General features: G+C 45.5%; 1 protein-coding gene across 2 annotated transcripts; it reads right to left on the bottom strand.

The window, feature by feature from the left end:
- Nucleotides 1-21,058: 21,058 nt before the first annotated feature.
- On the bottom strand, nt 21,059-69,232 carry LOC138503811 (E3 ubiquitin-protein ligase TRIM56-like). Of its 2 annotated transcripts, XM_069623825.1 has the most exons (3): nt 69,051-69,232; nt 65,405-65,509; nt 21,059-24,468 (listed from the first exon to the last, which is right to left on the bottom strand). In XM_069623825.1, the coding sequence occupies exon 3, from the start codon at nt 24,445-24,447 to the stop codon at nt 22,393-22,395; it is 2,055 nt and encodes a 684-aa protein (XP_069479926.1). In that variant the 5' UTR covers nt 24,448-24,468; nt 65,405-65,509; nt 69,051-69,232; the 3' UTR covers nt 21,059-22,392. The 2 variants fall into 2 exon arrangements, with proteins under 2 accessions (XP_069479926.1, XP_069479927.1); XM_069623826.1 differs by lacking the exon at nt 65,405-65,509.
- Nucleotides 69,233-72,089: the final 2,857 nt, after the last annotated feature.

Here is a 72,089-nt window from a genome sequence, read left to right as displayed (position 1 = left end):
CTCTTGTAAAGATTGCTGCATATTTCAATTAAAGGAAGCAGAGGTAACTGCGTGGGGTGTCATCCATGGATATGGTGATGGAGAGGGAGTAAGCCTGGCCAATAATATGTATTTGTGTTGTGCAAGAAGCAGAAGAACTTTCCTTCGAAAGACTTACATTTTTCAGAAAGGGGTGAAAAGTATGGCATCTCAGATGCGGACATTCTCCAAGCCTTTTACAGGAAAAGCTTTAAGGGGCAATATTGTCAATTGTGTGCATAGAATATAACCATTAATGGTACTATTATAAAAATATGTAATACCTGACTGTTACATCCTTCTGCACGCGTGTTATTGACCTGTGCACAAAAGTGAGTATCACAATATACCATAATTGTATTATTCATGGTTATTGTTGGGGGTGCTACCATACTATATATTCATAATGAACTCACAATAGTTAAAGGAACTCAGCTAAAAATTGGAGCAACAGACATACCGAATGAAAGCAAGGAAAAACTCTTTTAGGATATGGAGTCCAACTTGGTTGGCAAGTAGGAATCATGCTAAGTGGGTGCAGATTGTAATAGACCAGAGGTTTATGTGCCCTAGTATTCGCAAACATTGAAATAACGGGCGAAAGAATATACTTTGCCAATATGCACTATGAACATGCGCCTGTGGCTTTTGCTCATTTTACTTTGGAGGCCCACATGTGGAGGACACCCTGGCGTGCCTGCATCAATCCAGAAAACAAGATGATTGATCTAATAGATCTGCACAGAAGCCAGTAAGCACTTAAAAACTGAACTCATTCTAGGCATGCTAGACTTTTAGTGATGTCAACTATTTTTATATTGTTGCTCATTGCACGTGTGGCCCTGGGTGCAACAGTCTTCCCAGTCTGGTGCGGAATCTCCCATTTGCCCCCCTCTTTCCGATCCACCCGTGCCGTCTTTATATATTAACCCACTGCTTTTCATCCATCTATTTACTTATTTTTATTTTTTGCATTAATAGCAGCACACACAAACCCTCGGGCATTTACGCGCTAGCTACAGTAAGTGCGTAGTGATATTATACAAAGTGCAAGAACATGTACAAAGGGTTGAAACATAGAGCTTGATATTGAAAGGCATCATCTAGAAGATGAATACATCATGCTACAGGGGCTACATCAGGTGTACATGTAGGTAAAAAGGGTTTATAGTCATTCCATCTACAGACATACCATCTAAAAAAAAGCATCTAAAAAACATCTAATTTTAATGGGGTAGTCCTCTCTAACCCCCTTTTTTAACCTTAAAACCCAATTTTTATTAAACTACACCCTTTACCATCTAAAAAAAAAAGCATTAGATGCTTTTTTTTTTTTTAGATGTTTTTTTTTAGATGGTTTGGCTGTCAATGCAATGACCGGATACCGGTAAAAAGCAACATTGGTATGGGTGCACAGTCTGGCAAGGCTGCACCTCATGTTGAGGCGGCTACATTAGATAAGTACGCCGACAATATGTGTAACAAATACAGCGCAAGACTGCCAGGGCAAGACAGGAATGAAGAATAGTCAGAGTAGGGTGGCTTAGTAGTAGTATCGTTTTGGTAGCTGCCATAGTGAGGCACAAATGTACACAGTTGGTAATCTGTCACTGGAAGCGGGTGTGTGCCCAGATCAGTTCTGCAAGGGGCTTTCGGTGATGCTGTAAGCCAGACTGCAGTAGACTAGTAGCAATTGCTTGAATGCAGCTGTATTTCATGCCGTAACCATCTCTTTATGTCAAAAATGATTACTGAAATGAGTTTGTGCATTTTAAATCCGCACTGAAGGAGCGTAGCGAATAGCTACTTAGCTAACAGCAATACATACTTATCAGGCATTGGGAACTAGGTGCCTCGAGTAATGTTGCAATAGGTTACATAGTCCGAACAGTGAAATTATTTAACCAGTGGACAGAATTTCCAAAGTCACTGTATTGGGGTCAAGGTGGAAAAGCCTATTTTCATGATGTATATTCGAATTCTGTTTTTGGCGAAAACTGGCCCACACTATCATTTAGCATTTTTGTTTCCGGGATTGCCCAATTCCTGTACGGTCCAGTCCAAGCCTGTGTGCAACTTGCCTAGGTGCATCTGTGAAAGAATCTGTAAATGTTGTGGAACCAGGTGCCTTAATACCGTTAATGAAAGTAAATATTTGGCTATGTGAAATACTTTATTTCAGTGTGTTCCTTTGCACAGCTAGCCATTGAAAACAGTTAATAATATTGTTCATTTTTGTGGCCTATGTTCCCTAAATTGAAACCAACCCGTGGCTCGGTGTGAACACAGAATCAAGGGTCTCAATGTTTTTTGCCCTTGAAACAACCATATTAACCATTTGAAGGACACAATGGGCCTCATTACGAGTCCGGCGTTAACCGAGGCGGTAAAACCGCCTGGTTAACGCCGGACTCGTATTACCATTCCGCCTCCGGGGCATCACAACCCCGGTTTTCCGGGAATCACGGAGGCGGAATGGTGTAAATCCCCATTCCCATTGAGTCCTATGGGACTCAATGGGAATCGGGATCATGGAAACACGCCTGTTAAACCCGCCAACATCACCTCCCGCCTGCAGGGGTCGGGATCAGGCGGTCCGGAAACAACGGTGGCGGCGGGTTTACCGCCACCGTTATTTCCGGACCGCCACAGTCGTAATGAGGCCCAATGTGTCGAATATCCACAAAGAATTGATAAGATTCACTATATTGAAAGCACACCTTGCAAAGTTACGTTTCTATTACTGAGATATCTTTGAAAGCGGTTGGTCATCCACCACATATAGAGAATGGAAAAGACAATGTAAGCATACCTTTACATAATATTTAGGAGAATGATGATGGCATGTGTGCTGTTTGCTACATGATTAACAATGTGACGGATGAATGTTCATTTTGATGCAAAGAATAAACATAGTAGGTGTTAATTGTAACATACATTGATAGTTAACATATTTATGTACTGTGCATATTGCATTGTAAACTGGGTACTGAAGTATATTTTTGCATTCTCGATTTTCATAGTTATATTCTACTGATATGCTCCTGTCATGGGTTCAATCTCCCACCTGATGGCTTCTTCAACCGAAAGTGGACAATAATTATCAAAAACGCATCTGTCATAACCACTATCTGGGGCGATCACCAGACACTAATCTGTCCTTTCGCGGTTGCACTAATAAAGAGCAACATGGCAGCCTATAGGGTCTGAAAACATGCCACTGTGAAAATGTTGAGTTTGAAAGTGAAACCACTCCTTTTCAATAAGTAACGGAATACCATGTGCGTCGATGAAACAGCTGTGATGTAACATAAGAACTTTCTCTGAAGAATGTAAAGACTGTGATTAATCGATCTATGAACAGAATCAGCATTATAAGATCAGCTTCACAGTTATACAAACAACACAAAGCATTCGATGTTTGCTAGCTATAAACCTCTATTATCTCAAAGTTATAAATGTTTTTGTGGACATAATATCCTCTTTTGAGCGTTATGTCAAAAATAAAAGTGCTTGTTACGTTACCGACCATTGCGGTTTTCTTCTAAATATACTTTTAAAAATCCTTTTTGTGAAAAGAAACAACACGTTCGCTTTGTGTGTGGATGTGTGCGTTCATGTTCCTGGTACTGCATTAGGTAACGTTATGACGTGGGTGATGACAGTGTATGTTTCCATACACTACCCACCAACGTTATTAAAATAGGTGGAGCATATCGGTCTGAATAGTGATGTCAGCTTTAGGGGTGGGTGATGAGAATTACTGCCGCCAGGGTACTTGAACTTAGTACGAATGGTCAACGTATAAGATTAGCACAAGATGGGGGTACCCAACCTGGCTTTTTCACATGTATAAAAGTGAGAAAAACTAAGGTAAGATGCATTGGTATTTTTTTTAAGGTCGATCGATGGATGCTCATAAACACATGCATGATCAACTGGCCCACATTTCTGAGAAAACTATCCCTTTAAACTGTACTATGGCTAAAAGCACACTTATAGCAATCTCAACTGATATAAAGACAATCCTAGAGGTAAGATCGCAAAGGACCTTAGTAAGTGTCCATTATGTCGCAAATTGGACTAAGCCACATCAATAAAGTGTGATGAGCATACCAAGAGTACACGAAAAGGAAGGCTACTCTAAATCACCCAACTAGAAACTAGAAACGTTCCTTGTCCCCTTCAATCTCTCAGCACTCCTCACCTCCCTTGTCTCGACCCATCACCTCTATCCCGCAATCTCCTCCTTCCCCCATGGCTTCTCCCTGCCTGAAACCCCTCTCCCTCGATTTCACATCACCTGCAACTGAAATCCCTAACCGCCAACACCCCTCCTTCAAATCCCCCAACCCAAACCCGATCATCCTATCACACGCAGCCTTCCAACCCCACCCGAAGCCTGCCAATCTCTCTGCTCGCCCACTATTCCCATCTATCATCACCCACCCTACCCCCTCCGTCCACCCTCTCCTCCACCGCCCCATCCCGCTCCAGCACCAAGACCATCCTTGGCTGCCGATGTGAACTGCATCCTATTTAACGCCCGATCTGTGGCAAAAAACAGACATTGCATCTTTGATCTCCTCGCCTCAGTCAAACCAGACCTAGTTTTCATCACTGAAACCTAGTTCTCTGACGACTTCGGCCCAATCGCTAATGAAGCCTTTCCGCCTGACTACTCCCTCATCCCACGAAACCGTCCGTCCAGGGGAGGGGGGATAGCATTCGTTTTCAAATCTCTCTACCGCGCCTCAATCATCGACAACCAACCCTCCATTCCATCATGCAAATCTCTCCTCGTTAAACTATCCCTCTCCCCGTCGCTCTCACACAGCTTCCTAATAATCTACAGGCCCCCTGGCTATGATAGACACTTCGCAAACAACCTTTGCAATTCTATTGCCACCCTCCAACTAAACCATCCCAACCTCATCCTTCTTGGAGACTTCAACATATGGCTCGACATCCCCACCAACCCTATGACGGTTGACGGTTTAGATGTAATTAATCTCCAACCCCACATAAACGGCCCGACTCACTATAAAGGACACACCCTTGATGCCATCTTTAGCTCCAACTCCCTGAGCCATCTAATGCCGCCCACCCCTGTCATCTGGTCCGATCACTTCATTCTCTCGTTCGCCATCCACTCACCCGAACCCCTTCCCGTACTCGCATCTGAACCTCCAAACATACGCAAATGCTGGAAGAAACTAATAATCATCCCGGACCTAGCCGAGGCACTCCTCCAGTCTCCACCACCTACCTGCTATCTCAACAACCAACTAACCCCTGAGGCCTTTGATTCATGGCTCAACGCATCTCTGATGCGGCTCACCCCCTCGTGCAAACCATCAACCCGCCGTGGCCTTTTCCCCAGATGGTTCACCCCTGAGCTGAAGACCACTAAATGACAATACAAATACCTAGAACGCAAATGGCAGAAAGACAAAACCCACGAGAGCAAGACCTCCTTAGCCCGACACTTGTATCGGTACAAAGCCGAAATCCGGAAAGCAAAAAAGGCCCATTACAACTCCCGAATCCTAAACTGCAAAAACCAAAGCAAAGAACTTCACAAAATTATCTCCGAATTCACCAATCCGGCTTGTAACACAACCATCCCGACCGCGTCACAATCACTGTGTGACTCTCTCTCCCTCCACTTTTACTCCACGGCTATCGAAAGGACAAAAACTCTAACCACCAAACTGGCTCTCTTACAGCCACCTGGCAATCCTCCGCCCGTACCGGCCAGCTCATCAGCTGCGACCTCTGCGCAACCAACGTTCGAATCCTTCAGTCCAATATCACCGGAACAATTTCTCAAACTCCTATCCGCCCGCAAACCATCTGGATCACCATTGGACCCCTGCCCAGCCACAACCCTAAAAGAAATCTTTGCCTCCACCTGCGCAGGAGAACACGCAAGATCTATCATAAATGCCTCCCTCTCCGCCGGTATCTTTCCAGACGCATTCAAATTGGTGCACGTCAAACCTCTAATTAAAAAACCTTCGCTCGACCCTCTCGAGCCCAAAAACTACCGCCCCATCTCAAACACCAGGTTCCTTGCCAAACTCATTGACCGAACCGCCTACTCCCAACTAAATGCCTTTGTTGAAGCCAACAATCTCCTGGACCCCGCCCAATCAGGATTAAGAACCCGTCATGGAACTGAAACCACCCTAACCTCGATCTGGGATGACCTTAAAATGACAGCTGACTCCGCGGGATGCGCCGCACTAATCCTTCTCGACCTATCGGCCGCCTTTGACACGATCAATCACTCAATCCTCCTGGACCGCCTCCACTCCCTAGGGATACGTGGAACCGCCCTTAAATGGATTGCTTTGTTCCTCAAAGACAGGCACCAAATAACGACACTCTCCGACTTTACCTCCCAAGCCCAACCAGTCGACACAGGAGTCCCACAAGGAGCATGTCTATCCGCCCTCCTGTTCAATCTCTACCTGATCACCCTCCCACCAATAATTCGTTCACACAACATCCTGTGCTACAATTACGCCGACGACACTCAACTAATTCTAAAAATCCTGAACGCAAAACCCAACTCCCGACCTGATATTGCATCCTGCCTCCTGAACATAGAACGCTGGATGACCCAAAGCCACCTCTTGTTAAACCCATCCAAAACAGAAATCATGGTTTGCGGCAACTCTGATCTTCTACCGCACCCACCACCCTGGCCACCCGCCATGGGCAACTCACCGACACCCTCCAACACAGTGAAAAATCTTGGATGCACCCTTGACTCCGACCTAACACTCTCGCGCCAAGTCAACAATGTCTCAAAGTCCTGCCACTACCACCTCAAAAACCTTAGGCGCATCTTCCCATATCTCTCATTTCCCAACAGAGTTTCCGCGGTCCAATCAATCGTCATATCAAGACTGGACTACGGAAACCCCCTATACCTCGGAATTCATGCCTACCAACTGAATAAACTCCAAAGAGCACAAAACGCGGCGGCCAAAGTGCTACTCGCGCTCGGTCCAAGAGACCCCGTATCCCCAGCCCTCAAGACACTGCACTGGCTTCCAGTGGCCCGTAGAGTGGCCTTCGAAACCTTATGCCTCACCCATCGAGCACTACATAAAACTGGACCGCAATATCTTCAAGAAAAGTTAATACCTTATCACCCCACTCGCACCCTTAGATCAAGCTCAGCCGGCCTCCTAGTAATTCCCAAGACAAACTCAGACAGGTTAGGCGGAGCATCATTCTCAGCCCTGGCCCCAACCCTATGGAACTCACTCCCTCCCCACATCCGCCTAACTAAGGACTTAACGGCATTCCGCAAACTACTAAAAACCTGGCTCTTTCCCTAAAACCAACCGATTCCAAACCAGCAACACCAATCATCACAATAACACCAACCCAGCAAACCACAAAATAAATAAATAAATAAATAAATAAAGTACAGCTAAACTAACCAGACTGTAACCTACAATGACAAACAGAACTAAAACGAGCAATGTAGATCTAAAACAGTGAAGTGGACAATAGGAATAAATCACGGGGAATGTAGAAAGTGCAGAGAGCGGATGAACGTGGAGACCGGACGAGCGTGGAGAGCAGAAGAGTGTGGATGGCGTGATTGGACGAGTGGGGAGTACGAATGACTGTGATGAGTATAGATGAGTGTGGATGAGTGTGGAGGATGATTGCTGTTGGCGGATGAGTGTGGAGGGCAGTTGAGTGTGTAGGTCGGTTGAGTGTAACGAGCGGACGAAGATGAAGAGCAAATGAATGTGGAAGACGGATGAATGTGGAGAGCTCATGAATGTACAGAGCGGTTGAGTGTAGAGAGCGGAGGAGCGTGGAGTGCGGATGAGCGTGGAGAGCGGATGAGCGTGGAGACCCGATAAGCGTGGAGAGCGGTTGACTGTGGAGAGCGGATGAGTGTGGAGGACGTGAGCGGATGAGTGGGGAGAGCGAATGAGTAAGGATGAGTGTGGCTAAGTATGGTGTCCAGTCAACTCGTCGAAAAAAAACTGGTCGACTGCAATTTGGTCGACGCAATTTGGTCGAAAACCAAATGGTCGAATTTTTTTTTTTATTTATATATTTATTTTTCGGGTTTTCGTTTAGTTAAAAAAGGGGTTTTTAGAGAAAAAAAGGGGGTTGGGGTGGGGATAAAATAAAAAAAAAAAATTTTCGACCATTTGGTTTTCGACCAAATTGGTTTGACCATTTGTCTGGTCGACCAATTTTTTTCGACGAAATGTCTGGTAACCGCTAAGTATAGATGAGTTGTGGATGAGTGTTGGAGGATGAATACTATTGGCGGATGAGTGTGGAGAGCGGATGAATTTGAAGAACAAATGAATGTGGATGACGGAAGAGTGTGGAGAGCCGTCGAGTGTAGAGAGCAGTCGAGTGTGGAGAGTGGCTATGTGCAGAGAGCGGAGGCACGTGGAGAACGGAAGAGCGTGCAGAGTGAAGGAGCGCAGATAGCAGAGGCGCGTGGAGAGCAGAGAAGCATGAGAGCGACTGAATGGGGGAGCGACTGAGTGGGGGAGTGGCTGAGTGAGGAGAGCGACTGAGTGGGGTGAGCGACTGAGTGGGGTGAGCAGTTGAGTGTGCAGAGCGGTGGGGGGAGCGACTAAGTGGGGGAGCGACTGCGTGGGGGGAACGGATGAGTGTGGAGAGCGGATGAGTGTAGAAAGCGGATGAGTGTAGAAAGCGGAAGAGTGTAGAGAGCAGATGCGTATGGAGAGCGGATGAGTATGGAGAGCGGATGAATGTCGAGGGCGGATGAGTGTCGAGAGCGGACGAGTGTCGAAAGATGATGAGTGTCGAGAGCGTCGAGAGCGGATGAGTGTCGATAACGGATGAGTGTCGAGAGCGGATGAGTGTCGAGAACAGATGAATGAGGAGGGCGGATGAGTGCGGAGGATGAGAGAGCTGAATAGGAGACCGAATGAATATAGATGAGTGTAGATGAGCGTGGAGGAGGAGCGCTGCCGGCGGACGAGTGTGGAGCGCGGATGAGTGTGGAGGTTGGTTGAGAGTAAAGAGCGGACGAATATGAAGAGCAAATGAATGTGGAAGACAGATGAATGTGGAGAGCACATGAGTGTAAAGAGAGGTTGAGTGTAGAGAGAGGTTGAGTGCAGAGAGGGGAGGAGCGTGGAGAGCTGAAGAGCGTCCAGAACAGAGGACCGTCCAGAGCAGAGGACCGTGGAGAGCGGAGGAGCGTGGAGAGCGGAGGAGCGTGGAGAGCGGAGGAGCGTGGAGAGCGAAAGAGCGTGGAGAGCGAAGGAGCGTGGAGAGCGAAGGAGCGTGGAGAGCGAAGGAACGTGGGAGCGGCCGAGTGTGGAGAGCGGCTGAGAGTGGAAAGCGGCTGAGAGTGGAGAGCGGCTGAGAGTGGAGAGCGGCTGAGAGTGGAGAGCGGCTGAGAGTGGAGAGCGGCTGAGTGTGCGGAGAGCGGATTAGTGCGGTGAGCGGCCGAGTGTACGGAGAGCGGCCGAGCGTGCGGAGAGCGAACGAGGATGTGGAGAGCGAACGAGGTTGTGTAGAGCTAACGAGGGTGTGGAAAGCGAACAAGGGTGTGGAGAGCGACCGAGGGTGCGGAGAGCGAACGAGGGTGCAGAGAACGAACGAGGCTACGGAGAGCGGACGAGTGTGTGGAGAGCGGACGAGTGTGTGGAGAGCGAACAAATATGTGGAGAGCGAACGAACGTGTGGAGAGCGAACGAACGTGTGGAGAGTGAACGAACGTGTGGAGAGCGAACGAGTGTATGGAACGAACGAACGTTGTGGAGCGGATGAACGCATGGAACAAATGAGTGTATGGGTGAATAGTGCATAGAGCGGATGTGAACCAAAACACATAGAACGGACCTGACCACTCAGAATTGCGCGACGTGCATATTTTGTTTTGGAATGCAAGGAATCTTTGAAAGAGCATACTGCATATCACACCCCACGCTTACTCTCTCCTTACACCACCATTCAACTAGAACACAGAGATACGACACCATTCGGTATAACTGTTCTCATATCAACATCTGCCGCTCACCCCCATCACTATAAGTAAACATGGCTGGTCTCACACCCCCAGCCAGGCGTTTCTCCTCAGGCCTAACGCCGCCACACTCGGTCTGGATAATTCCAGCCAGACCGAACACATATCCCTGATCTCTCAACCACCACACCTACCGCTAAGAAGCAGCTACCACATGAATTCCGCACCAGCTGCACACATACCGGTGCGCACACGCACCTTTGGACTCTCTCTAATCTTTCCACTGACCCGAACTTCGGTTCCCAAGGGCGTTCAACCTACCAGCGCCTTCAGACCATACCAATGGTATATAAGGCGCTATACAAATGCAAAATAACAATAACAATAACTCTGTACCAATGTCCTATATCCAATTTTTTAGGTGTTGCTGTATGTGTGTGTGATATCATTTGATAAATATGGTAAAGGTCAGAAAATCCTCAATAGTTGCACGGGTCAAAATCTACCCACAAGCCTCATAACAGATAAACCAGAACAAAATAAAGAAACTGTTACCAGAAGCGTTAACAAACCTTTTTAAAAGCGCTTTACTGGCTTCCACAAGTCTCCCAGTGACATTCAGGTAGATCCTTGGTTTTATATGATGTTCAAATACTTCTTGAATCTGGTTTACCTTGCAGGATAAGCTGGTTGTTGTTTATTTTTAGATAAAATAAATTCAAAAAATTCACAGGGTGCACAAGGTGAGAAAAGGAAGTTGTGGGGTGAGGCTGGCTAGTACGGTAGCAAACCAAGTCTTGTACATCTGTAAAAAATACCCAGATAATAATACCAGATTTTTATATCGTGAGTCATGCTGGATTCCTCCTGCTTTTAAGCACTTAATTAATAACTGTTATTATAAGCTAGTTTAATGGTACTCAGTTCATCAACCTTGGAAGAATGAAGGGCTAAGTCAAGGATTCAAACTCATGAAGTGAAGAATTGCCCCATGTCAGAGGCAAGTGCTTCACCTGTCTGCTATGATCTTTGGTGTGGACATATTTATTTTCCCAGGCCTTGTTAACAAACCTCAGACTTTCCCAAATAGTCAAATCCAGACAAATCTTAGATCGAGCAATGGCCGGGTATTGATCATTTTTTTATTTGTTTTTATTTATTGTGCGATTTAGTTTAAATTTTAACTTTTCACACATAATACAATACATTTTTAAAAGAAATGATCATTTTTTCAATACAATCCTCATCAAATCACATTAAGAAAATCTATTACAGCAATTGTTAATGAAATTTCATAGGCATTCAAAATGTGTACCCAGAACCAAGAAGAAGATATTCCATCAATTTCATGCATATTTTTCTATTCGAAATACCATTAAGCCAGAGCATTCTGTACAAAGATGTTTCAACGTACATATTACAGTACCGACAAAGCTTTTATGGTATTTGCTCTGGCTCCTAATACATCACCTGTTGGATATAGGTTTAATTTTATTCTCAAGACAGAGTTCCTAAATTCTCTTGAGGGGTGCTTAATCAAATAAGGTGCTAATACGTTATCCTTTTTTATCGACAAACTAAAATGGTTATTAAACAGCAATATTTTAATAAAAGGTCTCTGTTTAAATTCCAGTCATTTCTAAACAGATGTTGGGTTGTTTTCTGTGGGGTAGAGCATAATTCGGCCACAGACAAGTTTATTCTACTCAGAAGTCCCTGGCAATTAGCTTTCCACGTAGTCAAAACATTACTAGTCTTATTCGTCAGCTCTGATTGTAGTTTAATAAATAATGAAGCCTGTGGAGGAGTCAGAATACGCCCGCAAATGTGTAAAACCTTCCGGTCCACATGTGGTTGAAGAGATATCAAACCCATCTTGTGTCTAATACCAGCCATTTCTGCCACGAAAATTAACAGAGAAACCAATATTTGATTAAACTTAAAATCAAATTGACACAGTTGATTAGCTACTCCTAAAAACAAAGATCTAAAAATGTTATACAATAATAATGTCCTACATCTGGCATTAATATAACTCGCTAAATATTTAAAACAATTAACCACTTCCATGACCTGACCACCTATATTCCATTTGAACTTTTTCCACTTAGATTTTTCTTCGTTCAGTATTAGAATTTTTGATTTAACAATGTTCAAATGTAAGTCCAAATTCAACAAATATGCATTTAGGCACTCCAAAGACTTTTGTAATCCTACTTGTGTCAAATCACAAATAAACATGTCATCTGCATAATTAAAATAATGGGTCCTACACTGATCAATGCTTGGAGGGTTAGATCGCACCTTCTCCAAGCTCTGAACCATATTACAGATGTTGATACTAAATAAGAAAGGTGCCAGGATGCAAGTCTGGCATAGTCCGCAGTTAGTGTTAATCCACTTTGTACATCCCCTTTGGTTTTTGATTCATGTGTCCTCATGTTAGGCATTCAAAATACTGACCAGTGTGGGTGGGCATCAATAACACAATGTTTTCTCCCATAGATTTGCCCGATTAACGCAATCAAAGGCTTTGTAAATATTTAAAAGTGCTAGATTGATAGATTGATACTCCATGTGCCCCAAGTGCTTATTTAGTAGATTAACTATAAAACTGTTCAGGGCCATTTCTACACCTTTCTTAAAACCAGACTGGTACAGATCAAGACATCCAGACATACCTGGCCAAGGCCTCAGATGTACCTAGATCACTTCTGTTTCAAGAGCCCAGACCTACCCAAAGGTAGAGTGAACCCACTGATGCTTCTAGAGCATAGTGCTTCATAACAAGCACCTGGAGGCAGAGAAAGCTAACTCTGTGTAGCTAGCTCAAACCAACCCAAAAGGCTCAGACACAAAGAACCCACCCATTTGCAGACCATGTACCTACCCAAATGCTCAGCGACAGATTGACCTTTTTGATTTCGAGAACTCAAAACCCACAATAACTTCAGGGACCTTTCAGTCACTTGCAGAGACTGGATCTGCCAAGCAAGCTGGAGCAGTAGAAGGACTTCACACTCAAGAACTCACATCAACATATATATAGGTCAAGGTATGCGAAACCCTCTCCTCTTCACAGGGTTGTCACCTAGACACACACACCTTGAGCACACAAAACTTAACCAAATACCCCAATAGAGGAAACTCTTTAGTTTCCAAAGCTACACCTAGCTAGGAACAGAGGTTCAGCAAACCCTCTATATACCGGAAGTTCAATATTATAAATACTCTGATGTAGAGAGAGGACTTTCCTGTTTGTAGATTTCAGAATTGATAAAGTGTCTCATTTAGAGAACCTGGTTGTTGACTTAGGCAGTGGCTCAGGTACAGAGACACATCTGCTAGAGGTCTGGGAGACTTCACACAACCCAAGCACTCTAATGCTTTAGTTCTTGTGATTTGTACAGTACTCTATTTGTGACATTGCACCAACATGTAAGCGCTTTGTTGTTGATAATCAGTAGTGCTTTGCATGTATGTACACCCGGGTGAGATATGTAGTTTTCTGAGAGTAATCGGTAAAAATAGGTATAACCTAAGATATATAAAGCTCTGCTCCTTCAAAAAAGAGGGGCGTTATGATGTTTTCCATTTGTAGAAATTAGTTAGTAGTGATACTTTTGAATGTGTTGAGTGGGCACTACACTACACTGAATCTCCCGGGTGCTTCACAGTAGTGACAGCCTTTCTGAAACAATTCAAGAAGACGTCACACATGATCTTGGGCTATAATGGCTACTTCAGGATAATGCTGAAGTCCTTCATCAGCAGGATTGCTTTCACGTGTACGACAAGAAATAACTTGTACATCGCTTCGGGCGAGGTTTAGGAGGCAGCTCTCCATATGTGCCATGCACCATATGATGCTGGGCATCGATGAGCCCATGCCATGGTAGCTCTAGAGAAACGTGATTACTAAAAGCAACCCTTGTCAAAAGACATGCAACAATACATTGTGTCTTGCCCTTCGTCTTTACAAATGAAAGCATTTGGGTAACAAATGGCAGATTTCCCAGGTTGCCTGGCACCTTTGGTGATTTTATCAGAAATATGTAGTACTGATACAGCAGATTTGATTACTAAGCATCCTGTTTGACAACTTTACAGTAATCATGGTAACTGTGGACACGTTTTCCAAGATGGCTAATATTTCACATCTCCCTTATTCCTCCAGCTGTAGCCACAGCAGAGATCTTTATGCAGGATATTGTTTCGACTACAGCTGATATCCCAAAAAATCATGTCAGATTGAGTATCGCAGTACACTGTACATGTTTGGGAAGGCATATGTTAGGGCTTAGGGACAGAGCATGCTGTGTCTGCTAGTTTCCATCCCCAGACTAATAGACAGATGGAACAAACAAAACAGACACTCATCCAGTATTTCTCCTGGTATTTGAATGCCTTGCAATCCGAGTGGAAATCTTTGCTTCCGACAGCAGAGTTTGCTTACAATAATGCCAAACATCCCTCTATTGGGGTGTCTCCTTCTTGTGCGTAGGCATCCGAGAAGGTTTCCTTACATGCTACATGATGACTATTCCGTACCAGCAGTCGCTGAGACCTTGAAGATTCTTTGTACCACAAAGCTAAAGTTTTACAGAATCGACTGGAATGCTCAGGACCGGATGACCTGGATGGAGAAAATCCAGCAGCAAACCACAACGAGGTTCCACATTGGGAGACTGCATTTGGTTCTCTATTGATTTCCTGTCCCACTACTTCTCCTTGTTTCTTAGGACCTTCGATTTGCCATGTTTTTGTACTCTGTCACTGCCTGTTTGTCTTCTCCCGGGTCACAGTGGATATATCCTGTTTTCATGTTTCTCAGATGAAACCCATGTACCTTGATGAGTTTTCTTTTCAGGGAGTGCATGCCTTCTCTACATGTGCAGGTTGGTGACACCCAGGAGAATGAAGTAGACAACAATTGTGATGCCAAGATTTGCCGTGGGACTCTTTTGTCGTGACTCGTGAAAGGGTTGCAGCCCTTTCGATAATTCCTGGCAGACTGCTTCACTTCTTTGTGCACCACATCATATTTCTGAGCAGCTTTTTCTCTGTAAACCCAGGTGTCTTTTGGGTGGGCCTACCGTTACAATCTTGGGCGGCCATGGTTGCCGGCTCCCAGCTTACTGCCGGTGCGGCAAGATGTGGTGTTTCATGTGGTAAAGCCATGTTTGAGCTGTCTCCCCAAATACTCCCCAATTACTGGAAGTCTGCACTAACACACAGGGGCTTCAGATCGTAGTCACACGAGGGGGCTTGGAAAAACGAACGGAGCGGGCCATCTTTCCTGCAGTTCAGCAATCTGCACCTACACCGAGGGGCTCCCGTGCCTTGCAGGGCAAAGTGGTGGCCCATTCCAATTTACAGTGGGGCTTGCTCCCTCTTTCAGATCATTTGAAGCTGAGTCTCAGTTATAAAACAGGAGCACATTTTTATTCTGTGGCTCAACAAGTCACATGCCTATTAAGCCATGTTCTTCACTCCGCTAGTTCCTTTATCCCTTATTACCTGACCTTTTGCAGGAGGGTTTGGCCTGCCATTCTTTTTTCCTTGTCCTTAATGGGGACCCTATTTCCTTCCCGATTTCTTTGTTCCTGGTTCCTGTATTGAGGGGTTTTTCTGCTAAGCTAGATTTTCCCCTCCTGCTTCTCTTCCTCGGTTTCACCAGGTTGTCTCCCCTTTGCCTCAGAAACAAGGCGGCTTCGGGGAGTGGGCAGCCGTACCTTCTCACCATTAAGAGGAACAGGGTGGGTTCGCTTGTACAGCATGCATTTTTCAAGGACCGGGTCTCTATTTTCCATTAGTCGATCCTTGCATTTTGCAGTCACAGTCCTTGAATGAAGGCCTCGTTGACTGGCTACATGTTCAGTGGGGTTTCCTGTTCTTTAAGGGATGGATGGGGCAGGTTTCTATAGCATAAGGTCATGTACACCGAAGGAACTTATATCATGTTTGGGCCATTTAATCCTCTACTGGAAGTAGGAGATGGTCTGCATCGTGAATGACCACAGGTTCCTGGTCACTAAATAGTCTTCTAGGTAGCTTCTGCAAATCTATCGACCCTTTTTTGCGAAACACACAAAGCATGGGGCAGAAGATTACACCCATGTTTCAAACTTTCTCTGTTGGAGCTGGAGATCATGCAGCTGCCGTCTAGACCTGCAGGTGTTGCACGGAACAGTCAGAAATGATCCTTCTGGGTATTTCACTGTGTCTACTCAGAGCAGGAGCAAGGGTGTGGGGGCACTCCCGCACATTCTTGTGCACACCCAGATTATGAATCCTGGACGCACACACCAATGCTGGAACAGTCTTGATCTCGCCACCGGCTTACACGACTGCACAGGAACCAAAACGGAGGCATCTGAATCTGTGGCTCCATGATGTGCACGTTAACAAACCCCTTTGTAAAATAGCTGGCATCTTTTTTACCCTACTGAAGGAGAAGCCGGAGCACATGTCGAAACTTGCATGCTAAGTTTTGTGTCAAAGTAACATTTCGAAATTTGTATTTCATAAAATCATGTTACCAAAAGGTAGTACAAATATGGAAACTCCATATAACAACAGCACAGTTTAAAAACATTAAAATGTCCAGAGGTCACTCTGGATTGTCATGTTCTCCAATAATGTCCACTAATGACCTTGGTGGTTGAATTCAAATGAAATTGGGTGATTGGGTTATGGTCTGGACTGTTTCTGACTCACATTGGCTAATTCTTCATGCACATGACCGAAGGGAAGATGGGCTTTACCTCATGGTTTATGTAGCCCCGCCTCCACTGTTACAGTAGTTAGGACTTGCTTAATGTTTCACGCGGTTTCCTACCCTCCAGGTATTTTGTCTAGGCGGCTAAACAAATTCACATGGCCAAAGGTCATGAGTTGCCATTTGGTTCCTGGTGTACAGGAGTGAGTGGAACCTGGATACCAAGGGCAATGTTACCACCTCATTGAGGAATCTACCTTACCAAAAAAGGCAGCGAGGGGCCCACATTCTCACTTCAGTTATCTTGTAGTATTTGTTTATTAATACCAGCTGCACCATCCTCCAGATTTCTCTCCCCACTCTAGCCCATGTATGCAAGCGGTTAATCTATTAAGGAAGCCATCGGACATTGAAGTTGTTCTTGGTGAGTGCATGTTGTTATCGAACCTCTTCTCTGCATTGGGGCAATATTTGAGAAACTGCAATTTGAAGGCAGTTCTCGCTATTCAGAATATTGGCTGAAGAACTCTGTAACTTAAGTCAATTTCCAACACAGCGAAGCAGCCATATTCCACCCTTACACTGATGTAATACCAGGAGCATGAAAAGTATATTCCCATTCAAATGCCAGGCAGGCACTGGCCATGCTTCCTGCTACTGTACGACGGCACAACCTCTTAGGAACTCTGCGAAGTCATAATCCTCCCATGTATGCTTGTACCCTTGCAATATTACACACAATTATTTTCTGCTGGGCGCATCAGTCTGCGCTATGCCACAGATTTCATATTCCCCCAAATTGGGAAATGGCATCTAGGCCTTCTAGTGCCTTATGAGCACCTAGTATGGACCAGACCCTAAATATCCCTGCCGCACACTCCCAATTGCCATGACAGGCGACGTCTTGCTATTCAGCAGACCATCTAGCAACATTGATAGATCGTCCCCAACACATGCAACGCTCAATCTTCTGGGTCCTCTCATGGAGATTAATGGGAACATCTATTAGTGCATTGGATCTGAGGAGTGTATTGCAAGTTAGTGTTTTAGAGGTGCGTTAAGGGTGCTGTGGGCATGGATGGAAGGTGGTATGATTGCACCTCTGTGCAGCCTCACAGGATGGTCATATGTAACCCAGACTTTTTACCTGTTGTCCTTGGGGTCATTAGTTAGTTTGCCCTCTCTAGGACATGGTCTCACCTAGGAATGCCCTTAAAGTACATGGAGGTGGGAGCTGACTGGCTGCAGGTTTATGAGTGTCCTTTTTTATTCAGGTGGTGCCGGATCCAGGAAAGTTGGCAAGAATTAAACAGCAGGCAGCAGGAGTGTGTGTGTGGAAACTTAGAGCATAGAATGTTATGGGCGACTGACCGGGCGCCGTGATGTGTTTCAGTTGGCAACAGCCGACTGAAGAAACAAGATGTCAGGTAAGAAGACATCAAAGCCAATCACTAACTGAGGACCCCCCTTGGAGAGTTCCTTTCAGGGTTCTTATCCCTTTTAAGATGCCGGGAGGGCATCTACATATGTTGGGGTGTCACCACTGAGCATTTGTTTGTCAAATCTCACCTAGTGGCGAGCCATCGGCACAGAACACATGTGTGACTGGGCCACAGGCTGTAGTTGTGCCATGATTAAATATGAGAGGACCTGACATAGATTAGAAGACTTGACTGACCGTCCAATGGACAAGATAACAGTTGCACAACGAACGAGAACAGCCAGGATTTTCTGTGTAACACACCAGTGGGTTTAGGTGATGATACAGGGGCTAAATAATTGTATTCACGCCTACCAGTGAGTTATCTCTATGGTCAAGTCGCAATTCAGACGTGACAAGGAAAATGCAACGAAGCACCTTAATGACAGGGTATAGGATACACACTCCAAGTGTAGGGAGGGTGTATATGTCGTTAAGGACGCATCCCCCAAATATGGAATAACTCTATAAGTTTTGTATAAGGCGTGTCTTGCCTCCCAGGTCACAGAGGTGAGGTGATTGGCCAGGAAAAGAACGTGGGCTTCTCACCTTAGAGTTTCCGCAATGCACCAAATCCCTAGGGTGGAAAAATAAGCTTTACAAGTGAAGCGTTAGTCCTTTAAGCCTGACCTTGGCACTCCAGGGCATTTTTCTGCCACTTGGAGTCAGAGAAGGAGGATAGAAGGTGCATGAAATGGAACAGCATTTTTGGTGTGCATTTCTCTTCTGACTTTAAAGGGCACACACTTTTACCCTAATCCACCAGTTTTTTTGCACCTGCTAAAAGTAGACGGATTCCACAAGAATCCATTATAAATGCCAGCGGCAAAGCATTATTTAAAGTTGGCATTTACATCTTTTGCAGATCGTAAGTGCCAATGGGTAGTTCCCTGCACTCAATTAACACTTGGTACAAAATGACCCTGTAATTAGGGCGTAGACTTTCATAAAGTCATGTGCGAAAGAAATTCTTTGCCACCAATTGCAGTGATCATGGCAATTATCATTGGTACAATTACAGGGTGTGGCCTGGATTCATATTGGTTTTGCACATAGTTATGCCACAGTCAATTTATTAAGAAATGAATTTTCTGAATAAATGGCATGAAGAATCCCACATCGTCATCTTCCAAGTGCATCCGATTGAAAAGTGGCGAAAAACAATGTTTCAGTGACCTTTTCCAATCTGCCAGATTTTTGTGCATTTGCCAGACGGAGCTGGGGAGCGTGCTAGACATACCTTGCCGGCCTCCATTTCATGCTGCGCCAGACAAAAGCAGCTGCCTTTCCGCCAGCGTGGATTTTAAATACTAGCGGTAATGCTGTGGATTACTATGGAATCTGCCTAAAATAACAAACTGGAAAAAAAGCAAGCGGGTCCGAAGGGGAATCCCTTGTCATTCCCTCCCATATTCATAAACTGTGGGAGGCATTTACAGTTTACCACCAGTGAAATGCAAACGTGAACAGTAAAGAGGATGTCAACTATGTTTTACTCTTCACCACTAAGTCGCAGAAAAAGTAGAAATTGCATGGAGGGGAACTTCTGCCCTTAAGTAAAAATGCAAGTGGTCCCCTCCATGCAATTTGTGTTTGAAATGAGTATAGCACCCAGACTGCGGTCAGTGGGGTGTCATTTTATAAAAATCATAAAATGCACTGGAGAGTACGAGAATATTTGCACTTAAGTGAAAAGGGTCCCTTCAATTATTTCCTCATTTGTATTCGAAAGAGCAAAAGAAATGTGTAGAAACAGGTAAAGTTGCCTTTTACACCTTTATTTTACACTTCTGAATACAAATGAGTGTAAATGCCTGTCACAGTTAAGGCTTGTGGCTTGCATTTAGAAAGGATTCCAATGGAATCCTACTGTTTTTGCAAGGTGGAAAAAAAAACAGGCGGTTCCCATCAGAATCCATCGGTTTACCGCCCGCTTGAAAATGTCATGCTGGCGGTAAACCAGATTAATTCTCTGGGTGGAGAAGAAGCAGGAAAGCAGGAAATGGGGCAGACAAGTAAAGTCCACCACCATCGCCTGGCACATCATGCAAAATCCCCTGCATTGCTAAATGGCGGTAAATGTAGCGGTAACCATTAGGGCTACTATTTACCGATGCAGGGTCTAGAGAACGAGTTGTATTGTGAGTCTTTCTGATTTATCATTGCACTGTTTGCCATCTCCTGTATCCTGAGAAAATCAGGAGCTGGCAAAGGCTGTGAGGGTATCATGCTCAACTCTACGCTCTTCGTCAATCGCAACGCAGAGTATGATGAAAGAGGGATCATGTTGCACCTGCATGCACCTGTCTGCACCTATTGGTAGCTAGGTGCTCCAAGGGCAGATGTGAATGGTTGTTGCGAGCCTGTAACAGATAACAGAGTAAAGCACAACAGTCTTATTTCTCCAAATGAAAAAAAAGATTTACAAATTGGAAATGTCTGTGTTAGACTGAGAGACTTAATGCTAAGTAGGTAATGGAAGGTAAGTATCTCAAAATGTAACTGGCGCGCCACCCAGCCTCTTTCGTAAGGGGGCACACTCACTCAATTCTCCTTTCCATCCCAGTCCTGTTTTATTTTTTTCCAGTGCATTTATTGGGCAAGCACTCTGTTCTACGTGTGCCTTCAGCAGAGGAACTTCAAAAAGTTTCAATACCTAACGGGTAGCCTTGAGTAGGCACGTTGGATCTTTTTTTTCGTACTGGACTACAAAACAATGCCAACAAGAGGTGTGTTCAAAGGATAGAGCCAATTAGGAGCTCTGTTCTGGGCATACCTTCATTTGTGACCCCTCCCCTTTCTTTTGAGTTTCCCCAGCTATGAGTTCCGGGTCACCAAAGACTTATTTATTTCACATTTATTACAGCACACAAAACCCTGAGGTATCTAGGCGCCAGTTACAGAAAGTGCATACTTAGGACATAGTAGTTACATATATACCGACTGGGAAAGCTCATCATGATGCGGGGAGCTACATCAGATAGCATACAATGGTCATAGTTGGTAGAAATATGACGACTGTGAAAGCTACTACTCATGTTACAGGGAGCTACATCAGAATGCATACATTAGTCATAGTGGGTACACAATGCAGACTAGGGGAGCTGCTCATGTTGCGGGGAGCTACAGCAGAATGACTACAAAAGTCATAGTGGGTACACATAAGCAGGCTGGTGGAGCCAATCCTGCTACGGGAAGCTGTGACAGATTACATACGGTGGTCAAGGAGAATACAAATAAACAGACTGAAAACGCACTCCTAATGTTATGGAGATCCGTATCAGGTAGCTTGCGTAAGGCAACGATCGTAAGCATATAGTTACAAGAGTAGGTGGATATGAATACACAGACTAGCAGAAGCCTCGAGTTGCGGGGTGGCTGCTTGGGGTGGCTGCTTAGGGTGTATATATTGTGATGACAGAGACGGTGTGAGTGTAGGAGTTGGCAATGCCGCACCTCGGATTATGGAAGGCTATAACGTGCGTGCATGTGTCATAGGCGAGCAGATAGGTGCATTATGCAGATGGCTAGTGAAGTAAACTAAGGACATGGATCAAGGCAGCAAAGAAACAGGGTGAAAAGGGGTAATAACAGTATATCGATTGTGCTAAAAAGCCAAAACCTGCGTACAAGCACCTGCAGTGTTAGAAGGGCAGGGAGGCCGCAGACATGATATTTAACAATTATGGACAATATTGGCAGGAGAATGAAGGTGATGAGAGTGGGCATCTGAATGTTGGTCTTTTCCCCCACTTATATTCCATTCTGTTCCCCCCTTAAAAACCTTTGTAAATCCAAATACATTTCTTCTTTTGGGCAATGGACTATTGATTGTAGGATGATAACTGGAGGCTTGCAATCATATTGTTTCCAAGTATATTTAAAAATAGTCAATTCAAATATGCCAAGGAGCAAGAAAAAGAACATTATTTTCAACAAATGTTTCTCAGTCCAATGTTTTCCGAACCCTCAACTAGCCTTTTGAGCAAGTTTGAAGGTATACAAAAAATGGTTTTTCATTTCAGAGGTCACAAGATGATGCTTTTGGATTTTTGGAAAAAAGTTACTGCTCCTATCATCAAACTATCTTTAAATATGTTCTTGGGTTTTAGAAGGATGTGAATTGGGATTGTATGTGGGCCGGAAGCTTCTGGTTATTATCTACCTTTGTGCAAGTCACCAGATTACTATTGGAAACTCATAATACCGGACATAATTGTCTTGATGAACCAGGACGAGGCGGCCATTGCTGTCAATCACAATCATGCGGGGGTTGCTTTGCCCTGGTTCTATTCTTAGCACCACCTGACCATCCTCTCCATCTTCTGAAAACTTGATCACTCTGCCCTTGTCAATTACAAAAATGTGATTGCTGCTGTCCAGGCAGAGGCTGAAAGGTCGGCTAAATGGAGAGTTGGAGGAGTCCAAGGTGTTTATGACAGCACCAGACCTTTCAAAGATCACAATCTCATGTTTTGCCACATCGCAGACAATGAAATCTTCATGGCTGTTTATGGCAATAAAAAGGAATTTTGTGCCTTGGTATCCTTGAGGTTTGAGTCGTTCGAGACACTGACCTTTTGTGTTGTAGAGAGAGACAGAGCATAGTGTTCCCTCACTGACTGCCACATACTGTGAACCGTAGGATGCTATGGCATATTGGGGGTCATCTTGGAGACTGCGGAGCTTCAGCTTGTGAAGGAAACTGCCTCCCAGGGTCATGAAAATTAGATAATTTTCGGCAGAGCAGGCCAGTGTGTTTCCACATACAGTGATGCTGCAGGGGGACAGGTCATCGTCTTCCAGAGTAATTGTTCGGCGGAGGTCACCGCTCATTGAGAAACGTTTGATGTCCTTGTTCCCTTGGTCAACCAGCAGGATGCCTCCAGCTCCAGGGAAGGCAGCAATGCCTGTGATCTTTGAGATGTACTCGTCGTCATCTTGTGCTAGATCAAAGGTGCTGACTAAGTTTAGCGATTCACATTCAGATGTTTCCGACTGTGAGTCTTCTAGTTGGAGATCCTTGAATCGTTCTTCCATAGGCTGGTACCCACTGGCTTTTGGACTACCAGAAGCCCCTTTTGAAACCAGAGAACATGTTGCGGAATCTGCTACAGAACATGCTTCCATTTTCATTTCATCTGTGTGCATTTGCCCAGGAAACATTAGTTTGAAAAATTGTATTTGAGGCAGGATTGTCGTCCCGCCTAGGACCAGCTCTGGGATTCTGGCCGTCAGATTCTGTGGAGAAAAAGACTGAAGTTTCTGCATTCTCTCCCGCATTGTTTCCTCCATTGACAGGATTTCAGAGTCATTTCCAACATCCATCACCTTCTGGGAGAACTCCTTTGTGCTGACCGCCTGGTCATATTGGTTGTGGAGCTCACCTTTCACTAAATAGAGTGCAGATGATTCCTGCTTTAGGAAATTATCCAGCTCCTTGAAAGCGTCTTCTTTTTGGTTCTGTAGAAGTGCAGTTGCCTCGTCTATGTAGCTGGTAATTCTACCCTTGATGGCCTCTGTTGCCTGCGATAGGGATTCCAATGAACCAGTCACCTCTTTCTTCCACTGTGAAATCCTGCAGATGTTGCTCTCAAGGTCCTTGATCAGCTTGTTCACCTCTGGCTTCTTCTTAATGATGGCATCTGCCATGGACAACACCTGGTGCTGGAAGTGGTCCAACAGGCGGCAGTCCCTACAGATGGGCGCATTGCAGGTCTCACAGAAGAACCGCAGAGGCTCCTGTCTGTGGCCAAGGCAGAATATCTCCTGAAGGGACCTGACCTTTGTATCATGCATCCCATCCAAGAACTCCTTCACATCGACCACCCTGTGGCTGAGGGTTGCACGGGAGCAGCCATGGCCAAGGGCGCAGGACTGGCACAGAAAGTCATGGCAGTCCAGGCAGCGAGAGGTGGCTGGCAGATGTTTCTGGAGAGTAGCACACACACTGCACTCCAGGTCCTTAGTCTGCCTGGGCTGGAAAACCTCCAAGAGGCTGTTGATGAAGAAGTTAGTTTTCAGGTTGTTGGCACCATCATTAACTTCCACCATTACACGGCATTCGGGGCACTGCAGGAATCCGTCGGTGACCATCTGCTCCAGGCATTGTTCGCAGTAGGTGTGTAGGCAAGGTAGGAGCTTTGGGGTGCGGTAGAGTTCGAAGCAGATCTTGCAGCTCAAGTAATCCTCTCGTACAAGGTCAGAGAGAGAGGTGGATTTTTGAGCCATTTGCCACTTGGCAATGGAGACCTGGAAATAAAGATGAAAGGATTTAGGAACAAAACAATCACATTTCACCAGATTAAAACACAAGTCAATAAGCCATGGGATACAGACGAAATGATGCATTCCACTGGCCATTCACACTTCTACTCACTGACTAGTGTACAAGGCCACGTAACGTGTCATGCAGGTGGAGGGGATCCACAGAACAGCCAGTCCAAAGTTTATGAAGTTTATCAACTATTTTATCAGGGATAGAATGTACAGGATGGACTAAAAAACATCCAAAAGGTTGAATGAAAGTAAAGCAGTCTCAATGCAGTATGGGCCAAAGTGCAAGATTCAAATCCAAGGGAGGGTGCAGAGTGATCATTAGCCTCTCATTGTGACTATTACTTGCCCTTTATTAGAATGGGCTTCAGCATTTGTATGTAAAACGTTTATAAACTGAGCTATGTTTTTATGTGTGTTGTGAATAAAATGTAGATAGTGTGTTGTTCTGGAGTCTGTGTATGCAGATCGTGACACACCTGGTGTTTAGTGGGCTGATTAATTCAATAATCAATTTGATGAATGGTGATTTCTTAAAAGAATTGCTTGAAAGAATAGCGTAAATTGACCGTGTTAGTTAAAATATCAATGGCCTCAATGCAAGTTCAGTGGTGTGGTAAAGACGCGGCAGTAACCCGTTACTGTCACATTTGTGACAGTAACGTAATTGCTGCCACTTTTATTGCACTGCTGAATTCAGAGTTTTGACATTAAAGTGAAGGATTTACTTCCAGCAATCTGCTGGAGGTAAATCCCCTACTTTAGCACCAGGAGTAGCAGATTCACTGTGACAGAATTATCTGTAGGTTGTCGGCTACTTGTCAATGTACAAACATAATCACTATTTTCAAGAAGGGGCAGAGAAACAACCCACTGCCTTATTGGCCTATCCGCTATCCCATTGAACAATATCTTACTCAAAACATTGGTGTCTATGTATATATACACCACTAGTGACTCAAATTTCCTTCTTTGGGAACCCCCTGCAAAATGGCGCAAACACTGCCCTGGATCGCCAGGGAGTAGGATGTTCAAAATTGGGCCGGGTTTATTTCAAAAGGTGCTCAAAGCTGTGGTTGGGATGCAAGACATTTGTGCTGAAATCATCACACACCCAAACAATATCAAATTTACATGTTTGCCAAATATTACAAGGCCATGATTACTGCAATAATTTCAAAAGGCATGCTTACATCTTGACCCATGACTCAATAATGTCCATATTAACCATGTCCAGGTTTCAGGATTATAATGTAATGAGACATCAGTTTATTTTGCCTCTGAACTGTTCTAATGCATTTGACATGGAATGTAATGACACTACGTGACAAATTAAATTGATATCTAGAAACTGAAAGGCTTGTAAACCATTTCTTGATTTAGGATTAAAACATGTATTAAACACATTCTAATCTTTAAATCTAAAAAAAAAATCAATATTGCTGTAAACCAATTCTCCTCTCACTCATAGCGTTGGTTAAATGATTGCAAAATAGCACTCTTATTTTAACCTGTGGAGAATTGTTACAATGTAAATCAACCTTTTGGGCCTCATTATAACTTTGCTAGTGCAAAAAGAATGTGCCGGTATTACCGTATACCAGCACATTTCCGCACTGGCAAAGTACAAGTTTGCCGGTGGGGTGGAGGAATTATTCGGCAAAAATAGTCAGTATTACCGCCACTGGGCAAATCTCATCATGGAGTCCTATGGGACTCCATGGAATGGGAATTTACAACCCTAACCGGCACTCGTGATCTGGTGGTAATACTGCCAGACAAAGTGCTGGTAACAGTGTTACCATTTGCCAGTGGCCTGGCAGAATTACTGTTTAATAGCCTCAGCTGCTCCAGATAGTGGAGAATAATCTAGCCAAAGAGGTGGAGAGGGCAGATTAAAAAAAAGCACAGCATGCCTATAGAAAGATGGTGGCGAGAAGGGGAAATTTAACACACTTAGAGTAGACAAAGCAGAAAAACTAATACTGAGATCCAAAAAGGCTTTCTATCAACAGGGATGTAAGGCTGATAACCAATTAGCTAACAGTTTAAGAGCTAAAGCCACTAAGGCTTACATTCAAAGGATAAATAAGGATTTGGGAATATGAAAGCATAGAAGAAGAAGAGCAAAGGAGGAAGGATTTTTGGAACTTCTACCAAAATGTATTCTCAGGGGAGGAGGTGCACAAGGGAGCCTGACAGGGATATTTACATTCCTTAATATTATCTAAGCTATCGGAAGGGAATAGAAAGTGGTTCGATCTACCCATAAGAGCAAAATAAGAGTGCGTAATAAAAGGGTTTAAGCCAGGGAAAGCCCTGGACCAGATGGATTGACAGTGACCTTCTATAAAATGATGTCACTGTTACTGATGCAGCCTTTGACAGCTCTCTTTAACTCTTTCAAAGAAGGTGGACAACTGGCAGAATCCATGATAGAAGCCCATTTAACTTTGGTTCCCAAACCATGAAGGGACCTGTTAAATGTGTCTCTTGTACGCCAATCTCCCTTCTAGATATTAACATAAACATACGCTAAATTAATAAAAGATTGGAAACCCTGATGCAGAGCCCGATTGATCCAGACCAATCTGGGTTTATACAAATAGGGCCACATGCAGTAATATCAGAAGTGTGCTGTTCCAAGTGGACAAGGTCAACAGGGGACCAGATCCCTCCCCGTTGATCACCCTTGATGCCCTTAATGGTAAAAAAGCATAACATGGGGTAGAAGGGATCTTTTTAGGAATGTTCTAGGCAAATTTAGATTCAGCCCATATCTAATAAATATGATCATGGTGAACTACCATGACCCAGTAGAGAGAATAATTATAAATGAAAGCCTCACACAGGCGCTACATTTATTCAGGGAACCGAGACAGGTATGTTTTTTTCCTCACTCCTGTCTGCACTAGTCATGGAGCCATTTGCAGAAAGAATTAGGAGCAACAGGGGCATAGATGGGCATAATAGTAGGGGTCACAGAACATAAAATTGACCTATCTGCAGATGAGGTAATTCTAGCATTGGCAGACGCATTTCAGTCTTTGAAGACAGCTATGATGGAATATCTGGATTCGGGTTCCTCGGGTGATCAGAAGCATTGGTTGGCGATTGAGGGACATAGACTAACATAGATACATTTGATTTATTAATCATCTCAATCCCTGAGCTGCAAAAACAAATATTAAAATAATTTGAGCTCTTTAGATGAGCAGAGAAGTTGGTGACATACTTTAGTATCAATATTACATCAGATTTGGGTAATATTCAACAAGCCAACTCAGACACTTGCAAGGCTATCAAAATGGACCTGGATATGTTGAAGACTATGTGTGTGTTGTGGCGGGCCAGAATGGGCATTCTAAACATTCCAGATTGCTTTTCCAAACATGCTGATAGTGCAACCAAATGAGGCTCTTAGTAAATCCAAGCAAACATCTTTAATTTGGGGCAAATCAAACCCAGGAGAGCAAAAAAATAGCTAATGGCATCTAAAAGGAAAGGTGGACTAGCCTGCCCAGATATATATTTGCGTTCTATGGCATCCCAGATAAAAGTAATGGCAGAATGGATGCTGGCAAAATCTAAGAAACATGGGATATTAACTGAGCAAGCAGTTGCTGGACAAAACCTATGGAAGCGGCCATGGCTTAATAAATGTCAAAGAGATAAATAAGATCACAGGAGGAATTATGAAAGCTTGGGATATGTTCGTATATACGACAACATTGATGTTGTTCCCATCACAGTTTACACCAATACAGGGGAATAGTGAGTTCACACTGACCCCACTAGACAAAGTTTTTGATAAATGGTACAGTTTATTTATTGGTCATTTTTTAGGTGCTCATACAATTAGCAACAAGTGTTTCAAAGCACCCACAGTGCGACAGGGTGGTGAAAGGGGAAGGAAGACAATGAATTACAACAAAGATAAATAATTGAATTAATAGTATAAACAAATAATGAGAATAAGAGGGAGGGGAGACGAACCTCCTATGGCATGTGAGTGTTCAGAACGTGCAGGTGCAGAGGGGAGTGGGTAAGGGATAGGTGCTGTGGTGCTCATGGAGAAGTGCTCGGAGTGAAGTGCTAATAAGAGAAAAACATAAGTGCAACCAGCCGTGGGGAGGGTGGGCCTAAGTTAGTGCAGTAAATAGACAGCGGCTGGGATGAGAGATGTGGGAGGTCGGGGCCCTGAGGATACATAAGGGCCCTGCACATCAGGCACACTACTGTATGATTAGCAGGGAAGAGAGGAGGAGAAGGAAGAGGTAAAGTGAAAGGTCTTGAGGCTTTTTCTGAACTTAAGGAAGTCCCGCACAAGAGGCTATTCCACAGGAGGGAGCCAGCCGAGGAAAGTGATCGACCACCAGCTCTCTGTTTAACAAACCGCTTCACATGCACACATGCAGGGAGTTGGTGCCAGAGGAACGCAGGGGTCTAGAAGGGGAGTATTTGGTCAGGAAACGTTGAAGATAGCATGGTCCCGGCCCAAGATAGCCCTGTGGATGATACAGAGGGATATGAATTTAATCCGTGCTGAGACCGGGAGCCAGTGAAGGCTTTGTAGGGCAGGAACGATGTAGTCCTTGGACTTGAGGCCAAGGATAAGTCTTGCTACCCTATTCTCGGTTAGCTTGAGGGGTCGCAGGGTGGACGAAGGAAGATTAAGGAGGAGGCTATTGCAATAGTCTAGCCTGGAGAGAACTAGAGCACGGCTAATATTGCGTCTCTGGGGGAAGGTGAGGAAGGGTAGAGTTCCTTCGAGAATAAAGAGCTGAAAGTGGGACTTCTTGACAATGGGCCTCATTACGAATGTGGTGGAATGTGCTACCGGCACCGTTGTTACCTCTCTGCCACATTATGAGTTCTGCTTGCTGGTGCTGGACTGCACATGTGGTCTGACCAGGCGTGCAGACCGGCACCCGCAAGCTGAACTCGTGATTGCACCGTTATTAACGGTGCCGGTGCAACCATGCTCCCAACCCCCTTTCTGCCCTATGGGGCAGAATGGGGATCGGACGGCCGGCCATACCGGCACCCGCGAATGGGCAATTACTGGCCCATTCATCTCGTAATGGGCCGGTAATGGCACATTAGCGGGTGCCGGGGCCGGTAGCGAGTTTGGTGGTAGCCGTGCCCTTAATAAGGGCACGGCTACCGCAAACTTAGAATGAGGCCCAATGTCCTGACTACGAGGGATGAAGGAAAGGGCGGAATCGAAGAGGACTGAGATTCCTGGCTTCAGAGGAGGGGGCAGGTGGGGAGCCCATGGAGGAAGGCCAGAGTGAAGGGAAGATGTAGGGTGTAGTGGACCCAATAGGGAGAATCTCTGTTTTGCTGGCATTGAGGCAGAGGTCATTAGCAGTGCACCTGGATACAGAGAGGCAGTCAGGGATGAAGGAAGGTGCAAGGGTGTCAGTGGGAAGTTTGAGGAAGAGTTGTGTGTCATCAGCATAGCACTGGAAGTTGGGGGAGAAGGAGGAAATGAGGCTTGCCAGCAGAGAAAGTTATATGTTGAAGAGCTAGGGCGAAAGAATGGAGCCCTGGGGGAAGCCACAGGTGGAGGAGGAAGTATGGAAGGAGAAAGGGCCCAGAATGTTTTTGAAGGAATGTCAGTTAGGAAGGGGGTAAGCCAGTCCAGTGCCCGCTCCAAGATACCAAGGGTATCATGGAGCCTTTTTATGAGGATGGAATGGTTCACTGTGTCAAATGTAGAAGGAGGATGAAGTCAATGGGTGCAAGAAGTTCTTCATCAGTGTTCAAAAAAGCAGTTTCCGTGGCTCTGGATGCTAGGAATCCAGACTGGTGGTCGTGTAGGCCGCCAATAAGTTCAGTATGAGAGTCGAGTTGGGGGAGGGCCAACTTCTCCAGAAGTTTGACCATGAAGGGGATGATGGAAATTGGCTGGTAGTTGGCTGGGCAGGAAGGGTCTGCAGAGGTTTTTTTTAAGGAGGAGGCACATAAGGGAGTGCATGAGGGAGGATGGGGGCCAGTAGATGGTAGCAGGAGTGGTTGTAGAAATCAGCAAGAGCAGAAGCGAGAGAGGGGATGTTGTGCTTGATGGTTCTGGAAAAGCATGGGGCAACCTGTTTTGGAAGAGACCTCATGGAGTTGACAACTCTGGTGACAGGGGAGACAGGAGCGTAGGAGGAGAAGGAGGATGGAGGAGGGCGAGTGGTGGCGGGGCAGACGGGGAAGGGTTGGAAGTGTGCATGACAAGGCTGTTCAGTATGTCTTGGGCTTTGGAAATGAAGTGAGAGGCGAGTGCATTGCAAAGGGCCTGGCAAGGAGTTGGGGCAGAAGATACAGCCGTGTTGTTGAATGCATTGGACACTCTTGCCTGAATGTGGGCTCTTTTTTTGGAATGGACGGAGAGTCTGTAGTGTCTCTGGATAAATCGGCACACCAGTTTGTCAGAGGGGGAGCTTGAAGTGTGCCACTTCCGTTCAGCAGCCCTGCACTTGAGGTTTTGGTCTGCAAGTTCGGAGTTGTACCAGGTGTTACACTTGGAGGCAGGTTTCAGGGTGTTGGTAATGGACAGATAGAGGCTGCGGAGGGCAGACTCTGTGGTAGAGTGTGTGTTGGATGGGCAAGGGGGAATGAAGGTGGAAGAGAAGGCAGCAGTTGACACTCGTTTCATCGGACGGATGTTCGTTAACGAGGTTGGCAACACTTCATGAGGACTTATCACAGAGCCATAGGGACCAAGATGAGTGGTTAGGAGAGAGTTGTCAGTTGATGGCGTCTAGAGTGTGTTCAGCAGAATGGGTAGGGCCAGAGGGAAGAATGGAGAGGAATAGGGAGGAGCAGAGGTCAGTGAAGAGGGTGATTGCTGTGCAAGGGTAGTCAAGGTGGAAGTTGAAGTCACCTAGTAGTAGGGGGTTGGAGGTTGTAGAGAGTAGGGAGGAACAGAATTCCGCCCACTCGGAGAGGAACAACAAAGAAGTGCCTGGGGGCCAGTAGATGGTAGCAATGGTCAATGTGGTGGAAGGAGAGATGACCAATTTGCATACTAGGCTCTCAAAGGATGAATAGGGCTCAGTGGGTAGGATGGAAGAAGGAATCCACTCTGGGAAGATTAAAGCAACCCCTCCACCAGCACGGTGGAGTCGAGGCTTTGAGGTGATCTTATAGCCTTCGCGTAGGAGTGAGTCAAAGGAAGTAACTTAGCTGGCATTGAACCAAGTTTCAGTGAGTGCAAATATGTCCAGGTCAGTGTCTTTAAGGAGAAGACAGATGTCAGCACAGCGTTTGATGGCTGAGCGAGAGTTGAGGGTAGCCAGGTGGAGAAGATCGCTGCCTCTGAAGGTTTTTTGAGGCAGAGTGTAAGTGCGTTGGGCTTCGGTCAGAAGTGATGGAGCACAGGGGGTAGAAGGGGGAGAGGAAGGGGAAGGAAGGAAATTGATGAGAGTTGGCAGGATCCGGTCAAAGAGAAGGAGGATGGCCTGAGGGCCTTGAACCAGGACTGTGTCTGTGAGGTAGACATTGATGCAGCAGCGAGATGAGAAGAAGCCAGTAAGGAGGACTTCCCACTTGGTGTAGCCACAATGGTGGCTGCAGGACATTTGGTAACTTTTTCTCAAAGGCAACCATAAAAACGTTCATGCAATGCAAACAAGATTTGAAAGAAGCATTCAGGAAGCTACAAGCATGAGGGGGCTCTTTTGGAAATGATACGGTGTAGTTGCATAGGCAAAACATGCAGTGGAATGGGATTACCGGAAAAAAGTGTTGAGGAGTTGAATTATATGATTATGGATGAGATGTGGCACAGAGTAAATAAGATGACGTGGAAAAGTTCCATTTGTGCACAGCATCCAGGAATGCAAGTTAAAGTTATGCATAGGTTGTACTTTACACCTGACAGATGCATGCCATGTCTCGAGAAAAAGGAGATTGGTACTGGAGGGAGTGCAGTGGAAAGGGCCCACTAAGGTATATTTTGTGGTCCTGCCCGAACCTAAGAAAAAAGATCACTAATTAAAGAAGCAACTGGGCCACATATAAGATGGAACCAATAATTATCATTTTAGGGATACCTCGGTAAAGGAGGAAAAAAGATGGGGTCCAGTTAAATCTGTTTCCAAAATGTTTGTAGCAGCAAAGTTAGCAATTGTGATGATGTGAGGCGAGCAAAAGGACCCTATAATAGATAAATAGACAAAAACGATGGGAAATCATAGCAATGAGAAAACTCATGACTGGACTGAGAGATTATACAGGGATATTTAAAGGGGATGTTCTCTCAGAATTGTTCATTGTCCCAATGGATGGGGCATGTATTTTTTAGCATATTTTGATCGATCCGAAAAAAGAATTCCTATGTGTCATACCTTCGATTTTCTGGCTGTCATTTTCCAACAGACAATGCTAATAAGCAAGTGCAAACCCAACAAGACACAGGGAGGACCTAGCCTAATGACCAAACCCTAATGGAGACCATCGCCTCGACAGGTACCAGAATTGCGCCAGGAACAAGGTCCGCCTCATATCCACACAAACACTATACCACAACAATATGCTAACTCTTCTCTCTGCACCAACACACAATAGAATGCAGCTATACCCCTCAATTAATTCATCCTAGCTGCACACATACTTACACAACCCCATGATCACCTCAACAGTCTTTAGAGTGCAGCTATACCCCACAAAAATCATCGACCTAGCTGCACATTCACAATCTCCACCGCCGCCAGAAAGCAGCTACCCAAGTCCATCTGGCCTTGCTGCACATAGGAGGTAATTACGACCCAGGCGGTAAGTACACCGACTTTACCACCATGGTGTAAACTATGTTTACACCATGGTGGATGGCAGATTTACCGCCCCATTCCAAGGTGAGTGGGGCGGTAAATCCCCATTTCCCATTAACCCTTCCCCATTCCCATTTTTGCCCCATAGGACATAATGGGAGTGGGGAAGGCGCTAATTACGGCACCGTAAATTACGGTGCCGTAATTAGCACCAAGGCAGTTTAGCGCCATGGATTTTAACGGCTGCTAAAAGCAGCCGTTCAAATTGGAATCAGGCGTTAAGGGTTAACGACGGCGTTAACCCTTAACGCCTGGGTTGTAATGAGGCCCATATTCTACTGAATCACTGCACCATGACTACCACTAGTATGCAACTACACACCACCTAATCGGCCCTGGCTGCACACATACAGATTGCACACAAGCACTATACTACACTACTCTCTCCACTGACCTGGACTACGGTCCCGAGGGCGTTCACATCACAGTGCTTTGGAATCATATCTATGATAAAGGCAAATCAAAGGGGGGTCTGGGAGTCTCTGTACCAGCACAAACACAGCCCAGTGACCTGTTCTTGGGTGGTTGGGCCCTTGGAGAGTCTCAACCAAGTCTTTAGCTCACTGTCCCGTTCACAGAGGAGAAATATCCCTGCATATTAGTCTTTGTACTGCCCAGGGGCAGTCCAGCACCGAAATGCTAGGCAACTGTTCTCTGAACAAGAGTACCAACAGCAACCCCATACACGTGTTTCAGCCTTGTTGGGCATCATCAGTGAGGTGGAGCTGTGCCTCTCTGAGAGCAGTGAGCAAGGGGCCCACATCTGGATTCCCCATGTAACTTAGGGTGAGACCCAAAGTTACTTAATATGCAAATCAAAGGGGGGTCTGGGAGTCTCTCTATCAGCACGAACACAGCCCTTTGACCTGTAATTGGGTGGATGCCCCCTGGGAGATTCTCAACCAAGTCTTTAGCTCACTGTCCCTTTCACAGAGGAGAAATATCCCTGCATAACAGTCTTTGTCCAGCCCAGGGGCAGACCAGCACCGAAATGCTAGGCAACTCTTCTCTGAACATCATGCAGAATGCTGAAAGGCATTTCTTTTCTTGAAAGAAACCAATGCAGCACGTATGTCTGGGGAGAATGAGAAGATGGATGTAGTTGGACAGACTATGTGTCACCACAGACGGATTTTCTTTTGTTTTAGAACATGTGTGATACAAAAAAAAAAACATAATCATAATGTGATGAATAAGAGAAGATTACCCCAGAAACTGCGATCTGGGACCCCTCTCATGTGGCCAGGGAAAGGGAGACGCTTCCTGATCCTGACCCTGGGGATGGTGTTCTGCAAGAGGATCATGTGAGAGAGGAAAGAGGTCGAGAGAAATGAGAAAATACTTTTTATAACTTCCCCAGAGACCCTACCCTTCTGACGGCCTACTGAAAAATTGAAGAAGTGGAGCAAGCTGAGTTTTACAGTTTAAGATCCAAGTCCCATAATTCCCAATGTACTGGGATGAAGAAGAGGGCTTTAGTGGCAGTTGCAGCTTATTATTGGACCCACACCTGAGGGAAGCTGGGAGGCATAACAGGTCCCCTCAGGTGCAGGCCATAGAGAAGAGCAGAAGCAGGAGATGGGGTAGTTTTGACACCCCCCACTTGGCAGCAGAAGTTGGCACAGAGCAGAGATGACAGGACCACTGTTACGGATGCCGGTCCTGAGATGGTCCCTTATGCTCAAGACCTTGATTGCAGAGGTTGCGTAGTGGAAAGCGCACAAATTGAAAGCTTTTCCCTTGTCCAGTCGAGTGCCAGAGGCAAGGGAGCACTACAGGGCTGTGGGAGCGAGGAGAGCTCCTATCGACTGGCACGATCTGCGGGAAGGAGAGGTTACCAGGCTGCGCAGGAAAGCAGAAGCAGAGGACCTGGAGGCAGCGAGATGAATGGATGCGAACACCATATCCGGTGAGTTCACTATTAGATTGTGACACCAGAGTGCTCCGTAACCACCCGTTGGCCAAGTCCAGGGGCCTTAAACACTTAAATAATCTAAACAAACTAAAAGTGAAGAAGAAGTATTTTTCTTAAATACCAAACTCACATAAAGCAGGGAAATGTTCCTTTGGCAAACCAAGCTGCCTTGAAAATGAGCAGGTGGCAGAACAAGAACAAACTTAACTATCAGACCAGAAGAGTGCGATTATAACTTTGTGGAGCAAATTAAAAACCAAAAACAAGAGAGGGTAATAGCCTGAGAATCAAATACAAACAACTATTGCCAAATTCAAAAGAGAACTATATCTAGGCAAGGTATAAAGAACCACCATGTGCCCCATTGCTGCCTCAACTGCTGCATATTCTAATTCGGATGCAGTCACTTCCCCTAAACCTAACAACTCCACCCGCAGCTGGAACAGGCTGGCTACCCATGCCACCCCTCCCACAGCTCATGCATCCCCTCTTAACACCGTCAACAGAGATCTAACCACTATATATTCAGATACTAGCCTGACTAGCTTACACATTGCCCCCCTTGTCGTGTTATCTCTAAGGGTACAACCTCTGTTCAAAACTATTCCTGCCACCAATTTGTCTTCTGACCCCTCTACCTTCACTAACTGGGTTTGGCCTAATCCAGACCTAGGGACAAACTACCCCACCAACCGTGCTCTCAACTTGGCCTTGATCAAAGCATGCTCTCTCCCTTCCCATGCTCTGTACATCCGTGACCTTCTCTCAGTGAACAACGTTGACACACTAGCAATCACTAAAACTTGGCTACACACAGCCTCAGGCCCGGCCTTGTCACTAGCAATACCCCAAGGATACACTATCATCAGGAGCGATAGACCTAACTACAGAGGTGGAGGAACCACCTTCATAGCCAAAGACCACATACACATTAGGCAACTCAACACCTCACTCAACAAACCCTGTGACATTGAACCCGTAGGCCCTTTAAGATTTGGTAACAGTATATGAGATGGATGGGGATGGAGATCTTACTCATACATCAATAATCAGACCGACTCAGGAAGTTGGCAAAAACACAACTGTTTAAATTGCAATTGGTTAAAACATGGAGTACAACGGACATCAACGGACGCCGCACAGCATTCTCTCTAACAAACAAAGCTTTATACTAAAAATGTGTCATCACTGACGTCATACTACGTGGTAAAATAAGAAAACCTACTAGTGGATGCAATAGGCTTCAAGGAAACATCTACATATACTTTCTATGGGGGACTGAACTGTGATTGGGTCTAAGGTCAGGTGAACAGTTATGCCCACCCCAGTGCAAGTCATCTTCCGTGTCATACTAATACACAATGTTTTATTGGCTTCTCAAACAATAGGGCTCTTTGCTACGTGGCCCTCTATGATTGGTTGGCACGCGTGTACCCTTCTGAAATATTCCACTCGCTAGCAGCATGCAAGCTGGTACCCCAGGTACTGGAGGGGTTGGCCTGACCAAGCATCCCCACCCAATTAGCCCATCATCACTCCTGCAGTCTGCCATTCAATTAGTTCTTTGAACTCAGCTTTGGAAAGGATCGCTGTGTCTGAGAATAAAAGGGAGTGAGAGCATTTCCTTATCTTCTGAGCTCAGTGTAACTTGCCCCAAAGTCTATTTTCATCTGACCATGTGACAGGGGACCACATTTTGAGCTCCTTTGTTGTATTTAATACTATTAAATGAATGAAACCTGGCACTTCTAGTGTTTTTCCATTACACCTCAAACAGGAGCTCGGCTCGCTTCTCACGTTCATTGTATCTTCTCGTGTAGATAACCAAGTTCTTTGCGGCCTCAACTCTTGACACTGGGCCAGGCAAGCCTTCTCGAATCTTCCTTCGCCGTCAGCTGTTTTATTCTACTGCGCCACACTTTCAGCCCTTCTATTCACAAGGTCCAAGTTTGCTAAAACGTGTTGTGGAACATCCAGATTCAGCACTGCCTGCAGTCTTTTCACTACGTATAGCCAGACTTCTGATTAATTGGTCTACTGGCGTTAATGCATCTGTGCATTTGTGGACTGGCTTTACATTTTCTTCAGTGCTTATCCGCACATGCTATCTTCATTTTGTTCCCAAAATGTTGCTCGATTCTTTACTTTGCCATCAGATTCTATAAGCTCTATGTACTCTCTTCTGGGAGCGTCACTTCTGCTTCATGTGATGTCACAAGTTCTCTCTTTCATTATTCTTCACACTTCTTCCGGAACTTCCTTCAGAAGACTGTTATTTCTTTGCTGATACATCATATAGGGTTTTCTCAATGGATACCTTGTTTCAAGGACTTTTTGCGGTATAGGTACCATTACTGGTGTTGGGCATGTCGTAATATTCGGCTGCCAACATATAGTCAGAATGGGGGTCGGACTTCCGGTAGAGGCACTTGGCTCCTCCTCTACAACATCCTCTCACTAAAATTGACCACCACCCCTAACAATACTATTATTATCCATACTGTCTACCGCCCTCTGGGTGCCATCAACCCCTTCGAGCAAGGCCATCTCCAGACACTAAGCCACAACATAAAGCTCACTTCACAAGTGACCCTCCTAGGTGATCTTAATCTAGGCCTTAACGATCCTACTGACGTACATGCCACCTCTCATTCCAACTCACTAACTGCCCTAGGCTTCTGTCAACGCAGCAACAACCCTACACACATTAAAGGAGGGACTCTTGACTGGCTAGCAGATGTCAATTGCAATATCTCTATAGAATCCAACACTCCCTATCCCTTATCTGACCATCACATCATTGTCTTCTCTATCCCTCTTACTGTGCACACCAAACCCCCCACCAAGCGACTACCGCTGTCTCTGGCCCACAGCTCCAGAAAACTCACCAAAGAAAATCTATTACCCCTCCTTGAGGCTTTCAAAACCAAATTCCTTAATGCTTCAGATCCACAAATCTTAGCAGATCTCTATGCCAGCAGACTAACTGCTGCTATCGACACTATTGCCCCTCTGGCCCCCAAAAAAGCGGCGAAGCCTACAACTCATGCTAACTTCTGGTACTCCCAGGAGCTTGCAGTCCTCGGAACTAAAAAAAGATCTGCAGAATCCTTCTGGAAAAACTCCCCCCACTGATGCTCTCAAACAGAAATTCACCAGCATGGCTAAACAATACAAACAAGCCATCATTACTGCCAAAGCCTCCACATTCAACACAAGAATAGCCATTGAAAATTCAGACATGCGAGAACTATTCACCATCCTCAGAGAACTGGAAACCCAAGACTCCAAATCTCCACCCCAAGTTGGGCGGTATCTGGGCGCATATACCGCTGATCGGTATTTGCGTTAACACTGCGATGTGTGGCGCTAACAACGCCCCATCACAAGTTGGCGTGCACGCGCACATGGATGTGGTGTTAATGCAAATAGCGTCCAGCGGTAACAGTGGCTGTGAAGCAGAAAACTCAGCGCATATTGCGTTATCGTCAGCATTCTGCAGGAAAAGCTTCACCACCGGAATGAGAAACAAAGCGGCAGCCATTTTGAAAATCACAATCTGGCAAAAATCACAGCCCCTGGAAGCCATCCACACCTGAAAACACAGGAAAATGTCCCAGGAGCGTGTCAGGGGCAAGTCTACCCTGGACAGGGTGCGTAAACCCAAGTTTTCAGACTCTGAACTGGCAAGCCTGGTGGAGGAGGTAATAGGTCATCAGGATGAGCTCTATGGCCCACAGCAGAAAAAGACGTGCACACAGTGGCGCAGGCAGATATGGAAATCCATCAGCCAGAAGGTGACAGTGGTGGGGCGTGTCCCCAGGGATGGCAAAGACTGTTACAAGCGGTTCAATGACTTGCGTGTCTTTGTTCATGGCCTCCTGGCCCAACACAGGAGTGAGTACATGGGGACTGGTATAGGGCCACCACCACTACCACCGGAACTCACACTGTGGGAGGTGCAGTGCACCACGTCTAATCGACATGAGTATGATTGAGGGAGTGGGAGGAGCAGAGGCAGGCACTGAACCCAGGAGGTTGCAGGTGAGTCCACCCCTTGCAAATAGCACTGTGACTGGTCCACCCATCCCTACTTGGTGTGAATGTCTGACATCCAGGCACTGTTGGTGCAGTGTGTGTGACGTACTGCAGCCACCCACGAGTGGACCCTAGCAATGGCAGGTATCCAGAGTAGTCTGAAGTACATCCAAAGTATAAATGTAAGCACCATGGCACACAGATCCATGGCCTGTCCACAGCAACATCATATGTGCGTGTATTACCAACCCCTCTCACTTACAGCAGCATGCCAGCCATGCATTCAGATCAGGCATCTGAAGATGCTACACCAACAAGTCCGAGCTGTGTTCCCACCCATGTAGTACGCCCCAGCAATCCCAACATTGTGAATAACAAACAGGTTATGGCCAAGCATGATACAAACTGCCCTTTCACCCCCTGTAAAGCATGAAATGCATGAAACAAATATAAGTTGCCCTGTCCTCATACCACACCCTATGTACCCATTAGGCATGCAGGCATCATCAGCGGGCAACGTGTAAGAAGAGAAGGCAGGCCCATTCTGACGTACGCCAAGATGCGCCTCCACCAGCACCACCACCACAAGTAGGGACCGGCACGATACACCAAGCCCGAGGACACACCCCACCCCACTGCAGCAGGGTCTCACCGCCTCAACAGCCCAAAGCCACCAGGGGGTCACCGCCTCAACGGCCCCAAGCCACCACGGTATCACCGCCTCAATGGCCCCAAGCCACCAGGGGGTCACAGCATGTCGAGGTTGCCACAAGTGCAACCACCACCACAGAGGACAGCAATACATCCTGTGAGGAGCAGCATGGTGCACTGGTGTTGTCACCCATTCATAGTCCGGAGTACCAAATGGCCACACCACAAGGGAGCCCGGAGCATGTGCATGGTGAAAGCCACAGTCCCCATGTCTCTGCACGCCGACGTCGTGCGCACACACCAGTGCCAGATGAGGACACTCCCTCATATGGGTCACCTGCCGGCAGCCCCTCCAACCACGGCAGCCCCACCAGACAGACCACCACGTCTACCAACAGCACACCCACTATCCCACGTAGACCTGTCAGGGCAATCAGACCGACACGTGACAGACCCACAGCTCCAGGAGCAGCAGTCATGGCACGCCTGGATGTGATAGAGGCACGTTAGGTGCATATCGAGGCCATGCTGGTCAAACATAACCGCCACATAAAGGCGATCAGCAGTGCTATTCAGGGTGCTGGTAAAACTATGGCGCGGGACAATGCCTGCACCCGTAAAGTCATGAGGGGTGCACTGCAGCTCTCACAGGGTTTGGCAGAGTCTGTGAACTCTGCGAGGTATAATCAGCACATGCAGAGCAGATGCATGAGGCCAATAACCTCTTCCGCCAGCAGCAGCAGTTGGTGACATCGCTGCCATCAACCTTGACAACCCCCACTGATGGATCCCTACAGGGTTCGCCCAGGCGACGTTCCCTGCGTCATTCAAACGGCGCTCACCAGAAGGTGTAGGAAGTAGGAAGCATAAACGTGCTTCCTAGATGGACAATGCACTGTTGGCCTGAGGACTGGGCACATGGACCCATATGCACTGTGCTAGGGAGGTGAGCGGAGAATGTGTGCTGGGGAGTTGGTGGGGTAGGCGGGAATGTGTCCTGGGGAGTTGGTGGGGGTGGGAGTTTGTTCCACAAAAATTAAAGCCTGTTGAAACTGGACAGAAAGCTTGGACATTCATGACTGTGTACAAGTGCTGTTTATTTGACAAGTGATCTTTGTGACATGTACCCATCCACCAAATCAAAAGAAATTGTCAATAATGACTGCCTGGCCAACCTCACCCCATCCTTGTGTGCATTTACCCCGGCAATGGGCACATGGTATCGTCACTCCCATCCCCTGTCTGTTGCGCATCAGCATCAGGGGGTAGTGGCACATGCCTACGGCAGCAGAGGTTGTACGGCACAGGTGAGTGCAAATTTTCCTACTTTTTCAGGCACATACATCTGTGCCCCTCCGGTACAGTCTAGGCACCGGAAAAGTGCCTTCAGCAAACCAAATGTCCTTGTAACAAATATGCGTGTACGACTATGGGCATGGTTATATGCCAGCTCTGCAGGAGTTTGTGGATTCCACTCGGGTCATCAGCCATGTGAACTGCGGGTATCCAGAAACCCCTGCATGTAGAAAATGTGAACGTTAGGCATAGGTTGCTTCACTGGGTGTGCAAGGGATAGGCAACAAATCACTATGCACTATGGTGATCTATATGTGCAAGGGGTACATGCTATGTCATTGGCATATTGGTATTCATCCATCATCCTTAGGGACATGCCTAATCTGACCCCTACATGAAGCCTAAGTGTTCTGTGGCAGGTTACATTTGCATGCACTTGGCGTTAATGGACCAGCAGCAGTGTTTTATGGGCTATGTGCATGGATATGTGTGTGACACTCATGCTGAACAAATATTGTCATTTTTGCACTTGTCCTTTGATTATGGTGTCTTCATTTGCCCCGTGTTTCATCTGCAATGTGTGCCATGTCCCTTGTGGACTACTTTCTACATGCACCACCCTCTTGGCACAGTGGTGCATCCCTTACGTACAGATAATGCTCCTGTCATATCTGCCTGTTCACAGACAATGTTTATTAGTAATTGTTTGTGGGTGTCTCTGTGCCCGGTATTGCATTTAATACATGGAACATTATTTTGCTATTTAGCATGCATGTTAATGGCCATTCAGCGGTCACTCTCGCAGGGATGTTGATGGTCGTATATTTTCCTGCTCATTTACAGTGGTATTTTGTGTGTGGGTTTGGCATTGATCTCACATAGCATACCTGTGTGCTGCCCTGGCTGACGTTACTGTTGGATGTCAGGGTGAGAAGCAGCACTGCAACACAGTCAAGATGCATTGTGGTTGTTGTGTTTCCATATGTGATTGTGAATTCACAAGTGTGTGCACTTCAACTTCAGCGTGTTCTGGTGTGGTGGGTGTGTACATGTGTCCTTGTGTGCCACACATACATGGAGCTGGTGCTGTATCTCCTGGTGGCATGCATGTATTCCTGTGTGTCTGTCCACCCCACTCCTTGACCTTGTCTACTGGCATGAATTTCATGCAGGATTTGATCACCCACTATTCATGTGCGTTGGCCTTGGTGCCTCTCCATGTAGGCTGGCCGTGTGCTGTTGCGCAGCACCATGGAGTCGTGGGTGGATCCTGGGTAGCAGGCGCAGCAGTGGGTCATAGACATGTCTGGGCTACAGGTCATCTGCACATTGAGCAAATGGAAATTCTTCTGATTCCTGTATGCTGCCTCATGGTCCCAGGGTGCTAAGGGTGCGACATGTGTGCAGTCTAGGGCTGCTATCCTGTTCGGGAGTTGGGAAATGTCATAGAACTGTGCCTTGACTTTGTTGACCTGTGCCTAGGTGGCAGGCAATGCTATGTGTTCATTCACATGGCGCAGCAGTGCATCTAGCACCTGTCCCAGCACGGCACTGAATGTGGACTGGGCCATACCATGCATGATGGCACAGTGGCAACTGTGTGTTGGAAGCTGCCAGTAAGGTACTGCAGTACTGACACAAACTTCACGGGTGGGGGCACAGCCGTGCTGATGGCAATACGGCTAGCTTTGTCACCTTGGATTGTGTCAAGCAACTGGGTGATGGTTGCCCTGTCCAGCCAGTACTCAGATACCACCTGCCTATCACCAATCCAACAAGATCACATGTGTTAGCACAAACAATCCTCATGGCAACCTTATGAGACAGACCATCAAGAAGAATTGTCCAATTATCCAGGATTCTCAAATTGTACAAAACATTTTATTTTGCATTTAAAGGAGTCAGAAGCCTACACCAAAGGTTGGTCAAGACATACTTGGAACTGCATGACCAAACATTGACAGGACACTGGGGCCTACCACAGACCTGGGGACACTTCCCTTGTGGCCATTGCACATTGTGTCATTCCACCACCCCACACAAATTGTTCAAATTCGACAGAATGAAATGTGATCTTAGATTCCATTCGAAGTTAAACACCAGGAATGTAATATATGCTCTGTGCTGCCCATTCAACATGGTCTATAGCCTCATTACGAGTTTGGAGGTGTAGCCAAATACGTTGGCACATTACGGTCAAGGTAACCTCATACCTCCTATACATGGCATCAACGTAACTGTACTTTAACCACCCACTATCTACGGAGGTGCATACCTCTGACAACCAACGTCTTCATCTGGCCCTCCAACTTCCAAACCTCCCAGGCGCCAAAGAACTCTTGATCATAGGTACTGCATACATCCGCATTGCTCACTTTATATGTTCTATTTAATGTCCTATTGGCTTGCGCATTCAGTTGCCTCAATTGCCTTGCTTTGGCAACCGGTCTACTCATTTGCCCTATTGCTTTCGACAGGCGCGGTACATCCTCTTAGCCTAAATGTGTCACCCTGCATTAATATGCTCCTGCACTGTACTCATTGCATTATACTCCCTCTCATTCTAGCCAAATGATGCTTTGAACCTATGCATTTCCCGATCGCTCTGTAGTTATACTGTGCCCCCAAATCTAGGTGCTACCCCTACTGCACTTCCCGTCAATTTGTGCCTCGTGATATCAAATGTTACCCCTTTTGCATGCACTGTAGCTACACCGTGTGCTTTGAATTTAGATGCTACCCACTTGGCACTTTAGCCAAATTTTGTCTCTTGAACATAGATGTTACCCACATGGTATTTTAGCCAAACTGTGTCTCTTGAATTTAGATGCTACCTGCAAGGTATTTTAGTCAAACTGTGGTACTGTAGCCAAACTGTGTCTTTGAGTCTAGATGCTACCCACTTGGTACTTTAGCCAAACTGTGTCTCCTGAATTTAGATATCTCTCTGCTTTCTAGTCCAACCTTGCTACTCAGTACCCACGTGCCACCTGCACGGTACCTCAGCTATAAACCTCCCCCCTGACCCAGTGAGACTCCAACTCTACACTGGCCAAGGCCTATGCTCTGGTCCCATAGTAGATTAACTTCCTTCTCATCCAAATATCTGATACAAACTACTTAGCATGTGGCCCTTGAACACAAGCCTGCTCGCCTGCCTCCTGCTCGCCCTAAAGACCGCAACACTCCTCTGTAAGCCACCCCAACTACCTATCAATATGTATTCGATTACCAGTAATACCAAGCCCCCTAGCTACGCCCTACCTCATACTTGTAACAAAAATTTACGAGCCCCTTGCCCGCTCTTTGCCCACTCCACTCAGAACTATGAGGGCTCGGCTCAGATCCCCTGCTCTCAAACCGAAAGCATCCCAGTACCCTAACCTCACACCCAAAACCACAACCGCTATCACTACCTCCACAAGCCCCCAAATCAAGGGAGCCTTGCCAGATCGCTAGTAGCTCACGCAACAGAAATCACAGACCTGATTCTCAAAGAAGACCTTGACTTCCTAGCCGTCACAGAGACCTGGTTACACCCGGCAGCTGGACCGATGCTCATGCTTGCCATCCAAGATAATTACACTATCTTGAGACACGACCGACCCAACTCTAGAGGAGGGGGCATTGCTATTATACACAAATGCAACCTCACCATGAGAAAGGTAACCACTACAAATCCCCCCTCATGTGAATCACTCTCTGTTAAAGTCCCCCTTACCACAACCCAAACCCTCAACATACACCTGATATATCGTCCACCAGGCCCAATAGGCAGCTTCGACGAAGATATCAATACTATATTATCCTGCAACCTTAAAAGTTCCACCCAAGTACTCACCCTTGGAGACTTCAACCTGGGATACAATGACCAAGAAGACCAAAATGCCTCTTCCATACTCGGTACCCTCTCCGATTTAGGATTCAGCCAAAGATGTACGGAACCCACACACGCCAAAGGCAGAACACTTGACTGGGTGGCTGACTACAACTGTATAGCTAATATTACCGACATCTCACCATTAGCCTGGACTGACCACTACTTGGTTTCGCTCACACTCTCTACCAACCGACCTCCACCCCCAGCCATCAGCAGAGCCCCACCGACTCTCACGAGAAATAAAAAGAGCATCACCATGGAAAGACTCATCCCGAACCTACTTCCCACACTAAACACACTCCCCGACAACCTGGACCCGGAGACCCTGGTCGACGAGTATAATAAAATCATGTCCACCTCACTGGATTTAATCGCTCCCCTCAAACTCAGATGAAGCAAGCCCAAAACACATCTGAACAAATGGTATACACCATTCCTCAAAAATCTAAGACAGCAAAAAAGAAATTGCGAAGCCACTTGGAAAAAAAAAAACCTCAGCACCCAACAAACGTAAACTAACTAAACTAGCAACCCTCTACAAAAAAGAAATCTATCTTGCCAAACGATCTTCCTTTGACTCCCGCATAGACCAAGCAAAATCTAACATAAAGGAACTATTCGTCATCCTGAAAGAAGTAGAAACTCCTATCGCACCACCGGATACCTGTATTAAAGATAAAAACTGGTGCTCAGAAATTCAAACGGCCCTAGCTAACAAGATCACCACTCTACAAAATAAAATCTCCTGCAAAAAAGCTTCCTTGAATGACACTCCCACCCCCAAATCACCTGAGATGCCCACTTCAAGGGAAACCATTTGCTTCAAATTCTCTAAAGTCACTATACTTAAAGTTGAAAAAATCATCCTGTCTCTAAAACCCTCCAACTGTCAGGGCGATCTGTGCCCTGCACATCTTATCAAAGACGCTGCCCGGGACCTCTCCCCTTTCATCACCAAATTATCAACACCTCCTTCTCTACTGGCTCCATGCCCACAAACCTAAAACAATCGTGGGAGTTGCCATTACTAAAAAAACCTACACTCGACCCAACGATACCCACAAACTATAGGCCCATAACAACTGTGCCCTTTCTTCTAAAAATATTGGATAAGGTCGCATACGGGCAAATTCAGAAGTATCTAGAAGAACACCACCTACTCGGAGCCAGGCAATCAGGCTTCCGTCCCCAACATGGGACCGAGACTGCCCTCATCGACCTTAAAGCCCAGATTGACAAGCTCAGAGATAATGGCCAAACTGCCTTACTCCTCCTTCTGGACCTCTCCGCAGAATTCGACCTAGTCGACCACTCCGTCCTATGCACCGATCTACATACATCAGCCCACTTCTCTGCTGAGGCCATCACATGGATTCACTCATTCCTCAACGGCAGAACGATGAGGGTCTTTTCACCCACAGCTGCAGCAGACCCCATTCCCATCACCTGCGGCGTACCACAGGGCTCCTGCGTCACTCCCATCCTGTACAATATATTTACCAAGCCCCTTTTCGATGATTTGGATCATCTCGGTATCACCTACACCAACTACGCGGATGATACCCAGATCCTCCTTCCGCTTTCTGGAGATTATGGAAAGGATTTGGCCTTGGTGAATAGAGTGTACATCATCATCCAGGCATGGATGGCCACACATGGACTATGCCTGAATGATGATAAAACTGAACTTATAATTTTAGGCACTACCACCAGTTTGAAGAAACTGGGTTCTGACTACTGCTCCTTTATGATTGATGGCAACTGCATTAAGGTGGGACATGAGGTCAAAACCTTAGGCTTTTACTTGGACTCCACCTTCTCATTCCACTGACAGGTAAAATCCCTAGCCTCATCATCAGCCTACACCTGCAAATTGATCCGTGCAGCCAAACACTTCCTGTCTGATTCAAGTTGCCTGACACATGCCAGAGCCCTCATACTATCCCGTTTGGACTACTGCAACGCTCTCTATCTTGGATCCACCAAAGCCACTACTAGCAAACTCCAAACCCTCCAGAATAACGCCCTCAGGGCGGCACTGGGCATCTCAAGAAGAGAGCATATTACAGCATTTAATCAACAGTGCAATTGGCTCTCTGTCAATGACAAAATTCTCCTAAAGACTGCCTCACTAACGCACAAATCACTTTACAATGCCGCCCCTATCTATCTTATCGGCAGATTCCATAGACAGACCTCTCTAAGACCAAAGAGAACATTATATAAAGACTGCCTATCTGTCACCAACTTTAAACGTTCCACCATAGGGGGTAATAGCTTCCCAGTCAAAGCTGCCAAACTGTGGAACTCCCTCCCACCACCCCTCAGAATGGATCTTCACTATCAGAACTTCCGAGCTAAGTTCCTTTTATGGTTGAAAACGTAAGCCCCCTATCACATCCCTCTGACTAACCCATCAAATGCCTGTTTACTGTACCTATGATGCCCTCTTGTACTTATGTATATATTCGTGATGTTATCACTTGTTATATATTTTGTGTATATTTTGCCTTTGTTGTAACCAAGTTTCGTAATCTCTTGTAAATGCTGCGCACTGTTACCCGAGGGTACGATTGCGCATTACAAATAAACAAACAAACCTCCGCATTACCGTGCTGCTGAACTACGGGTTTGGTGGTAAGGCCCAGGAAAAACCTCCAGCAGGTAATTCCTCTGCTTTGCTGCCAGAAAACTGCCAAATTGGCAGAATTACTGCCAGCGGAATTACCATCAGTGGTAATTCTGACGAATTCCCCATGGACTCAAATAAATGGGGACTAAGGCCTTGTTTTATTAGCACATTATCATTCTCTAATTATAGGCACATTCATAATGGCACTACAGTCAAAGTGGGAGACTTGAAGTTGGTGGTACTACCTTGTTAAATATATGGATTAGAGGAAACATGTGAATGACAGAAATGGCCTGTATTGCCTCAGCTCAATGAAGCATTGTGATGATGAAGGTTGTTGGTCTTGGAAAATCAATACCTGCATGCCTACCTTTGTACTTACAACATGGCCACCATGGAGTTCTTCTGGGAGGTAAGCTAATTCTTCTATATCTATTAGACAGTCACAGGGTGGCCTGTTTCAGCGAGTGACAAGCCAGCAGACATATGTCCAAAGAGCCATGGGAGGATAAGGCTTGCACCTGGCAGTGAGTGCTCTCTGGTTCCCTCACTGCATGCCACTTTCTTGTGGGTCCTTGTGCACACAATCTCAATGTGGCATTCTTCAGCCCCTGCCATGATCAGGCTGTGAAAATGTTTAGCTGCCCACATGTACATTCTTGGTTAATATACACAAACTTTAGAATGAGCATTGTGGCCCATAATTGGAAAGATGTGTGTAGTCTACATTTCATGTAAGTAAAATTGTCACTGTTTTATAATGGGTTTCACCATACATTTAAAAATGTGAATACAATTTAAAATTATTTCTGGATTACCAGAGCAAGAAACATTCAACATTTACAATTTCATTAATTTTGTATAGGCTACATTAATCAATGATTAGATAATAAAAGCTACACAATTATTACAATCAATAAGGACATCAATCATTATATTCAATGTACAGCAAATTTGATGTCAAGATGCTGAGCCTATATAACCAGGCTCTCCATTTATACTGTTTGACTGTGTATCAAACCATCTCTAGTTCAGAGCTTCTGAACAACTTTTTTGCCATGAATAGGCTTCTAATCTCATATTGATTAAGTATTGGACCCAGCAATTGACATCTTAGCTTTTCATAATATTGGTACAGGGAGATAAAATGCATTTGTGTCATTTTGTAGCAGCTTGCAAGAATATAGCTGTTCAATAATGCGTGCCCCCCTCTTCCTGCCTATTAGGGACACAACTGGATAGGCCATTCCAATTAAGGATTTAATTCCAGCGGAAGTGCCCTCTGAAGTGCCTGATACGCCTGGACACTGCCGTATTGGATACTGATGCTTTGCAATCTACGATCGTACTCCAGTTTTATTGGCCAAGCTCCCCCTGCAAGTACTTCAGTACATATACACACGAGCAAGCGCCCTAGCGCGCGCCCAGCGGACGTGCCCCTGAAGTGCCTGATACACCTGGACACTCTGCCGTATTGAATTCTGATGCTTTGCAGTCTACGAACGTACTCCAGTTTTGTTGGTATGTGGAATTATATGAACTATAACAACTGCTTACTGAAGTTCACCAGTATATATTTACTGCATATGCTATGCTAAATTGTTAATATAGAGTCTTATTTATGTATTTATATTTGTATAGCGCACATACAGCCCAGAGGCATCGAGGCGCTGTTACATGAGGATTGTAGGGAGTTTTGATTGAGTGGTTACACCAGGTTGTCTCTTGGTTACAGGTACATTGGTAATAGTAAGTGACTTCATAGATGAGTAGGTGAAGTCCAAGATTACATACATGATTAGGTGTTACATGTATGTCATTGTTACATAAGTCATCACAAACAGTATACTTTCAGACAAAAAGCTTGGTTTTGATTGCTTTGCAGAATGCTTGGTGGGACTCAAACATTCTTAGGTTAGTGGGAAGAGCATTCCAGTGGGAGGCGGCCATTGTAGGAAAACTGGTGCCCCCGGCGCAGACTCTTTGTGTCTTAGGAGTGAGAATCATGTTAGAATAACCCTTCCCCAAAGGTCTCATGGCAGTGTGTTTTGCAATTCTTTGGATAAGGTATGGGAGTGCAAGGTCATGGAGGCATTTGTGCGTGAGGGAGAGGGTTTTAAAGACAATTCTCTCCTCGACAGGGAGCCAGTGAGCCTGCTTTCTAACTTCAGAGATGTGGTCTTTCATTGACGTTCCTGTGGCCGCCCTAAGGGTGTTGTTCTGAACCAGTTGGAGTTTAGCCACATTTTTACAAGAAGTCCCTACAAGGAGGGCATTGCAGTAGTCAAGCTTTGACCCAATTATTGCCTTGGCAATGGTGAGGCAATTCTGGCGGGATATGAAGGGTCTAGCTGCATTAAGAACTTTGAAGTAGTAGACAGATGCAGAGGCAATGGCATTAACCTGTCTGTCCATAGTCAAATCCGAGTCAAAGTAAACTCCAAGTGTTTTGACGTTTTGGGATACCTTGATGGGAATATTATTGATGGTGAATGAAACGTACTGCTGATCAAGATTGCCCAAGGTAGTGGGGGAGCCGATTAGCAGAAGTTCAGTCTTCTCACTATTGAAGCACAGCCAATTGTCCGCCATCCATGATTGGATAGTAGAGCAAATGCTGGCGAGAGTGTTCATATCTGCCTCATAGTTGCCAGTGAGTGGGATAAGCACCTGTGTGTCATCAGCATAGTTAGTGTACGAGATGCACAGGGAGTGAAGAATTCTGAACAGGGGCCTCGTGAAGAGGTTATAGAGAGTGGGCACGATGCAGGAGCCTTGTGGGACCCCACATTTGATGTGGCTTGGGGTGGCACAGGCTGAGTCTGAGAAGACTTTCATGGCCCTCTCTTGAAGGAAGGATGTGATCCAGGCACATGCTTTGGGGGAGAAGTTGGCAGCAGTGGCGAGATGGCGGCAGAGAGTATTGTGATCAACCAAATCGAAGGTTCTGGATAAATCAAGGATGAGGAGCGTCTCCAAGATCATCCATTTGATTCTTTAGGTCTAGGAGGGACGATTCGGTGCCATGTCGTGGGCGGAAGCCGGACTGCCGCAGGCTAAGGAGACGGTTATCGTCCAGGAATTTTTGGACTTGCAGGTAGGCTGCTTTGTCCAAAGTGTTTAGTAAGAATGGGACGGTTGTGATGGGCTTATAGTTTCCTAGGACCGTTGGGTCAAGGGAAGGTTTTTTAAGGAGCGGGCGCACCCAAGCTTCCTTAAGGCCAGTGGGGACGTGGCCAGACTGGAAGGATGAGTTAATGAAGGCAGTCAGAAAAGGGGCTAGGATGTGTGCCGAGTCTCTGATAAATTGGGCCGGGCAGGCATCACCCTTACATTTAGATGGTTTGATGGACTTCAGCAAGGCGATAACTTCTAGTTCAGTCATATCTTTAAAGTCGAAGGGGGGGGAGGCATTCGACTTGATGACCGTATGCGAGTTAATGTGCAGGTTGGCTATGAGTAGGGTAAGTGCTGTTTGATGGTCCCAGATTTTGGTTTGCAGATTTTTACGTTTTTCTAGCATGGCAGACTGAATGCTGTTGCACTAACAATCGCCCTTGCGAAGAGTGGGTGGGGGAGTAGATGGTTTTTCCAGCTCTCTAAAGATAGTGAAGATGTCTTTGGATCCTGATTTGGCATCATTGATCCTTGAATTAAATGAAGAGGCTTTGGCTTGAGTTATACTGGCTTTGTATGATTTGGAAAAGGCCTTGAAGGCACTTCTAGTAGTATCCGAGTGGTTGGTTTTCCAGTTAGAGAGTGCAAGCCTTTTCTTGGAGCGTTGGTCAAGCAGCTCCTTTGAGAACCAGGCATTAGAATGTTTGACTTTTTTTGCTTTCTTTAAGGAGAGGGGGCGATAGTGCCAACAGCTTGGGTGATGATGTGTTTGAAAGTGCTGGCTAGAGCTTCTGTGTTTTTGTAGAATGGAGCCTCCAGAGCGGGCACCATTAGAAAAGGTGCAATGTTTTCTACCGTCAGTTGGCGTGAGCTTCTCGCAAAGGCTGCTGGGCATGGGATGGAAGGCCTAGTGGGCCCTTTTTTAGTTTTTAGGTTGAATTTAATATAGTGGTGGTTAGACCATGGGATAGGAGTCTTGGCAGTGATTTGTATAGTACAGTTATGATGGCTAATCCAGTCCAGGGTGCGTCCTTTAATGTGGGTGGGTTCAGAGATAGTTTGAGCGAAGCCGAGGGTGGATAGGGCTTTATTCAGAGTGTTGGCATGGGAGTCCTTGGGGTCATTAAGTCCTAGATTCAGATCACCCAGGAGCAAGACTTGGGAGGTTTTTTTGATGTTGTCAGAGAGGGAGAGGAGGAGGGACTCATGGAATTTGGCGATGGGCCCTGGAGGTCGATAGACAATGTGCATGGTAATGGTACAACATGTGGGAGAGGTTGATTTTGAGTAGGAGGTAGTCGCAACTATGGCCATGTTGCCCTTCAGCCTCTCTAATGGTGAGGGCCTCCCTAGCGATAAGGGTGACTCCCCCACCTCTCTGGTGAGTGCAGTCTTTTCTGAAGATCGTGTACCCTGTAGGGATGGCGATTGAGGATGGGGCCAGAGGCTTCATTAAAACAGGTTTCTGTAATTATCAGGAGGTTGAGGTTGTCCTTAATAATGTGGTCATGAATATCAAGGGCATGGGCGGGTACCGATCGTGCGTTGACCAGTGGACAGCTGAGAGTATCCACCCGTTGAGGTGTGGGGGTGGGCAATGGCATGAGCACAACACAAGGTGCAGGTATGTTAGGTGTGACATGATTGGTACAGGCAGGTAATGGCATATGCATATCATTAGGTTCCTGCAAATCCTCACAAGTAGGCAGTGGCAATACACAGGGTGCAGGCAAGGTAGGCAAGGCATCAACACAAGTAGGCAGTGGCACTACACATGGTGCAGGCAATGTAGGCATGGCATCAACACAGGTAGGCAGTGGCACTACACAGGGTGCAGGCAAGGTAGGCATGGCATCAACACAGGTAGGCAGTGGCACTACACAGGGTGCAGGCAAGGTAGGCATGGCATCAACACAGGTAGGCAGTAGCATTACACAGGGTGCAGGCAAGGTAGGCATGGCATCAACACAGGTAGGCAGTGGCACTACACAGGGTGCAGGCAAGGTAGGCATGGCATCAACACAAGTAGGCAGGGGCACAACACAAAGCTCAGGTGTGCTAGGCGGAGCATGACCAACAAAGGGCTTTGAGAGCTGAGGCACATACATATTAACAGGTGTGGGCACAAACCTGGAGTCAGGAGCATGGTAGGGGGTATGTGCTGTTGTCATGGCAAGCAGAGATGAACAAGTGCTTGTTAGGTCAAGGTTGTCCATGGCGGGTAGTCCAACCCCATTGGAGCAGATGGTGCGAAGGTTCGTGGTGATTATGGGGGTATTTTGTAGCAGCAGACGCGACTTGGAAGTCGTATACATCGGGTGGTGTGTTTGTTGCATTTGACTAAAAGGCCGTAGGATGGAACAGCGGAGGAGCTGCAGGGCGACGCTGATGACGTGGTGGGCGTAGGAGAGGCAACGAAGGTGGCCACTGATCGAGGCTGGTAGAAATGGGGGCGGTGTGAGTTTGGGGGGGCATCTGGGTCCCACCCTCAAGTTGCGGTCATGTAAGCTGGGGAAATAAGAGGGGGGCAAGGCATGACTGGTGTGCGAACGAAGTCGCAAATTTCTGGTACAGTACGGTGGGGCGGCGGGTGCAAGAGGCAAGCCTTCTGCCTCGGGGATGTGGAGTGCAGGCCGTGACACTTATTAGAAGTGGCGGTCTTACCTTGCATGAGACGGCTGACACCCTCAGACACCATCGAGCAGCAGAGAGCTGCAGAGAGAGAGAAAGGCCTTTTCCCCCGGCCTTCTCCCTGTGGCATCGCCTGCCGGTCTCCTCTTCCTCCATTTAAGGCAGGAGGGGAGGCGCTGGCAGGATGTCGGGTCAAATCGGGCTCCGGCCCGGAGGCAGTGATTTTCACGGGCATGTTCCCGCTTCCTGGTACAACACCAGTGGTTGCCTGGGCAACGGACAAGGCCTCCTCACGGCCTGGATGTTTGTTGCTTGATGTGGGCGGCAATGTGGACTGCAGTGGGTGCTGCTGTCTGGATCTCCTCACAGGGGTCATGTTTTCTGTGGCCATGGGCAGGTTCCCTCGCAGCGGAGCTGCAGAGGGAGAAAGGCCTTTTCCCCCTGGCCTTCTCCCTGCGGCTTCGCCTGCCGTTCTCCTCTTCCCCCATTTAAGGCAGGAGTGGAGGAGCTGGCAGGATGTCGGGTCCAATTGGGCTTCGGCCCGGAGGAGGTGAGTTTCGCTCTTTTTCTAGCTTCAGTATAGGCCACGCCCCCCTGCAAGTACTTCACTACATAAACACACAAGCACGCGCCCAGCGGAAGTGCCCTCTGAAGTGCCTGATACGTATAATAGGTGTGAGAGGTAGTGAGGCAGAGGGGGTGTGTGCATATTATATTTTTCTAAAGCATTTACGGTATGGCTGCTTTCAACAACTTCCACCGCGCACTGCATTCTATTGTAAATCCTCATGTGGATTGTCGGCTTTACCACGGTATGTGAACATTAATTAATAAGTACGAGAATTGTATTCAATCGTGTTCTATTACTCTGCAAATCCAACTCTGACCAACTCCAAAACTTCCAGGTCCAGAAACGAGTAACTCTGGACACCTTAATAGGTCAACGCCACGAGTGGAACAAGTACCAATCAGCAGTTAAATCTACGCAAACTTCACAATGTTTGACATCATGCTTAACGGTGCCCAGAACTTACGCAACAGCTGTCTCAAGTGGTCCCCGTCAAACTTGATGTTGAAGCTCAAGTATTGTCTTCCACTAAACTCGATGCTGAAGCTCACGCACTGTCTTCCACTTTATTAGAAGCTGTTAATCTCAATTAACTTAAACTAGATGACGTCTTCAGATACCTAATTTCGCAAAAGAGCTCACTTAAATGTGGGAAAAAGCAATTGATCATGCAGCCTGTTGACTTTGCCTCGGCTGTTGAAATTATGGCAGAGGCGCCCGATAGTCGATCACCCCATACAGATATTATTGAAATGAATGCTCTGGATAAAAATGATGTGCCTGAGTCTAATGGTCCTACATCTAGTAATGTTTCACTACAAGCATCACCATATCTACACTCACGCAAAATTAAGCGTGCACATGCCAGAGCTATAAAACGTCAAACCAACAAAATAAAATGCAAAATTTACAAACTAAAAAGGCTAAAAAAATAAACCAAACAACAAAGTGCATGGGCACAATTCCAACACCAAAAAATCCTTGTAACTTATCAAATGATGATGAAATAATAGATCTCAACCAACTAAATGAAGAATCTAAGGTACTTCTTAACTTGGAAAATAAATCTCAAAAAGCTAAAGATATACATTGGACTCAACAACTACTCATATGACACTCTCTCAGCTAAACCCTTCTCATGTTCAGGGCAACAAATGTAAAATGGCAACTGCCTCATAAAAAAAAACAAATATCGCTATCAAATCCCCTATAAACAGCAGGAATTTCAAACAACGTCATTTGTCTCAGTTCTAAGCAATCACTTGCATTAAGCAACTAAGAACATCTAAACCAGGACATATTACTGTTGGACAAAAAACTACCACAACCGCTGCTAGTGTGTCCAACATTCTGGCCAAAATTCCTGTCTTAGTGCCTTCAACTAGTGATGCGAGTAATCTTGTGCCTGTTATAAATGTAGCCGTCAATATTCCTAAAATAATAGGATGGACAAGCGATCCTGTTAACGGTCAAAAACGATTGAATCGATTATATTTACTTCATACCTTTAGACTTGTGTTCTCAGTCGGAACACTATAGTCATATAGTCAGATGATATAGACTGGATCACACTTTCCATCCATAACAACTATCAAATGATTTGTGGCCTACAATCACAGGTCATCACGAAACCTGTGTGGGAACATAGAGCAGACTTTGCCTATTGGGGATTAACTCTTCATCTCTTTCAATCTTTAGAAGAAGCAACTGAATTTGTACATACTCAGGCTCCAATATTAAAATCCAATAACGAAAGTCCAAACATGAATGAAGATGTAACTCAATTGAGTGTGAATGTACTAGCTCAGCTGTCCTCTTTAGCTGATGCAGCCAAAAAGGTATCATGGCTCGAGCCCTTGTTGTCTAGTATATGTGAATTAACTAAAGTGAACCTCCAGCCGAGGCCAGTCACCCCTCATCATTATATCATGGAACTGTTGTGAAGTTTATAACCTAGTTCTCTGGTTGAACTTGTTTTCCCTCCAAGAAGATCCCATTATTCTTATGCTACAAGAAACCATGAACATCCAGTCCTTTGGTATTGATGGCTTTACCACATATACTCTTCTAGCCACTCATGGTAGCGCAGGAAGACCTTCGCGTGGTCTGGCTATTCTTGTAAGTAACAAAGTTAAGGCACACTCAAATCTGATGGTGTGCTCTAATGAGATACTGGCAATTGAATTTATTTTGTCTGGGGAGCCCAACATCACTTTTTTTATTATATGCTTCCATTGGAACCCTGCCAAGATTACATTAGATGCTTTTTTTATGTGTTTGGACTCTATGTTAGAAGATGCTTTTGTACACAATGTGGATTATCATATTATTTTAGGTGGTGGTTTTAATTCTGTATGTATCAAATTAGACAAATTTAATTGTCCTATGTTCACTACTTACACACGATCTCGCTCGCAGAAGAGAGGGACATTATGGGTGAATTACTTAAACGATTGGAATATACATCTTGTCAACTTTAAGAATGGTCCTCATAAAGGTACATGGCAAAGTGGAATAGGCTCTTCCTATATTTCTGGGATATTTTTATCCGTTCCGATATGCCCCACTGCATCAATTTACCAATGTGGAAAGAAAAAGCCAAAAATGGATGTGCTAACCCCTGTGCACGCAAAAATCTGCAAAACATTGTATGGGTCACAATCACAAAAGGCTGCACACCCGCCAAACCTATGAAAAATTGCGCTTTGAAACCGGAAAAGATGGCTGCCAAATCTACTTTGCCTGTTGTCAGTAGTGGAAGGAGACCTCAAGTTGAAACCTGTCACTGGGCTGCCTACCGAGTAAAAATGGAACACTGAATGAAATGAAAGACAGTGCTTTATTGCAAAAAACCCAGAAATTGCTCTTAAATCCCTTTTTCTTGGTTGCTGAAAATACAGAATACCTGATCAAAACACCACAAAACACCCAATACCTTTGCTGGGTGTTACCCGCCACTTCATTAAGGAATCAATATGAACATACAATGCCATGGAAAGTGGAATCTATCATGAAAATATCCACAGTAAAAAGTGTGCTTGCCTGTGAAAATCTGTCAAATCTGGGCGCAGTACCAGCGGCCGCCTGAGACTGTTTCAAAGGCCTGCATTTAAAGTATACATTTGTACCATTCAGATCTAAGTGTCCTGTTATCAAAAATAATATAGGTTGCAACTATTTAATCTGCATGATTTAGAGACTGGAAATAGAGTTATAGCTGCTTGATTCAAAATTGCAAGTTTTATTTTAAATTAAGAAAATGTTATAATTTGACAGTGAATTTAGCTGAAACTCAGATTCATCAAACCAGTTCCCCCCAGCCTTCACCAACAAAAGGCACCTCTCCTGCTTCACACCAAAGGCCAGGAACTCACATTAAGGTGTTGATTAAGAGGGGAGGAGATTTGGGCTGCTCCCCCTGGAGGAGACAATGAACCTTTCTTGGCTGAAAGAATATGCAGATTGTAAGTGTCAACAGAGGCCTCTGCCAGAGGAAGAAGGCGGGGATTGATCTTGAGCTACAAGAAACCTTTGGAGGCGGGAATAGACATGTTTGTTGATCCTCAATGGACAGAAAGCATATTTCTAAAAAGACTGACAAAGGACAGTGCAAATTTGTAAAAAATGTATAATTACAGTATGGTTTATGTGAATTCTTTTCTGCACATTTTAAAAGGACCCAGAACTCTGTGCAATGTTCTGAGAAGGCGTAGTGAAAATTCTGGTTTTGTAGCAATTGTAGTCATGTCAGAAGCATAAAACGTCATACAATTATGCCCAGATATCATGCGCACATACGTACAAAATTGTGGACAAATCAGATGTTGTGTCCCGGATAAAAAGTGCAAAGAATTGTCAGATCCAAGATCCCACAGCTATGGGGTTTGTAAGAATATTTGCTCCACAAAATATGCGATCTGTGTATGTCATTGGTATAAAGATTGTACACATGTAAAGATGTATTTAATCAAAAATAGATTTTATGTGCAAAAGGCAAAGGGGAGGTTTTCCCTGTCTCATAAACCACATCATCATGATGACACTCTGCTTTTCCCTCCAATCAAGGGAGAGAGCACACTTTAGCCAATGGACTATCTACGGGGTGCGCCTAGGATAATTCAGCTTACCCACCCATGTATGAAACACATAGAGACAGCTGAGGACCTAGAAAAACACTGATCCAACCAACATCTCGAATTTGGTGAAGCACTTTGAAGGAGATCCATCCATACTGCTTGTTCCAGACTCCAAAAACTTTGCAAGCAGAAAGGCCCAGAGCATAGATGAACCGCTTTCAGCTGGGCCTAATTTCCAGAACCCATCCCTAAACTTAAAGGGGAAACCAAGAAGCAGCCAGGCTGTGCTGTAGCTGCTTGCCTGCCAAAGAATCATCTTCATAACCAGAAGGACAGATTAAACCCTGTCTGCTGCCGTGCTCTGCTGTGCAGACCAGAAAGTCATTGCAGATCCTGTCCAGTCCTGCTGTGCAGTGTCCAGAGGGCCTTGCTGATCGCTGACCCGTCCAGTCCGGTGTGTCCAGCAGTCTGTCCCAGAAGTCTGTCCCAGAAAGAAATCCCTGACCAGATCCCAGACGGTTCCATTCAAAACATTGGTAGTGAGTATCCATAGTATAGGATTGTCACTAGCCTATGTACTGTCCATAGTCATCCCTATCCAAATCAAATCTATCTTATATCCAGAACTGTATTGTTAGAAATCCTTTTTGTCTCGCCTGAACTCTCTCTCTTATCCTGTAGTCCTTCTGTAATAATATTGTTAAAATCATCTTTGCGCTGATATATTTTATCTGAAGAAGGGTAAGCGTCTCGGCGGGCAAAAACCTGATCGGTGACGTCCTGGTCTGGTGGCTGTGCTGTCGTGTAGTTTGTATCTTCATAGTCCATTCCTAGTGTAAAGAAACCTTGTTTGCATTTTAAAAAGTGCATTCTTGTTTGACATTTTTCTTCTTTCTGAAAAAGAAAACAACCTCCACGAAAACGTTCAAAACTTCTTCATACTTTATGCTAACATCCTAAGCTTTCTAATGAACCCAAAACTGCATCCCAACACCTTATAGTTTTTCCACAATCGCGCCTACCGTGCGCGGAAAAGTTTGCCGCAGATTTTTCATTTGGCCCAAATCTATAACGTGTGCAATAGCTTTTCATTGCACCCGACCTCAAAATGAAGTTCTCAAGTTTCTTATTACTCTCAAATCATTGCTAGTGTGTGTCTACAACCATATAAAGCGGCTCCCATTAGTATTTCAACCATTTCAGTGAATTAAACCATTTTCAGTGTTTTACCCATTCATGGAAAGCCAATTTTAAAACCATTTTTGACAAGTTTGCAATCATTCCTGTTTCTCTCTCTGTATTTGCTGGGGGAAATTGGGATTGATATATCGTATTGATTTCTGCATTCCTGAAACCTGTTCTCTCTCCTTCTATCTCTTTATATTGCATATTGGGGGGATTGAAGAGTGTGCAGGGGGAAAGAGTAACCCCATTGCTATAGATTTGAACAAAACCACAAAAGGATCATTTCTGTGCTGCATTATTTTCCCCATCATTGCTCCTTGTGATTAAAGAGATTGTTGAGTGTGACATCACCCCATTGGTGATCATTGTTTAACCATTAAAAATAGTGTGATATATATTATGCAATCCATAAATAAATATTTTAACTTTGCAAACCAGCCTGCTTCCTGGTTCAGTGTGATGGGCGGGGGATTCAAAGAGAAGGGTGTGATATAAGTGGTACATCATTCTGAAATAAAAGAACTTATAGACACAAATAATTAATTAAGGGTTTCAGCTGTGCATCACACGCTAGGCATTGACTTATGTGAAGTGCCAGGTGGGAATCACTTACAAGGAAAATGGCAGGCTGAAAACTGATCCCTTCAGGGGAGGGGCAGGAAACTTCCCTCTGGACCCCCACCCTGATCAAAGGAATGTGACAGCTGTTGCCAGTGAAAGAAGAAAAAAAACTGCTGAAAGATATTTGTAGTTTAAATGCCTATTTGTGATAAAGTTTTGAAAACCTTTAACTTTGCAACATGAAGGAGGACAAAGCTAAAAATTGGTAGTTGTAAGTCTAATTGTATGCTCTTTCTGTGAAGACGTGAGTGAACACTGTACTACATAAGAAACCAAAGTTACACAAAATGAATAATTGTGGCAAAACTATTGATGCTGCAAATATAATTTTGTCTCTCCGTGTTCTAGGGGTAATTGCACAGATATGTACTGGATTAGGAATTGTTAGGCCAAACTGTTATGATTAAAATTGACAAAATTCTGCAGAACGACAGACAGCTCTCACTGAGATGGGAGTTAGATGTAAGGATAACCCACAAAATATGAAATGTATGTGTCTGATTCTATTAGAGGGCATAATTATAGAAATGTGTAATTATGGGAAAGTTAAATTGTGGTTCAAATCATTGGAGGAGTTCCCAAACCACATCATGAAAAAGGCAAGTGCCTTTGACCTATCACAGCGTGGGGGTGTGGTTTGTAATTCTGCCCCTACCATAAACTGAGTGATGTCACTTGGCATGATAAATATAGGAACTTCACCACAAACTGATTCCGGACTACATCCTGATTTCCACGTGACGCTCTGGTCCTGACTTCTTCATCCTGTTCCAGAACTTTTCATCTTGTCCTGATTCCAGACTACTTTGCAAAACCCAGGCCTCGGCATTGCTGAACTCTTTTCAGCTAGGACTAAATCCTGAACCATCCCAAAAGAACTTCAGGGAAATAATTCTGATGCCGTTTGGCTTGCTACCATTCATGCTGGCTTGCTGTAACTCGCCATACCACTAATCTACAGTGTCCAGTGACCAGAAGGGCCAATATAATCCAATCCAACCTGAGGCGCCGTCCAATTGACCAGAACCACCCAGCTGATCCAATTCCGCCAGAGGTGCCCTGCTGCCTGTAGACCGATCCGTGATGACCAGAACCTGATGGTCCAATCTTAATTTACAGTGGGCTGCAAGTATCAATAGGAATCCTAGTGACCCATAGTATATTTGCCATTTCCTATCCCAATCTATAACCCATCCCATCTTTAATTTAAGAACCTCTAATAGTGTCAGAACCATTCGTGCAACCCTGTTTGTAATCCCTAGTGTGAACGTTGAATTTCTCTCATTTGTTTCATTAGACCATAAGCCATTAGTGATTTGGATTAAATAAAGTAATTCCCATAAAGAAAACTTAGTATCCGCCACGTGAAAAGTTACAAGCGGCCGTGCGTAACTGTGGAGATTCACGGGTGGCATTCTCTTTTTCTTAGTCATTAATATAGTTTAAATAAAACCAATCTGTCATTTTAAAACCAAATTTCTGCATTTCTCTGCTCTATTTTTTCCAAAACACCTCTCATTAAAACTTACATAACTTCTTCCATTTTGTAGCTAGAGACTTATAGCTAGAGACTTAATTTCAACTCTCAGTTAAACCTAAGACCTGTAGCTACAGTATATTTGACCCATTTTTAATAATAATCGCACAGTGAAATTTAGGCGCGAATTTGCATTTTTGCAAAGATTTTACACGTCTTTTCCCATTCAAAGTGTTTCTTGACTTTCATTCTGATCTAAAGTGTGTTCTGTTGCTCATCTTGTAGCTCATGTTGGTTAGAATCTGTTTAGTATTGCTCTCATAGGAATTTACCTCAATTTAAGCATTTTGCACACTTTTCATTGTTTTTCTAAGCTATTTTTAAAAGTGTAAATTTCCCAAAAACGCGTTTCTCTCTTGTTTGGGGAGGGAAGATTATATTCAAACACTGTACTCTGTTCTTACATTCCTGAATACCTGCTGCTTACTTACATCTGTGTAGAATTGCTCATTTGTGCATTAAGAACTTTGCAGGGGGAATCTTAACTTAAACACTATCTTTCACCAATCAAAACTGTTCTTTTTCCTGTGTTTTATCTTCTGTATTGCTATAAGTGAATTCAATTGCTTTACTTATTTTCTGAATTGTTTTGTCACCACATTGGTGATTGCTGCCCCATATACATATATTAATTTGTATTTGAATTGAATTTTAAATAACAAATAAATATTTACCTTTACCAAACAGCCCGATTCCTGGTCCACTGTGACCTGGGGGGGTATTTTGAGAAAGGTGTGATATGAGTGGTATATCACTCAGAATATTGAACCTATGGACACAATAAATAAGTATTTCATCGGTGCATACATGCTACGCCAGACCCGGGTGTTTTGCCTAATTGAAATTCTTAACATATTGATTTTTTCGTTTTCTCGTCTGATCTAGTATGGCTAGTTGATCCTGCAATTATTGGGATCTTGACCAAAGGTGATCATATGCCGATTCAACTACGGGTCAACGTCAATACAATGCTACACTCTATCAATCGTACTCTTGTATTAGCTCAAACGGACAGACCTTCTGTCTCTCTTCAATAGAATATTAGGTTATCCAGGAAACGTACACTTCGTGTACATAGAGATATTTGTCGTAAGTTTGATCCCAAATGTTTGGATCTTTACTCTGACCAAATGGAGAGTTGGAATAACTCTGTTGTCAAATTCCACCTAAATGAAATCATAAACAGAGTTAATAAACAACAGAAGTCACACGCCCACCCTTATACTTCGAAAATTGCCCAACTCAAACCCATTAAAAATGGCAAGATAAGAAATCTTGTCAAGTGTGACCTTATGGGAGTCAATTATAATGAACAGAAACATCGAATTTGTCAGATATACTCAGATATGAGCATCATCTCGCCGACAATCAGAAAATGATTGCGCTTGTGTGTAAAAGAGACACACGTAGTGTATGGGCTATTTTAAAAGGTGTCTCTATCCCCCTATGTTGATCCGTGAGAGGGTTTTTAGACATGTTTTACATGGGTCCACAACTCTTGATGCTCAGGGTTGTGTTTTAAGACTAGAGCAGGGGAGACCAAGCAGGCCCGAGTCCAATCACAGAACGTATTCCTTGAGCTCTAGTTGGCTGGTGTGAGGAATGTGTTGGTGAGACTAACCTGAAAGGGTCCCATCTTGGTTGATTTTAAATTTGCCAGGATTGTTATTTGCCCCGTTAATGGAGGAAGGCTGCTTTAGGGCTTGGCCCCTGTAACATGGGGTCAGGCTTAACCGGTCTGTGCACTCTCAATCTACCTTATACTGAAACTATTTGCTTGGTGCTGCACATTGGGGACTTTGGTACTGCACTTATTCTGTAACTAGAGCCTAGATGCCTCAGGGCTTTGTGTGCTGCTATAAAATGAAGGGAAAAAAGAAAAAGAAAAAAAGGAGATCTTTGAGGCAAGGATGGGGATCATCAAGGATGTTAAGGGTATCATCGATAACCTTGAAGGAAGCCATTTCCGTGCTGCTTCTGGGTCTGAAGCCAGATTGGTAGGACTGAAGGATATGGTTGGCTTTGATGAATTGGAGAAGCTATGAGGCTACTTCTTTCTCAAGGATCTTACCTATGAAGGGAAGATGGGTAATGGGGCGGTAGCTGCAGAGATCGTTGGGGTCCAGTGTTGGTTTCTTGAGAAACAGGGGGAATTGTTGATGGGAAGGTACCTTGAATGAGGGAGCTGTTGATGATTGGCAGGTAAGGGAAGAGTGCTTCAGTTAGAAGGGGCCTAGAGTACGGAGGCAGAGAGGATGTTATCTGCAAATTATGTGACATTGAGGAATGCTAGGGTGGCAGCCAGGTCTTCCATATTGAGTGTATTGAAAGTTGTGCAGGTAAAGGTGTTTTTGCAAGACTGGATTCGTAGTGTGCGATCATTTGTGGAGTTGGTGTCTTTGTTCTGGCGGGTCATGGTGATCTTGTTGATTAAAAGAGTTGGCAGCTGTGAATTTGTTGATAGAGCGCAGTATAGGTGGGGTGGACAGAGGGTTGATGCACTGCTTGATGGCTTTGAAGAGGGCTCTGCTTTCATTGTCTGCGTTGGTTTAGGTAGTAATTGGCCGTGGCAGTGGTGCTCATATGTCTGCATGTAGTATGGGGTTCCTTGAGTGGAACGAGGTTGGATGTGCTGCAGGATTTTTGCCAAGTCTTTTCTTGTTTAACGACTGTTATTTTGTTGTAGCTGAGTTCTTGAGTGTATTTCAAAAAAGGTAGCAGGCACTCCTCTCCCGAGTTCTTGAGTGTACCAGGATGCAGACGATTTAGGCTTGAGGGTCTTTTGTTTCACCAGGATAATGGCAGTTGTTGTTGGTTGTAAGGGTGGTGTTGAGCTTTTGGAGAAACAAGTCACAGTTTTGGTTCATCTGAGGTATATCAGCCTGTGTGAGGTGAAGGTTTGTGAGGTCTTCTATGAAAGCCTCCAGTTGGAAGGTTCTGAAGGCGTGTCTGCTTGGTTTCCAGTGGGTGTGCTTGACTGAGGTGGTGTGAACTATGTCAAAGGGGATTGCCAGATGGTCTGATCAGTCGAAGAGGATTGGAGAGCTGTGATGCAGGGTGGGTAGGGCAGCAATGATGAGACTGAGAATATTATCTTTTTTTGTTTGTGTGATGTGTGAGGTTCGAATGCCGAGAAGGTAGCTTGTTTGCCATGGATGTTGAAGTCGCAGAGGAAGATGTTGTTGGCATGTGTGGGAGACATGGTGGTGACCAAGACTGTTAAGTCTAAGATGAAGGAAGTTTAAGTGGTCTGTAGATGACGTGGAAAGTGACTGTGTCTGTTTGGTAGAGCGGGAAGTGATAGGAAGGTTTTCAAAAGAGCCGATGCTTGCGACGTCCAGCTGGGCGCATGGCCATGATGCCTTGTGAATGATGGTGATGCCTCTGTCCATCTTGTTTGGATTGCCTTGTTGTAATCCGAATGCACTGTGCCTGAACATTGTCTGTTCTCCCTTGTCTTCACCCCTTAATTGCACTCGGTAAAACTGTGGAATCGTTGTCAGGCCTATTTGCTGTATCTGAAATGTTAAATGTATTATATGCACGTACCCTGCCTATGCAGACTATTATCATCTCAGAATTTCAAGGGCTCTGAGCGTCTGTTGTTTTTCCCCCATGTTCCCACCCTCCTTCAGCACTTTGTAACACTTGCTTGTGTACAGGCGCTTTATAAATAAACATTTCCATACCATACCATGTGTGGTGAGGATCTCAGAGATGTCTGCTGCATGGTTGCTGAGTGGACGTTGGCGATCATCTGTTTTCATGCAGTGGTGCATGATGAACTGCTGATGGGGTCTATGGTGACCCGGGTGAGGTTGCTGGGATGTGGTGTCCATGATGTTGCTGGCAAGCGGTGTGGCTGGTTATGGGTGGTGATGGTGGGGATTGGCTGTTGTGATAGAGGGGTGAAACACACAATCAATTTGTGGGAGCTTACCTGTTAGAGGAGTAGTGATTCTTGTCTTAGGTCCTTCCGTTCTGAACAGGTCCAAACAGGAACAGCCCTTCCCTTCAGATGTCCAGGCGAAAGACGCCCTTTGACCTAACATTCAAGAAAAGAAAGGAAGGGGCAGGGCTAAGTAGGTGCACCTAGATCCACTTGCATCATCTAACCAATTACAAAGGAAAAGGGACTGCAGGGCTGCTAAAGTAGAGAAAAAAAAGCAACAAAAACAAGAAGGCAACAAAAGATTAGCAGCGATTGATAGGTGGGTGGGGCTTAGGTCATCCACTTGCACCAGCTCACCAACCGCACTCACTGTAGTGAGTGAATCTCCTCATGGTGGAATATGTGCCACTGCAGTGGAAGGAGCGGCAGATGAACATTAGGTCTTGAATTGAATGGCATATTTGAATGGAAGCCAATGAAGTGTGTAATAGGCGGGGGTGATGCACCATGTTTTTGGAGTCTCAGGAGGAGTCTGCGTTGTGAATTATTATGTCGGAGACAGGAGAAGCAGCCACTAGTTCAGTTACACATGGATAATTAAGAATATAGAGACTCACAGCTCAATGGAGCACCATGGCTTCCCCAACTGTCCTTTACCTCAGTATTCCATGGCAGAACCCACTGATGTCAACTAGTAGAACCATATGACATCAGCATGAGGCTCCATGGAGACTGAAGGAATACAGTCCCTAAACATGGCAAGTAAGAAATACAGATGTGAACACTCTGGCTGTCGCAACTTGGGCTCTTCGCAGTCGATTTATTAAGTGTATTGGAAAGCTATTTGGCATGATCTTGTGTAATTTGGTCTGGAGATTACAAGCACAATGATCCCCATGCCTCCTACAATATTTCACTTTCTATTACAAATCAATGTTTGAGTATGGATGGGAGTCAGAACTGTAGTAGAACACCGTCTCAGTAACTTGCAGGTCCCAGATGCAAATCACCACAGGATAAGTCCAACCTTCATACTTCCGAGGTCTACAAATAGTACCATTGATCCTCGTAACAATTATTTGATTTCCTAGAGACAATCCAGTTTGTGGTGTCCTTAGATGTTCGTGCTACAATATAATACCAGGAGTAGCAATACACCCTGCTCGCTCTTTAATTTCTACATGGAACACATTGGGTATCATTTTACCAAATGTTTCCTCTGTGCAATTTTCTAAAACACAGTGCAAAACAAAGGTGTTCAACCCAGTGGTTTCATGTTAATACGTTTGTTTTGCACCATGTTTTGGAAAAATTGTAAATTCCTCCCACAAATAATAATTGCAGGTGGCATTTATAACAGATTCCTGTGTAATCTGCCTGCTTTTACAAGGTGTAAAAGTCAGGTGGATTCCATTAAGACTCCAATGATTTAGCGGCAGCATGAAAATGTATGCTGGCATTGGAACGTGGTGTTTTGAAGCGGAGTGGTGATGCATGGAGGACACGGTTTGTCTTTTTCATGACTCCACTGCACCTCAAAAGACCACAAGAATCCCTCAGATCAAGGTATTACACATGTACGCCTGCCTTTGGCACCTGTTATACGGATCTGGGGACAAAGGAAAATGGCACCCTTTGCAGCTCATTTTCGTAGTTCCCGGAGCGTAATTGGAGGAGTAACACAGTTACGCCTGTCTTAACGCCTCCATTAATGCTCTTAGGGATTTCCACTGTTTTTGAAGGTGCATGGCAGGCCCTTATAGGAGTTAAGTTTCCACCTCCCGTTTGCCCTCTGCCTTCAAAATCAACATGGTTTTACACAGCATGAGATTTTCATGCTGGAGTGAAACCAATGATTTCCCATGGACACTGCTTGCTTTTTGCTTGTTTCCATAGGAAATCATTGTAAATGCCCCGAGTGTGTACATGGCAGGCAGCGATTACTCGATTGCACAGCAGAGTGCAAAGAGAGAAGTGCAAAAGGCTTCCTCAATCTATTAACTCTTCCCATTTGCCCTCCCCAGTGCAAATGACTAAATTGCCTGGAGGGGACCTGTTTGCACATAAGATGCCTCCGGGTTCGGTGCGCTCTATAAATGTCAAAGTAAATAAGTAAATAAGCGGTTCCCTTGGGGTAATTACTTTTTTTAAACAAAATTAGCCTGTCTGTATTTATGTTTTTGTGGCAGATAAGGGGAGATCAAAGGAGTAAAGGATTGTCATGTTTTATTTTTTTTAATGTCTACGGAGAGATCCTAGTTTTTCAAACGTCATAAAACTAATGCAGGCAAGAAAGTATATTTCTGCAATACTGTTGCATTTCAGAAAACACATTGGCAAAGGCAACAGTTTTTGCGTCTGCATCGAAACTCTTTCCTTTGTGCAGTGATTGGAAACATTTTCATTGGGGTATATGGTACTTCAGAAACAAAGGGGGGGATCAAGTTCGATCCCCACATTAATGGCACAGAGTGAACTGCCTCCATATGCACCTCTGTGCAAAAGGTCCCCTCTGTGCAATGTTCCCTGTTTCCACTAAGTGGCGGAAAAATGAGGAGTAAACGTGGGCCTCATTACACGTTTGGTGGTATCCTGCTGGTAAATCCTGCGGGATACCACCAAACCGTAATACCGTTACCGCAACTTGATCTGCCAGAATTACCAGCAGATTACAAGTGGTGTTAAGTGCTAGTATTCCCCATTCCATGGAGGAAATTGCCGGTATTACCGGCACCAGTAATACCAGTGCCAATGATGCTCGCCTTTTTGGGTGGTGGGGTGCCAGAATTACCGGCAGCTGCAGATAAATCCGGTCACCCCAACACCAAATGTGTAATATGCCGGTAGACGATATTACCAGCACGTTATTTCCGCACCAACATTCTTGTAATGGGGCCCAATCCACGTTTCCACCATGTTCGTGATTAAGGGTAAATGCTTCCTGCAAAGTAGCATTTACAATGAATTCGTATTATTTCCAGCTGCTTTTTGCCAGGTGGCAATTTCAGGTGAATTTCCTCCATTACAGTTACGCCACAATGCAATTTGGGCGTTAATGCAGCTACACTTGTATGGTGGAGGGCGAAATGGAGGCGGGCACATTATGCCTACCCTGCTCACCAACTCTGCTATACAAATGCACCAAAATGAGGCAGATCGGAAAATTGGCAAGCACATTTACTGTCATTTTCCACGAAAATGTAGAAAACTAATTCTGATCAACGATTCTGTAGAAAGCATATATATCAGCATTCACTACCCCCTTTTCCTCCACATCCGTTTAACTGTGTGCTATCGTGCAGGGCTCTCACACCCTGCATTTTTGCTGGCTCCGTTTCCACTCTGAGGGGCATTATCTGACTTGTATCTTGTCCTGAGACCTGCGCCCTGTGACACTCTTCCACATCACTTATGTCTAGCCCCCCTCCTGACTCACATTAACCACTAGAACTTGACCCTATAATCCTTTAGCCACCCCGGTTACTTGCCTGCTCCTTCACCTGGCTGTATCACATATAACAGGATGACCCTCCATGTCACCCGGAAACCACGTTCATGAAAAGTCCTGTCCCACCGTCGCATGAATTAATCCGGTTACCCTGCCTGGATCTCCTCCTGTGCCTCACTCCATTAGCTGTTGACCCCCGCTGCGTCGTCGCCTATATCCACCTAACTGCCCACCATTATAGCGTACCTGTCACTCCTGTGCGGCGCTCTGCTGCTTCGCCTGCAGTCACTGCTGTCTCACGCTGCACTCTCTTCTGTAGTCTTTTCCTGTCCGACAGGCAGTTGCGTTACCCGTGTCCACTCCCACCCTCTGCTCCCTCACCTATATCCACGTACAATGCCAATAACCAAAGGGAGAGAAACGAAACTGAATGTTTCAAGTACGGAAATAACAAGGCGTGCTGAACGCCCTCCCTCCTTCTCGAGAAACGTCGCTATCCACCCATTTTTTTCTGTAATATCTACTTCCCAGGCTACCTCCCCTCTACGCATCCTTCGTAGTTAAGCTCCTCCTCCTCCAGCACTAAGTCTGTTCTGATATTTGAGCAATCGAGTGAATGCAATTACTCTTTCAGTTTCCCCCACCAGCTATTATCAGAGCTCTCATGGTTCTGCATGCCATACGTGAGAGGGTCACCCAGACCCCTTTTTCCTTTAAATTCTGGGATTTGTAGTTTTGTGTTTCCCATTTTAAATTAAGATTAAAATCCCAGAACTCGAAGAAGAAAGGTGGTTTAATTTAAGAGAGCCCTGCGGAGCACAGCAAACTAAAGCAACTCATTCCGATTCAACTCACCTGGCACGAATGCCCTCTCTCCCGATTGCTGCCACATACATGTCAATATGTCCCAGGTCGTAGGTGAGCTGTTATTCCAGACTAGTTTTTATTCTGGATTTCGGGGATTTATATATTTTTTTTTCCCATTATAGACTACAAGTCTAAGAATGCAAAGATAACAAGCATTTGCAAAGCCTAATGTTTTGGGTTCTACCCATACTCAGCGAAGATGGTGTCGGCGTGGGGGTCTGCCTCACTCGCTGCGCACGGCACACGTGCAATAAGACCTGTATACGGAGAGCTTGTTCACACGTCTTCTTTAATTAAACTTCCAGTAGGACTGCCCCGACCCTCCTCCCGCCACCCTTCACTTCCCATACCCCAACGTCCCTTCCCCTTCCCTGGCCCCGCCCCCCAACTACGGAGATATCAACGTGACATCTCCCCCCTTTTTAAACAAATACCAGGATGTTCACAACAGGCACACATCCTTAGCGGGCTTCCTAGCCCATTTCCTCAATCCAGCGGCGTGGCTTTTTCCGAGCTCGCTGTGAGCGGGCGCTTGCCCGTCCTGGCGTTTTCCCACTGGCTTCACACGCCACTGAACCTTCCAGATCAGAGTCATCGCTGTCCCCCTCATCTGCTTGGTAGGGGTCATCTGAGGCATAATCAATAGGGAGGACTACACGCCCGCTGAGCCGATGAGTTCCCAGAGTGGGAATGTTCGTGAAATGTGAAGTGTTCCTTGTGATAGGGCCACTGGTGCCCTCTGCCGTGATCATGGACCCTTTCTTTTGAGTGACGAACAGTGGCTCTGACTGAAATGCGGCAGTGTGCTTATGGGTTTGTGTCTGTTGTACAGCCATGACGTCTCCTACCTCAATCTGTGGCGACAGGGCCCTTCTCTTTCGATCCGCATAGTCCTTCATCCGTTCCTTGGCAGCCTCATCTCGTTCGCGCAGTTCTCGATCCAGACCAGCGGATGGTTCTTGTGGCGGAGCTTGTGGAATGCGGGTCTGGACTTTCCGTCCGAACATGACTTCTGAGGGTGTTCGTCCGGTAGTGCTGTGCGGGGTGCTGCGATAGTCTCTCATGAGCTGGTCCAGCACTTGTTCATAAGGCTGTCCTGTCAACTTGGCTATCTGGAGCGCTCGTTTCAGATTGGCCGTGAATCGCTCTATCATCCCGTTTGCTTGGAGTCACAGTGGAGTTATTTTGCGATGATGGAAGCCTAAATAGGTTGCAAACTGGGCGAACTGGTGCACACTTAATGGGGGCCCGTTATCAGTCTTGAGTACACTTGGAACACCATACTCTGAGAAGATGTGGTCCAAGGCTGGTATAACGTGGTGGGCAGCAGTCGAGGAAATTAGTTGGGTCACAGGATATCGTGAGTATGCATCCATGACTGCCAGTACTTATCTCCCTCCTTCAATGGGCCCAAAGAAGTCAGCTGCCACTGCCTCCCATACCCCTTGCAGGAGTTCAGACATCCTCAGTGGTTCGGGGTGTTGGTTTGGTGTGATGAGGCTACAGGTGGGACAGGCCTTCAAGGCCTCGTCTACCATGGAGTCTAGATTGGGAAACCAGACTTTGATGATCCTGGCTCGCAGAGCTAGTGGGATTACTTGTTTGCGGTCTTTGATCAGAAGGTGGTCATCGGATAAGGCTATTTCATCTCGTACTTGCACCAGGCGTTCGACATCAACATGTACCATATCTCTGGCTGCTTTTCCTTTCTCTTGGGCTCTTCTCCACATGCCTGACATAAGTCCTTCACAGAGTATCTGACATGCCTGGTCGCTTTCGGTTTCACGAGCAACCATGCCAATGTCTAATCCCGCTGGGGTGGATTGTTGTATCAGATACCTGAGATACCTGTCTGCCATTCATGGTTCTGGTGTGCACCCTTCCCGGGGCCTTCTGGATAGGAAATCAGCTGGGTTGTCACCTTTTCATGGCCTGTGCACGATTTCAAAATCGTAGTCTTGTAGTCGCAACCCCCAGCGTGCTATTCGAGGTGGCATTTTGGCTTGAGGGTTTCCATATAGGAATAGCAGTGCTTGATGGTCTGTGACCACTCGGAATGGTTTGCCATACAGAAATAGATGGAAGTGTTCACAGGCCCAGACAACGGTGAGGCCTTCCTTTTCTGCTTGGGAATATGCTTGCTCCGTAACCGATAGGCTTCGGCTGGCGTATGCGACGTTGTGTGTTCGCGAGGGATCACTTGGGTCCCTCTGTGCTAGAATAGCCCCCAGCCCAACTGGGCTGGCGTCTACCGTATGCTCTGTCTGATGTTCTGGGTTGTAGTACAACATGTTCTCAGCCTTGGCGACCCCTTCCCTGATGGCTTTAAATGCCCTTTGGCACTCTTCTGTCCATTGGAAAGTGGCATCTTGTTTCGTTAAGAGCTGCAGGGGCTCGCTCACTGTCGCAAAGTCTCTG

This window comes from Ambystoma mexicanum, chromosome 11 (genome assembly GCF_040938575.1).
Source record: "Ambystoma mexicanum isolate Mex_15411 chromosome 11, UKY_AmexF1_1, whole genome shotgun sequence".
NCBI classification, from domain to species: Eukaryota; Metazoa; Chordata; class Amphibia; order Caudata; family Ambystomatidae; genus Ambystoma; species Ambystoma mexicanum.
The sequence above is the reverse complement of the archived record's forward strand: the minus strand, read 5'-3'. Positions and strand labels throughout refer to the sequence as shown.

Coding starts and splice junctions, on each gene's coding strand:
- LOC138503811 (XM_069623825.1), bottom strand. CDS start 24,447: ATGGCTCAAAAATCCACCTCTCTCTCTGACCTTGTACGAGAGGATTAC.